The following is a 66071-nucleotide window of genomic DNA, read 5'->3' on the forward strand; positions in this document are numbered from 1 at the left end:
TCATTCAAGGCATGATCCCGGGGTCCTGGCATCGAGCCCTGCATCAGGCCCCCCACAGGGAGCCTGCTTCTCCGTCTGTCTATGTCTCTGCCTCTCTTTGTGTCTCTCATGAATAAATAAATAAAATCTTAAAAAAAAAAAGAAAGAAAGAAAGAAAGAAAGAAAGAAAGAAAGAAAGAAAGACCAAACATTTGGAATATTGGGTCACAAAAAATATCATTGTAGATGAAGGTGGGGCTGATAGATCCCATCAGCCAACTCAATAGAGGCCAAAAATAAACATGGGTTATCTGAGAATGATTTTGGAACAATCCTTTTGTCGATAGAGTGAATTACCATGACTTACACGGAAGACCCACAAGGTTCCTGGGAATCTAATACCAGCAGAAACACCTCTAGCTCTGTCTGAAAGGTTCAGAGAGATTATAAAATGAAAGAAGCCTATTGGCGCTCCAAAATTCAGTAAACAGGCTGCTAGAGCTACTTGGCTCCAAGCATGCATGCTGACCCAGAGAACAAAGGAATGAGCCACAGATTATTCCCAGGTCCTGAAACCAAGTGGAATTTACCAAACTGGATTTTGAAGTTGCTTGAAATCAGTGATTCCCTTTCCCCTCCTTTTCTCCTTTTTTTGAGTAAGACTGTCTGTAATTGTTATGCTACACCTCTCCTACCATGGTATCTTTAGTTTCATAGGTCTGCAGATGCAGAGAAATTGTGCCTCAGGATGGATTACACCCAGAGGTTCACCCATCCCTTAGTTAGATGATTTAGATAAGGAGATTGGGAACCTTTGAGCTGATGAGATTTAAGTGAGATTTTGGACTTTGAATTGAGGCTGTCGTGTACTGAGGCATTGGGGACCTGGGCAGGGTGAGTGCATCCTGCCTGTGGGGCAGACATGGAACTTTGGGAGCTGGAAGGTAGACTGCGGTAGGTCAAATTACCCACCTCCACCCACGTTGTCCACCACACCTTGGACATCCCTGGAACCCGTGACAATGTCATGTGGCGTGGCAACAGAGATGGATGTAAGTAAGGTTGGTAAAAGTTGGTTTTGAGATGAGAAAAGAGATTGTCTGGATAGGTGCAATCTAATCACATGAGTCTTACAAAGTGGAAGAAAGGTTAGAGAACATGAGAATGGAAAAAACTAGATCTGCATTCCTGACTTTCGGAATGGTGGATAAGGCCCTGAGCCATGGGATGCAGGCAGCCCATAGATGCTGGAATAAGCAGGGGAAGAGTCCTGTCTCTGAACCTCCAGAAAGAAATGTAGTCGTGACAACCTTTTGATGTAGGACTGCAAGACCTGTATCAGACTTCTGACCTATGGAAGGTCAAGATACCCCATCAGTGTTGCTTTGAACCACCAAGTTGGTGGTAATTTGTTACAGTGGTGGGAAAAGAATACATTCAGTATGGATCAGGACACCTGGAAGACTTATTAAAATACAGATTCTCAGTGGGGAGTCTGGGTGGCTCAGTCAGTTGAGCATCTGACTCTTGATTTTAGCTCAGGTCATGATCTCAGGGTTGTGAAATCAAACTATGTGTCGGGCTCTGTGCTCAGCCCAGAGTCTGCTTGGGATTCTCACTCTCCCTCTCCCTCTGTTCCCCCACCCCACCCCCCAAACAAATAAATAATCTTAAAAAAAAAAAAATTCTTGGGCCTCATCCCTCAGAGTTTCTGATTCAACAGGGCCCGAGAATTCTAACTAGTTCCCAGGAGATGCTGCTGCCACTGGACTAGAAACCATACTTACAACCTCGGCTTTCTTTCATTGAAGCCCTAAACTGCCCCAGGTGGTTCAGCTTCTAAAGTGTCCCATTTGATTTATTTGACCATTCTTTGTATCCTTTGAGTTGAGAAAGTGAAGTGAAGTGAAAAGACGACTTGAAAGTATAGGTATAATGAAGCAATTATCACCCTAAGCATGCACACAGCAGTGTGTAAGAGTCACTTGCATTCCCTGCAACATGTGTTTGGGGACAGGCCTGTAACAGAGACATCAGTAGTGGCTCATTCAAGAGTGTAATTAGAGATAACAACATCTGTCTGTGTTATGCTTTTCATAGTGCAGAGCTGGGTCCAGTGGCCCCATCACTCAGCATGGCAGTAATCCTTGGCATGGAGCTAAATGGAACAGTGACTTCAGAATGACAACATTGATCTTGATTTTAAACTGAGCTCAGGAATTACTGTATTCTCAGGTTTCACTGCATGTCTGGTATTGCACATATTCTTCAGGCTTTCTTGCTGTAAGCGGACCTTTTAAAACTCAAAAATAGTTCTATATGCTGAGTGGAGCCTCTGACCCAATGCCAGGCACAACAGCAGGTGACTAAACAGTTTTCTTATTGTCCTTAGGCTTCCCCAGCTTCACTGTAGCTTGAGAAGAATAGACAATTGTACTCTGTATTAATTTTCAAAGCACATTTACATCTTTCATCTTACCCTGTCACAAATTTTAATGACAAAGCCAAGGAGAGTATCCAGGTTTCCTGAACCCTAGCCCCATGTTCTGTCCTCCTCATGCCACTAGAAGTCTCTAGATCAATGCTCAGAATGCTTGCCCATCTGCAGAGGAGACATAGCTAGAGGGAGAGATAGCCAGAGAAAGAAGGAGACAGTGGCACAGAGAGGGGGAGACAGAGAGAGAGAGAGAGAGAGACCAGAGACAGAGAAAGAAAGAACAAGAGGAGTAAAGGAGTGGAAGGAAATGAAAAACAGAGAAAGATAAGGACAAGAAGAAAAGAGAGAGAAAGAAGAAAAGAAAGAGACCCTGAAAGTCTTAAAGGACAATTGGGAGCCATAACCTTCCATGTCAGTGAACAAGAATAATAGTCTTGTTCTCTTGGAATGAAAATCCCAAGCCGGATAGAAGCGTAGAGTGTCCCAGAGTGGTTGGCATTATGGATTGCAGTTGTCATCTCCTTTCTGTCCCCTTGTGACAGCACCTTGGCTCAAAGTTGCTCCCTCCACCCCCTTGTCTCCCTGGCCGACAGACTCTGAGACAGCCATATCTGCAGCTTACTTTGCACCATCCACTAGCCATACTCGGGGATATGGTGGGGCCAGGATGGGCTAGGAAATGACACAGACATGCAGACCCTCTCTAGGCTCTCAGGAGTCCCACGAAGTCCCCAGAGTTATTTTCAATAACACCAGATGGAGACACAAGAGAACAGAAACTGGGAAAATAACCCTTCCCATTCATTTTCAGTGTCGTCTTGACTATTATAGGATTTAGATCATGAAACCTTTCCAGGGAAATGTGGGTCACTGTACACTACTTGAGTGGTGAAATATTTTTCAGAACGTAAATGGAGGCATAAGACCAATTATGTAAGTGTGCTATAACACACTTGTCACTATGATCGGGGTGGGGAATGAGGAGGGAATGGCTAAGTAAAATGCCTGTTGGGTTTTATTGGATGAGTTGTGATTTGTTTTGACTCTTAGCATCCAGAACCATCTCTCTTTGTTCAAGGATCTCTTATTCCTCATCTTCACTTTTCCTATTTTCTCTACCCACAAAAGTCTCTCTTGCGGTCATCTAGCCCGTGGCACAGCAGCTGGCACATTGTAGGCACATAATAAGTAAGTAAGTAAGGGAATGCACAAGACAGGGAGGATCTGCCCTTAGGAAAGGCCAGAGCAGAGGATGCTTGACCCTTCACTGGTGGAACCTGAGAGTCATGGATAAGACATGTGATTATACTCCATGACTTTCAGATGCCTCAAAACCCTAAAATTCTGGGGCACTTGGTTGGTTCAGTTGGGTAAGCCTCTGGCTCTTGATTTCAGCTGAGGCCATGATCTCAGAGTCATGGAATCAAGCCCTGCATCAGGCTCCCCAATCAGCAAAGAGTCTGCTTAGGATTCTCTCCCTCTGCCCCTCTTCCGGCTTGTACTTGCTTATGAATGCTCTTTCTCTCTCTTAAAATAAATAAATAAGTCTTGAAAAAAAACCTCTAAAATTCTATAATGCTGATGTATTTGGAAAATTTTAGGAACACTAATATCTGTATCCAAAAGACCATTTGTTAAAGATTTATGGTAAATTTATCACAAGTGTATAAACAGTACTATTGTTTGTCTTTAACATAGTTCCAAAATTTTTATTTTATTTGCTTATATTCTATTTTGATAACAGAACTGGAAACCATAATCTGTGATGACTCTTCCTATTGTCATACCTTACTTCACAAAATTGAAAAGGCACATTCTTAGAATTCCAAAAGAAAGTTGACTACTTCAAATGGAACCAATATCAGTAAAACATCAATTGCCTCTGCCCAATGTATGTGGTGAAAATGATTAAAACGTGGGTCTTTCCACAATATCATCTATCAATTCATAAGCTCTGGGGAGCATATATAGCTTAATAAATGGCTTCCTGTGGTGATAATATTTGGTTATAAGAAAAAGGAAAAAAGCCTGAGGTCTTACAGGTGAAGAAAAAAGAAAAAGATGAAAGGGGGAAAATATAATATAAGTATGAAATATAAAGAAAATTTGAGAAATATTTGACTTCTAACAACTATCATAGCTTTGTGGAAAGCATAATAGAAATATTCAGTGTCACCAATCTTTTCAAGATTTTCCAGGTTCCATGCTCTTGAGTAGGAGAAAGAACTAGGAGCTGGATAAGAAGAAGAGTGTAGCACACTGCAGAAACTTAATGAACACTAAAGCAAAAACTATCCAGGCTCTTCTAGAAATTTTCATATCTATCTTACTTCCTGGGAGGCTGAAGGCCAGAACCTGTGCAGAAATATTACATGTGTTTTGGAAGGGAAGTTAAAAGAAATAACATTCCACATCACAAATTCCATAAATTCAAACTTTAGCCAGTTATTGCAGAGGTAACCTTCTTTGATACTTGGAAGCACTTTGTATCAACTCATCCATGATTTGTTGATCACAAATGGAGAGTGTGTCTTTAAAAGTATGGATAAAGTTATCATCACCTGAACCCACTGATCAATTTCCATCTCACTGAAAGTGAGAGGATAAGACATTATTCCCCCAATGTCATGCATTATGAATACATTGCATCATTATCAAGTATCTTACCAAAAAGTTTGAACCCAAATTTAATCAAGACTCTGGATCTAACGTAGCAGTTTATAGGAAATAAAAGGATATGAGCTGGTTAAATGATACCATGAAGAAGCCAGTAGAGGCATCCAGAATGTGGAAACTTCTAAATACTCCTGAGCCGTCTTTCAACACATCAGTGGCATGGGAGGAAAAATAGCATGTATGTGTGTGTTGATAGGGGAGAAGCTGTTGAAGATTATAAGATAGTAGGGAAACAGAGCAAACAAATGCAACATGTGGACCTAATTTGGATCCTCCTGAAAACAACCAGCTGTAAACAAACATAGGGAGAATGGTTAGGGAAAATTAATATATTAGGTATTCTTAAGGAATTATTGTTTCATTCTCTCAAGTGTGATATTAGCCATAATTGTATAAAAAACTGAATTTAATTTTTAGAAAGATATGCTGAACTATTTAGGGATAATATCACCTTTGAAATGCTTCAGTGGGTTTATTCCCATTGTGATTAAGTCAGTTTGAGCTGAGTTTTCTTAACTATGCGTGAATGCTTATGATAGTTATCTAGAAGAGAGAGAAAAACTGACAATTCATTAGAGCGAAGAGAGAATTTCTGGAATAATGTCCCTGAATGAGCAAGTGTACTCTAGTACAAGCCTGGCTACACAGGGTGGCTCACGGACCCATGCCAGCCTACAGAATTTGTTACTGATCCTTGACAAGATAAGTACAGAAGTTGAGAGTACACTTTTTGAAACCTTTATCACAATATGCCAGAGTAGTTTTGTGCACATTAATAATTTTAAAATTTAGCAAAAAAAAAAAAAAAAGATGAGTTTCTGTTACTTATAATAGAAAGATTCATAACTGACATGATATTTGTTATTTTATCACTACTCTTTCCAGGGGTTCTTGACTTGGGTCCTTGGATGTGCCTCAGGAAGTCTGTGAAACTGCTGCAGTTGTAGGCCAAATGGGATCGCACACAAATACCTGCTCACAAACACATCCATGCACGTCATACATGTGTGCGAACCTCCATCAATAGCTTTCACCAGATGCTGGTAGAGGTCCATGACCCACAGAATGTGGACGAACCCTTGCCCCAGAGTTGCCTGCAAGTCATCCTCCCCACTCTGCTTAGGGTTGCCTGTGTAGACACTTTCTTCTCCCTCTAGATTTTCAGATTTTAAACCTTTCAAATGCAAATTCCTGGCTCTATGTATATGTGCGGGCCCCATGATCTATAGTCATTAAAGTCTCAATGTCTTTGGTTGTTCTCCTCATCAGTCTGCCAAAAGGGAGCTCTTAAAAACACTACAAGGAAGCTAAGCTTCCCTCGTGATGGACAAGCTCCCTTACACCGTAGCTGGGTGAGGGGCAGGGCTGTCTGGAGCTTTCTAAAGCCTCAGGCACCGAGCATTCAATACTTGCCCATCTCAGTTCTACCAGGTTGGCAGGCTCCATTTGAACAATCCTTTTTGGCTTAGCTACTCACCACACGATTAACTGTTTAAACAAATTCCAGAAAGCACATCAATTATTACTAATGAATTCCAAATCAAATCATCCAGAACTACAAAGGGCCGCCAGATGTTCCAGGCAAGGAGAAAAGAGGGGGTGGGAGGCGTGGGGAGAGGGAGGATTCTTTCCCACCGCTCTATTAACTTGGATCTGAAAGCTATAATTTATCAGGCACCTGACATAAAGAGGCATCACACACACATTTAAAAATATTTCTTGGAGATTGTTCTAACATAAATTTCATGTGGAGTATTACTATCTATTGGTATTAGCCCTATCAAAAACTTTCGGACCTCTTTTACATCTATATCTCCTTTAATCCTTACAGTATCTGAGTGAGGGAGCAAAGGCTGTGACTATTTCCCATTTTTTCCAGATGAGTCACGTAAGGTAAAGTAAAACACGTAAGTTTCTTTTTTTTAAGAATAGTAGGACTATATTTAGGAACCAGATGTCCTGAGATTATTATTGAATACTGCCATTTCCAAACAGCCAGCGAGCTAATAAAAACTTTCTAAGGAAGAAACTCACCAGGGCTCATGTGAAATGTGCACAGTAGGTTTTAAGATATGTATCTGAATGGGATTTACCACGGTAAGGAAACCAACCTGCAGTGATGAGCCTGAGGTTCAAAGTGAGAAAGTGGGGACACTCATGGGCAATTGAACGTCCCCAGTGGCTGGGGCCCCTGGGTAAAGGGATAAGGAGCAGAGGATCGCAGGCACCAGGATGCCACCAGGAAAGACATAAGAAAGTTTTCCATAATGTATCTAGAGGCATCTCATCAGTGGTCAAGTACATAGGACTAGGCCTCTAAGCAACTTGACTTCCCACTAGAAGCTGGTTCCATTATCAAGCCAACTGAGAGATTCTCACTGGACTTGTGTCTAAAATAAAACTCTTCCAAATTTTATTTTATCCCAAATGCTGTGGGATCAGCATTACATAAAATATGGATGACGTATGAGATGGTTGATAGACTTGGGAGTGAGAAATAGGGAATCATGGTGGGGAGACCAGGAAGGAACCTGAAAAAACATGGTTCAACTTGTTCATCTCTCAGGTGATGGACTGAGCAGAGAGGGTACACATTTCACAGGGCATGGGCCTTCGTTTTAGATACAGAAGTGATCACGTGCTAATGAATTATTTTTCTTGCTTGTCCTCATTTTTTATGCTCATTTTGAATATTTATATATCTTCAGTGGACTTTAAATATTTAAAATTTGTGGTCTCAAAATGTTGAATGAATAAAAATTCAGTGTTAGTTTTTGTCAGTCTTGCTACATATTTCTTCAAATAACCAAATTTTCTTTAAAGGTAGATCCCTAAATTTTTAAAAATAAGAACATTTGTTAACTACCCAAAAAGGGCCCAAAGTTACAGCCTCACAGGGGAAAGGTCTTAGTGGCTTACACTTTGCTTCTGCTGTGTAAGGACTGCAGAATCAGGCTGAATTTTTGTGAGCACATTTCATTCTGCATTCCATCTCTACAATACATTTGATTTATAAACTCTAAAAATAAGACATACTTTAGAGAAAGATGTGGGCTTGGTCAGAGTGAAAGTAATGGAATAAACAAACTCTTGCAATCACTAGCATTCCAAAATTATTTTCCAGGGTGATCATCAAGCCAAGAACTACAAAAGCCATTTTCTGTAATTTGCACCGTATGAACCAATGCAAAAAAAGGAAAAGCCCTACTTACTGACTCAAGGACACATTTGTTTGTTTGTTAATTCCAAGATCTAACCAAACACTTTTAGAAAAAACGAGGGAGGTGATAGAACAGTTAGAACCACATCTTGCTTCTTTCTCGTCTCTTCTTTACTGGATTTTAAGTGAACTTTTATTAAAAGTTACATACATAACATGCACATTAAAAATTTTAAGCTTTTAACTTTTCAGTTATTGTCTTGAAATTTAAGAAGTGACGAATGAAAGCACCAAAATCACACCTCCTGGATCATCAGTCTTGCATTTGACACCTACTTTCCAATAGAGAGGTCATTCAACAGATATTTATTGAGTGCCAGACATGTACCAGGAGCTGGATTACAAAGATGAGAAAAGGACAGTCTCTGCCTCATAGGAGGTCCCAGTCCTGGACAGGAGACAGGCAAAAGGACAGGATAGATCCATATCCTGGAAATAATAGTAATCACAGCTAACATTTATGAAATGCTTACTGAGGACATGGCTGTGGGCTAATAATGTACTTGGGCTGAGATAGCATGGGAAGGGGCAGGAGTAATTAAGAAGATAGAACATCTGTTACATAGGAAAACAGCTGTCCACTGTCCACAAAAGAAGAACGAACGAATGAACAAAAGAAAGAAAGAAAGAAAAGAAAAAGAAAAAAGAAGGAAGGAAAGGAAAGGAAAGGAAAGGAAAGGAAAGGAAAGGAAAGGAAAGGAAAGGAAAGGAAAGGAAAGGAAAGGAAAGGAAAGGAAAGGAAAGGAAAGGAAAGGAAAGGAAAATAGAAAGCGGGACCCCTGGGTGGCTCAGTGGTTGAGCATCTGCCTTCATCTCACGTCATGATCCCGGGGCCCTGGAATCGAGTCCCACATTGGGCTCCCCCCAGGGAGCCTGACTCTCCCTCTGCCTATGTCTCTGCCTCTCTCTCTGTGTCTCTCATGAATAAATAAAATCTTTTTTTAAAAAAGGAAAGGAAGGAAGAAAAGGGTGATATATATATATATATATATGACAGATGAAATGTAATGTGATATAGAACAGAGACAAATATCAGACTAATTGAAAGCCACCTTATTTCCATTGCCTCCCCAAACCTAAAACAACAGGTAGGGATCCCTGGGTGGCCCAGCGGTTTGGCGCCTGCCTTTGGCCCAGGGCGCGATCCTGGAGACCCGGGATCGAATCCCACGTCGGGCTCCCGGTGCATGGAGCCTGCTTCTCCCTCTGCCTATGTCTCTGCCTCTCTCTCTCTCTCTGTGACTATCATAAATAAAAATAAAATAAAATAAAACAACAGGCATTTCTGAGCCTCACTCAGCTTCACCCCCACCCAGGCAATCAAAGAAGTGAAGGTCTGGGATGGACACAAAATGTGGCTAGTTAAACCAAACAGCTGAGAATTTAATGACCTTTTTATCTCCACTGCAAAATGTTCCAAATCAAACTGGCTCTGGCATCACAGGGGATGTTGAAACAGTCTTATCAAAAGATGTGGCTTTCAGATCTACAGAACTGGCTTTTAAATCCTGCTAAGCCCCCTGAGAGGCTGGCTGCAGGATCCTGGAAAAATTTTCCAATTGAGTCTCAGGGTCTCCCTCTGTGGAACTGAACTGAGAACATCCAGCTTCCAGGGCCGCGGTGGAGATTAAATGAGAGATTAATTACGGACTGCACCCAGCACATGACACTCAAGATCGGTAGCTGTTATTATTGTCATCACTCAGTCACTCGCTAGTCTTCAGATGACAGCCCAAAACCTTGACACCTAGGGCTCAGATTCAGATTCCTGAATTCACTGCATGTGTATGTGCGTGCGTGCGCCCTGGGCATGAAGCACAAGAGAAGGAAAACAATGAGTCAGTCTATACCAGAGCTTCTCAACCTTGGCACGACTGGCATTTTGGACTGGATAATTCTTTCTTGTGAAGACTGTCCTGAGCACCATAGAGTAGTTAGCAGTAGCCAGCCCTACCCTCCACCCACTGGATGCCAGTACCACCACCTCCCCACCACAGTCTTGACAGCCAACCATGTTTGCAGACATTGCCAAATGTCCCCCGGGGGGAGGTGGGGGCAACATTACCTCCAGTTGAGAACCATAGCTCTATACATTGGCCTTTTACTCCTTTTGTTGCCAACCACATAAATCATGGTGATGGAAATGGTACTCAGCCTGCCTAGGTCAATGTCGCATTAAAGGTTTCCAACATCTGTAGAAGAAACAATGACTTGCTTTGAAGGACAGACCTTGCCCTCATATGTGATCTGCAGGCTTTCCCTCACACTCTTAGCAGCTCAATGCTTTTGGTTTCTTGAGACCAAAATACTCCTGGAATAGCCTCACACTCTAGGCTTTTTGACCCAGCCATCAGTCCGCTCCTGTTTCTGCATTTGTGCACAGTGACATTGTGACATTCTCATCCCGCTCACCTCTTTGGGTGTCTTTTAGCATTTTTCCCAAGCAGACACACTCGTGACTCTCCCTTCTTCCTCAGATGTCTCTGCTCCCCACCCCCACCCCAGCTGAAAGAGCCTCCCACATCCTTCCTGCCTGGTCACCCCATCTCTTCCTTATAGATCCTTTTCCAAGCCCTACTCCACAGGGACATCTTTCCTAACTCTCTGTCTAGCAATCTCTCTTCCCCCAGCCACTTTCCCATGACCACATCCACTCAACCCTCCATGAAACAGATTCTGCAAAGGGCATCGTTTGATAATATGCCTATTAGAGTAACAGGCAATTTCATTAAACACAAGGAAACAGTTGCTGCTTTCTGCCCCTTTGTGGAGCTGCATTTGCATAATGGTGGTGTTATAGTTGTCTCTGATATTTATCTTGGTCAAACATTGGCTTGTTCTAGGTCTATCGATATTTCAGAAATTAATGCCTATCCATTAGATGATTGGCTATTTATAAAATCCATTTACTATGAGACATGAACCACACAGTCAAACCCATGCCCTCGGGCAGTTTGCTGTCAACCTGTTCTTTGCCAATTTTGCTCTCTGCTTTGGTCCAAATTGATTTTGTTTTCCAAACTCCTCCCTTCTCTTCTGGCATTTAGTTCTCCAGTTTATAACAGTTTCTTATAGACCTCAATTCTTGCTATGAAGTTATAAGTCATTTTTAATGAGGGAAAAAGACTTAAAGGAATAGGAAGTAACTAAAGGGATGGAAGTGGGTGGGGGAAATGAAGGCTTTGGGGGAATAAGCTGTATCTCATGTTCATGACTCACTTATATTAAAACATATTAACATTTTTAGGTTTATTAATGCATTTCATTGAGCCAACAACATCTTCAAAGACTACTTAACATACTTTCAGGAAGAAGTTTGGACACATCCTGTGCTTAATGAATACAGTCACAAAAAAAAAAAAAAAAAAGGAAAAAAATAAACCTTACTCAATATAATTAGCCTGGCCTTTTCTTCTGTGCTAAAATATAGAACATGCCACTAAGCTTTTTTTTTTTTTTTTTTTAATTCCCTCATGAGCAAATTTTGGTACCTGGTTTTCATTAAGGTAGTATGTGATGATGCATCTATGAATCATCCAGCTTGTTCACCCATTTTCCTGATGACAAGATTGAGCAGTCCATGGGTCCTTTTTATTGAGTCCTTAGTCTTAGCACTCCTAAAGCCACATTCTTATTCTGTGTGTCCTCCATCATCGATCCCATTCATTAGTGGACATTCGTACAGTTTTTCACTGAAGGTTGTACACTGTACCCCTACACGTGCTTATTTTTGTCAACATCTTTTTTATTCGCACAGATAAAAATTTAAGACTCACATGGTTGTCCTTGTCTTGAGAAAGTTTAGTTCTGCACATGGCAGTTCATCTTCCTGTCATACAGCTTTATAGAATTCTGGAGTATAAACCAACCTGAAAACCACCTTTTAGGAACTATTAACAGGGCAAAAATTTAGTTGAGGACTACCTCAATCTTACTTTATGTCTACTAATGTCTATTTGAATTGGGTTTAAATCCTGGTTCCACCATTTTTTAGCTATGTGATTTGGAGTAAGTTATTTAATGCCTTTATGTCTTGTTTTTTTCTTCTATGACATATATTTCATAAGGTTATGATTATTTGATGAGTTAATACTTGTAAAAAAGCACTTAAAACAATGTCTAGCACATAGTAGGGACTCAGAAAATATTAGTGTGGCTATTATCTGGGATTGTGATCACAGAAGAGCATCTCTTAGAGTAGTGTCAAGGTAAAGATATAATGGGGGCTCTTGGGTGGCTCAGCTGGTTGAGCTCAGGCCTTTAAGCTCAGGCCCTGATCTTAGGGTCCTGGGATCGACCCCGACATTGGGCTCCTTGCTCAGCAGAGAGTCTACTTCTCCTTCTCCCTCTGCTCACCTCCCCCTCACTCATTCTCTCTCCCTCAAATAAATTTTTTAAATATTTTTTTTAAAAGGTAAAGATATGAGTCAGGTTGCTGACTGTCATTATCCCCCAAAGTTAGAAAGTACCAATTATGAATGGTTCCATGAAGCCATAATCATCACATTTTAAAGTGAATTAAAGTAACCCAATTAAAATATGGGTGAAGAACTTAAATAGACATTTCTCCAAGGAGGATATACAAATGGCCAATATGCACATGAAAAGATGTTCAAAATAATTAGTCATTAGGGAAATGCAAATCACCACCACAATGAGATATCACTTCACACTCACTAGATTGTGAAGGAATCTTTAAAAAGAAAAAAAAGAAGGAAAGAAAATAACAAGTATTAGTGAGGATGTGGAGAAACTGAGTCATGGTGATACATAAATGTTACAGTCTCTATGGAAAACACATTAGCCGTTCCTCAAAAAGTTAAACATAGGGACACCTGGGTGATGCAGTCGGTTAAGCCTCCACTCTTTGTTTTGGCTCAGGTCATGATCTCAGGGCCATGAGATCAAGCCCTGTGTAGTACTCTGAGCTCAGCCAAAAGTCTGCTTAAGACTCTCTCTCCCTCTCCCCCTGCCCTTTCCCACCTCTCTCTTTCCTTCTTTCTGTCTCTTGCTAGCTCTAAAATAAATAAATCTTTAAAAAAATTAAACATATACTTACCATATGACCTAATAATTCCATTCCTAGGAATATACCCAAAGGAATAGAAAATAGATATTCAAACAGACACATGTAAATCCAGGCTCAAAGCAGTGCTATTCACAATAGCCAGAAGATAGAACAACCCAAATGTCTATCAACAGATGAATGGATAAACAAAATATGATATAACCACACAGTGGAATATTATTCAGCTGTAAAAAGGAATGAACTACCAATACATACCACAACCTAGACGAACCTTGAAAACCTTCTGCTAAATGAGAGAAGCCAGACACAAAAAATCACATACTCTATGATTCCACTTATACGAAATAACTAGAGTAGGTAAATCCACAGAGACAGAACACAGATTGGTGGTTGCCAGAGGGCTGAGGGGCCGGGAGAATTAGAAGCAACTGCTTATTAAGTACCAGATCTCCTTCTGGGATTACGAAAATGTCTTGGAACCAGGTAAAGCTACTGGTTACACAATATTGTAAATGTACCAAATACCCCTGTTGTCTAGCTTTTATGATTCCACTACCGCCTCAAACACCCTGGTGGTAACTAAATGTCCTTTTTTTCATTATCCGTCCAGCTCCACAAAACTGAATTGCACCAAGTCTGGCTTTGATGGCTGAATTGTTTGTATTAAAATGGTTAATTTTATGTTATGTCAATTTCACCTCGATTAAAAAAACAACAACACAGTGAATTAGTCACTGGCCAGTGAGGATGATTTGGGGGGGCGGGGGGGTTAATATTTAATTGAAATGGCAGGTAGATTTTCTTTTTTACCCTCTTTCTGTAAACCTAGGAAAATTTTGCAGAAATGCTTTCTTTGAAAAGCAAAAATCCAAAGCAAAACTGGTAGTAAACTCTGGACTTTATATTGCCTTTCAGAGTAAAACTGCATTTTTCCTGACACGGTAGAGCAATAATGTGACTATGCAGCCCCTCTTGCTTGGTGGAGCGGTTATGGCATTGATGGGCTGAGGTGATGATGTGCCGGACCAGGTGGCTGGGCGTGCCCTCCTCCTTGGTCCTGCATAGGTCATGGAGCTTGCTTGGTGGAAGAGGAAACCCTAACTGGACAGTTAGGTTACTGACTTTTCTCTTTTCTTCTTCTTTTTATTTTAATGAAAGAGAAGCTATTGGCTCTCTTGTTAGAATCTTACAACATACTATTAAGGCACACATTATAATAGCACCTCGAGGGCTTCAATACGGAAGGGGAACTAGTGGGGGATTTTGAAGCACCAAGGCTGGGCAGTAATAAAGCAGATGGCATTCATGAAAGTGGGACTTTCCATTCCTTCTCTATGCATCTCATCAAGCCTGGGGGGAAAACCTGCACTATGGGAATAGAACCAGTTTTGGAACAATTGTTTAGCTAATCCAAATGCCCCTTTTGACTGCCAACATAGAACTTTTAAAAGCTCGGTTAGATCTGTGGTTTTAACCATATAAAGCCTTCTACTGTCCGCAGGCCACATAATATTTTCTGCTATGTCCCATCTCCGATTCATGTGTCACTTCGGGTTAGCTGCCCTTGCCCACATTGTTACTCCATGTGGCTTCCAATTTCCTATCTCCTATCTTTGGTTGCTGTCCAGCTTTTATTAGTCTACTAAAGCCCAAATACTCCAGCGGTGACTAAATGTTCTTTGCTTCATTCTTTGTCCGGCTCAATGAAACCACATCGCATGGAGTCTGGCTTTGGTGCCAGTTGACTGGCTTCTTTCCAGGTGTTAATTATTGAAGAACTTGTCTTACTATTTGATATTAATTACTCTGTGTGGGCTTCAGAGGAAAAGATAGTCCAGAAATGGAATGTGACATTAGAAACGGTTCCAAACCCTGAATATCCTGCCCACCAGACCAGCGTGTCCTGAGCTTTTTAACCCTGGGAGGAATGAGGCAATACTCCCTAAAGGGTGCCTTTAAGGGACTTCAAACATTGGTACACCTAAAGAAAAATGAGAAGAGCAGAAAGAGGGAGATCAAGGGGGTGAAGGACACGGGAAGGTAAGGTCAATAAAAGGACAACGGGCTCTTAGAGCATTACCTCTTAACCGTCCTAAGTATTAATGGTTACTTTTCATGTTCCTTCACTGCCAGGAAGCATAATGGTTAAGACCGTGGGCTCAGGGATGCCTGGGTGGCTCAGTGGTTGAGTATCTGCCTTTGGCACAGGTCATGATCCTGGGGTCCTGGGATCAAGTCCTGCCTCAGGCTCCTCTTAGGGAGCCTGCTTCTCCTTCTGCCTATATCTCTGCCTCTCTCTGTGTGTCTCTTGTGAATAAAAAATTAAATCTTTAAAAAAAAGTAAAAATAAAAGAAATAAAGACCATGGACTTGGGAATCGCAACCGTGTGGGTTTTAATTGGGGCCCTACCAGTTAGTTGTATACAGGTAGCCATGCTAACCTGCCAGGTCCCTAGTTTCTTTATTTGTAAAATGAGGATCAAATCGGCCAGAAAATGTCTTTATTATGAAGAATATTCCCAGTTAATGTATGCAAGGTTCTCACCACAGCAACAAGTGTTACCTGTTCCCATAATCATTGCAGTTAGCTGCTGTTTCTAGAGCACCTTATCTCTTCTCCTTTTGGATAACTTTATAGAAAAGGAACCTTGCTGAGGTACTTGAGACGACTTTCTTATTCAATTTTGAGCTATTAATATGGAGCTAACCAAGGACGCTCAAAACAAATGTCTATGTTTTGTTTGTTTGTTTTTTATTTGTTTTGCACTAGACCCAAGCTGAGTTCTGAGATGCTCGGCTGGAAAAGAGAAAAAGGATGGGACTGACCCTTGGAAAGTCACTGTGAAGCCAAGAGACCACACAGGACATTGGGCAGCAGGCAGATGCCAGGGAAGTTTACAGAGTACGGCGGTAGAAGAAGGGCAAAACAGGACAGAGAGGTGGGAGACAGGGTGGAGCCTAAAAGATGACCAGGACAGTGGGCCCCAAGCTGGAACACTAATGGAAAAACTCTGATTCTCACCTATGTGTTTTTTCCCTGTGTGCCCCCTTTACTACTTTGGTCACCAAATGTGTAAAGTTTGACCCACAACAAGCAAGTCTCTTGGACGCCAGCTAGGTGTCCTTTGATGTAACTCAATTCTGACATTCTACCCAGAGATAGACTCAGATTCCACAGGGTAAGGGCTTGATCCGGGAAGACTGCCCCCCATACACACACACACACACACACACACACACACCACTCAGATGCCAGGCACAAGCTGAAGTTGTCACCTGTGCTTCTGACCAACCAACCATAGATTGAAAGCTCCTATAACCTCCTCCTTGGGATCAATTAATTTGCTAGAGCAGCTCTCAGAACTCAGGATAAGAGTTTACTTACCTTTACCAGTTCATTCTAAAAGGATATGATAATGGATGCAGATGAACATCCAGATGGAAGAGATGCGTAAGATGAGGTATGTGGCAAGGGGCACAGAGCTTCCCTGTCCTGTCCAGGTGTGCATCTGTCCCACAACCTCCATGATAGCCAACAAAGAGGCTCTCCAAACTCTACCTTTTGCTGATTTTGTGGGGGCTTCATCATGTAGATGTGATCAATCATTAACTCTATTTTCAGGCCTTCTCCCTTCTCAAGAGAAGCAGAGTGGGCCTGAGCATTCCACATTTCTAATGATGACTCAGGCTTTCCTGTGACTAGCCCTCAGCCAGGAGCCATCCTGGAGCCATCCAAGGGCCCACCCAGAGTCACACATTATGTGATGTTCCTGTCACCCAGGAAATTACAAGAGTTTCAAGAGTCCTGTGCCGGGAACCAGAGGCAGAGCCCAATATATATTTTCCATGGTCTCACAAACACACCCGAATGCACAAAAACTTTCCCAGAAGTGTGCAGCTCACAGATAGCTTTAGGAAAATCGTATTCCTAAACATCAACATCCATGTACAGTAGCCTCCCCCATATCCACAGAGGATCCATTTCAAGACCCCCCAGTTGGGTGTCTGAAACAATGGTTAGTACCAAACCATAGATAAACCGTTTTTTTCCTATACATACATACTTATGATAAAGTTTAACTTATAACTAATGCATAGTAAGAAATTAACAAGAATGATAATAAAATAGGACAGTGGAACAATATACTATGATGGAAGTTTGGTGAAGGTGGTCTCTCTCTTTCTTGAAATATCTTCCTGTACTGCACTCCCCCTACGTCCTGCAATGATGTGTGATGATGAAATGCCCGTGCGAGGAGATGAAGGGAGAATGACACAGGCATGAGGGAGCGTTAGGCTACTATGGACCTTCTGACCACACGGCAGAGGGAGGATCATCTGCTTCTGGACCACCGTTGACCGCAGGTAACTTAAGTTACAGAAAGCAAAACCTTGGATCAGGGGGACCTGTGTGTTTACTTGTTGATGTGTCTTTGCTTAGGGGCACCCGCAGGTTGGGAGATCCTGATTTTCCATGTCCGTTCCTAACTGTCCCTCTTGCATTTTACAGAAGAAAGATATCCTCCGTCTCTAATCTTAACCACACTGCGTTGTCCAGGGGCTCACAAAACTCCGGGCTGCCTGGCAAAGAGGCGGTTTGACAGCTCGTGCTGCTTTGGTGTTGGTGTCAGTGCAGAGAAAGCCAGGGGTTCGAAGGGTCGGGTCACACCGTATGTTTGCAACTCAGGTATTTTTCCAAGCACTTGCTTTCAAAGAAATTGAAGGATGACCTTTTTGAGCTGTAAACTGCTCATGAAAAACCATTTTTGATGACCGCATTCTCTAATGGAGTTCAAAGAGTTGAAGGACTTTGCTGTAACCAAATATCTTCCACTTCATATACTTATTTATGTGAACAATTTTCTCAGGGCTCATATAAAAAAAAGGAATAAAATTTATACTAGCCCTATCTCATTATAGGAATAAGTATATTTACTTACTCAGGGCTATATGAATGTATGTTTTTTTAATCTCAACTACTCATTAAGAGATACCTTTCAGGACTGTTCCTGCACCTCTGACCCCTTGCCCTGGGATACCCTAAGGGCCTTCTGCTACTGAGATCCCTTCTGGCAGGTTCTGTGGATATAAGAGAAGCACTTACTTACTGTACTGTCCCCTTTCCTGGGAATGCATACACTGGCTCCTAAGCTGGCTTGATTTACAGGCAACCCTCTGTGGTTCTCCTCTGCTATTTCATATAGCCCAGCTGAATTAATGAAAGGAAAAGGCCATTTTTTCCCTGGAAAATGTGGTATTAGTGGATTACTGAACCCTCAGAACTTGGTTAATTACAAACACAAAAGTTCAATTTTTTTTTACACAATTGTTGCCTTTATTTTTATTTTCTTTAAAGATTTTATTTATTTATTCATGAGAGACACAGAGACACAGGCAGAGGGAGAAGCAGGCTCCCCGCGGGGAGCCTGATGCAGGACTAGATCCCCGGACCCTGGGATCATGACCTGAGCCAAAAGCAGATGCTCAACCGCCTCACCCAGGCATCCCCAATCGTTGCCTTTAAAGATACTCTGTCAATACCCTGTCCTACAACTTTTGGGTCACTTCGGGCTTTTAAAAAGTCAGATCTAGTGGAGTCTAAAATGAAGTCTCACATACATGTTAGTGATGGACCTGTATTATTCTTTTGAAAGTTCCTCTCTCTCACTAAATAGTTCATTAAGACAAGCACCTTTCACTGGTCATTCCACTCTCAGATGAGGCCACAAGTGCTTAATGCAGTGGTTTTCAAAACATTTGTCGATGCTCCCACACCCACAAAATGTTGCAAACTTTGGAACTCTCGTGCTTAAAAAAACCTGACATCTAAAATGTTTTATCATTGATATAATTTGAGGCAAATGATGCAATTTCCATTGTAGTATAAATATTGGTACTTAAAAATAATGTTATTATATTACTCTTTTAAATATATTCACCGAACTACAAATACCATAATTATGTTACAACCACCATCACCCATTTGCAATACATGGAAAAACTCTTCTCTAGTGGTGGGACAGTTTGCAGTGTCCTTTTGCCTCCTTGAACTTGTATTTCCACTGCATTTCTCCAGTAGAATTTTATCCTATTATCTTGTTACGCTTGAAGTTTTATTAACCACTCTATCATAATTTCCTATGGTAAAAATATGCATATAAGTTGAAATGTTTAGATTTCCTCTGTCTTTAAGACTGAAAAGGTTAAAAATTTATCCCAGAGTGAGTTATCAAATATTAGGATCCACATGATTGAAACAGGATACACATATTAAAATTTTTAATAAATATTAGACATAAAGCATGCAATTTTACTGGAAATATATATATATACACACACACACATTTTAAGAACTTATTAATTTATTTATGAGAGACACAGAGACATAGGCAGAAGGAAAAGCAGGCTCCCTGCGGTGAACCTGATGTAGGACTCGATCCCAGGACCCCAGGATCATGGCCTGAGCCAAAGGCAGATACTAAACCACTAAGCCACCCAGGTGCCCTCGGAATTATATTTCAGAGAGCTTCCAACGTCTTCCCCAGCACCATCCTAACCCTGGTGCCTGTGGGCAGCAAAGTAAATGCCAGGAGAGGAGTTTCTTTCTCTTTGGGGAATGGAACTGAGTGGTGGCCGGTGTGGAACCAACTTGGGCCAGAACGGCTGTGCCTCAGTCCTGTCCGAGAGGCCCCCTTCTTCCGTGGATCACTTAACCTCTTTGAGTCTCCAATTCCTGTCTTTGTACCCTGGAGATATTAGAACACACGCCCTGTTTCCGGTGCAGAGCTATAGAAAATTTCATCTCAGGGAATGTATAAATGCTTTGCATGCAGCAAAAACAAAATACAAGTGTTAATTACTCTTATTCATAAGGGAGGGAATGCTCTTTCTGAAATGTTGACCCGGAAGCTCAGAATTTAAATAGTGGTTTGATAATTACAATGCCAGTTTCATCTGACCTGTCTGGTATCACTTTAGGCTTGTTGGCATCTGAGATATTAAAATAAATGTATTTTTCTGAAGAAAAATAAGTGTCCTTGAGGGATCCTTGAATTAAAAACTTAAAATACAATGAAAAGGATTCTTATAAGCCTAAATGATGCAATGTTCATCTCAGGAGAAGTTAGTTCTCAGCCCCCAGGCTGGGGCCTGCGTTCCAGAAGGAAGGCAAATCACCACCAGACAACCAGGGATGAATTTGTGAGTCACAGAATCACACCCCATGTGCATACAGCCAGACAGCTTCTGGTTTTGAGGACTTTTCATCCTAGCTTCTTGGAAAAAAGAGAGAGAGATCTACAGAGTAAACAGACACAAGGAAATAAGCAAGTAAGGGAAGAAGGGGGAAAAAAAGGTACAAAAATGCAGCGTGTTTGAAGTCTCCCCATCTTGATTCCATCAGTTCAATCCCCAGGAGCACACACAAAGTGAGGGGGCGTGTTTGTCGTCCGGCCCGGGCGGGTCTGCAGGGAGGTGGAGGTGGAGGTGAGGTGGGGCTTGCCCTCCGATGACAGATCCTAGACTCAGCTCCACTTTGAAGTTGACCTGAACGATCCTTTCATCAAGTTCTCAGTATCGCTGTGGCTATAATTTCAACTTGAAACAGGAACAAAGTGTTTTTACTATTGAGTAAATCCTCTGTTGGAAGAGCAGAGTCTCCCTGTGCAGATGGTGTCTCTGCTTCTCTTCTGGGTGGTGCATGTAGCCTCCACTTTTCACACACAAAGTTTGGGAACCCGGCACTCTGTCGAGCAAGTCAACAAACCGTCCACCAGGACTGGCCATGGCGTCTACACAGCGATAGTACCTCTCCTAACATTCTCCTTCATCCCCTCCTTTCTTCCTTGCTTCTTTTCTTGCTTCCTTATAAAAATAATTCTTCAGTCTTTTGTTTTCATATTTATCATCGAAATCGTTTAGGGTTTTGTAAAACATAGAGATTCTTGGTGTCCTATCCCAGATGACACAATCAGAATCTCTGGAGAGAGAATAATAAACCAGCACATCTCTGTTTGGGCAGATTGTGTCATGGCTGCTGACTGGTTGCCCTGGGGTCAGGGGTCCACGCAGGGACACGGAGCTGTGGCCAGGGTGGGTGGGCTTCGGGAGGCACATGGGGTCACTTCAGAGTTGTGACGGTGGCAAACTCCATAGTGCATGTTTGTTACAGTGCTCCCTCCAGTCCATGCTCTTCTTGCCACCAGGGAATTTTAAAAATATATCCTAATCAGGTCATGCTCACTCCAGCCTCAAATCCTTTAGCTGATCTCCTAACTTTTTAGATAAGGATCAAAATCCTTAATGTGGCTTACATGAAGAGAGAGAGATAGGAAAAGGATTTTTTTTTTTAAAGATTTACTTATTTTAGAGAAAGAGGTGGGGGTGGAGGGGCACAGGGAGAGGGAGAATCTCAAGATTTCCTGCTGAGCATGGAGCCCAATGTGGGGCTCGATCCGAGGACCCCAAGATCATAACCTGAGCCAAAATCAAGGGCTGGATGCTTAACCGACTGAGCCCCCCAGGTGCCCCTTGGAACAGATTTTTTTTTTTTTTTAAATGGGAAAAACTAATAGCAGAACTGAGTACCTGGGGACCTGGGTTCTGGTTTGGATCCTGCATAATTTATCAGTCCTGTGATTTCTGACCTCAGTTACCTCACTGTAAAATTATATGGTTGGATGAGATGATCTCTAACTCTCTCAGCTTTAAGATATTTCTTGGATCTGCGCCACTATTTGAAGGACAGGAAGTAATTCCAGAGTACGGGATAGGATTTGGTTGGAACAACCTGGCTCATGAGTATGTTCACCTTATATTAATTGATGAGAAGTGAAAGTGAAACAATCAGTGGTAATAAAGGACCCTCTGTGCAAGATCTTGACCAAATCTTGATGTCATAGACTACAAACAAAACAAACATGCTCCTTCTGGCTTATAATGACACAATCAAATGGTTCTAATGAAAATTAGGATTCTGAGACTGTCCTTTTCAAGAAATAATTCTAAAGCCTGCTTATGAGCATGTCCAGGTCTTAGTTCAGTGAGCACATGGCAAGCGCTGAAATAATTCAGTCCCAAACAAACTGTGAGAATTGGTATAAATGGAAATGATGTGAAACTAACTACCAAGAGAAAATGAAAAGTTTCTATGGATGACTGGTCACATTGCAGCTCTTAATAGTCATCTGCAGGGTAGATGAAATAGTGTGTCAACAATTCATTGGTTGGATGATTATAATGACTCTTGTAAATTGATGAAGAGACTTGAATTGCAATTTTTAAAGCAAGTTCAGAAATACTTCATTCACTTCCAGTAGGCAATGTGTTTGTCCCTGAGGTCAAAGATGGCATCCATCACTTTGACATACTTGGGTCTTTAACCAATTCAAACTAATCCACAGCAGTAGACGGAGGCCAGTTGTTGGACGGAAGATTGCTCAAAGACTCTTTCATCTGCTACCCCACTTGTATCGGCCATCTACCTTCCAGTTTCCTCAATGTGCTAAAATGCCCTTCTCTTCTGCGTGCCAGACTTTCTCTCTCATCATTCAATCATTTTGCCTTCACCAAGAATGCTGTCCTTTATTAGACGGGTAGGGGCTGAAAACTTCTGATTCCTAGTGTTTAATTAACCATTCCATCTTCCCTGCTGCCATATCATCCTATAAATACCACTATGATAAGACACAGAGTATGAGTTTTGTCTGTCTGCCCCCCTAGATTGGATATTTCTTTAGAGCAGACATCATCACTCACATGTTTATATCCCCCACATCTCCCACAATACCCAACATGTTACTTGTAAATACTTGGAGAACAAGAACTATAGTGATGACTTGGCAGGGCAAGTGTTAGTTACCATCTCATAAGGATTTTTATTCTAATTTAATTTATAACAGTTAAAATACTACATATCGACAATGAAAATATAGCAGAATGTAATACAGCTTGAATATTAGTGATTGAAACAGAAAAATGTTATGTAAGACATACTTTGAATGTGCTTAAGGAAGAGAAAACAAACTGGTTTAAATAGAGAGGGTGAGGAAGGGTCTTCTGAAAAGAGATCTTGAGAGATTCTAGGAGTTGTTCCCACCTCTATCCAAATCAGGTTACATTTCAAAGCATATGGCCTTCTTTTTCCTAGATTTGCCCATCTTATGTGTTCCCATTATATGTAGGATAATTTACAGGCTGACAAGGTAGGTTGGAGGAGGCATAGAAGATTGCCTTGAGGTATTTGAGCAAGTTGGAAGGAGGGAGGAGGGAAGTTGTTATGGGTTGAAATGTGCCCCCCCAAATTCATCAGTTGAGGTCCTAAGAATGCCTTTATCTGGAAATAATGCCATCGATGTAATTAATTAAGATGAGGTCTTTAGGGGTATCTGGGGGGGGGGCTCAGTCGGTTAAGCATTATCTCTTCAGCTCAGGTCATGACCCGAGGTCCTGGAAGGAGCCTCGAGTCAAGCTCTCTGTTCAGTGGAGAGTCTACTCTCAACATGCTGTCTCTCTCCCTTTGCCCCTCCCTACTCTTACTCTCTCTCTCTCTCTCTGTCTCTCAAATAAATAAATAAAATCTTAAAAAAAAAGAAAAAGAAAAAAAAAGATGAGGCCTTTAGCGTGGCCTCTGATCCAACATGACTGTGTCTCATCTTTAAAAAGGGAAATTTGAACACGCATACAAGAAGAACACCATGTGGACATGAAGATGGCCATCTGCAAGCCAAGTGGAGAGTCCTGGGACAAATCCTTCCCTCACTGACTTCAGAAGGAACACTTGCTGACAACTTGACTTCAGACTTTTGGCCTCCAGAACTGTGAGACAACAAATTTCTGTCGTTGAAGCCAGTTTGTGGTGCTTCGTTACAGCAATCCTAGCAAATTAAACTAGGAATGAAAGAGAATGTGTGTATACATGTTAAAGAATAATCTCCTAAAATGGAATGAACTGGATTGTGAACTGTGAAACGTGAAATAGGTATGGGGAAGGATGGCTGGTCAAAGACGTCCTGAGGAAGGAGAGGACATTGAGCAGTTCCTGGTGCCAGCCAGCAGATGGTGTTGTTGATTGGAACAGCTCTCAGGTAGGGGAGACAACCGGTGGGTCTTTCCAATGTGTCAGGGGCTTGCAAGTGGAGTAGCCAGCAGTGGTAATTGCTGGACATGCAGACAACTGCTAAGCTGTATTCAGCATCCTCTGTGATTCCTGGAAGACTGCAAACAGGGACCTGTGGGAAATATTCCTGGTGGTTATAACCAGAGGGGTGAGCAGTGTGGTATGTGAGCATGGAATTAAAACTTTTGCTACATCGGACTACAGTGCAGACTTTTAGAGGATTTGTCACTGTGGCTGTGCCATTCTCTTTGCATAGCATCTTACGCAAAGTTAGAAAATAGCCATTCTTTGTGATAATAATTTTTTCCTTTTAAGCCTACTAAAAAGAGGCATCGTTTTTTCCTTAAACATTACATTTTTATTTTTTTAAAGATTTATTTATTTATTCATGAGAGACACAGAGAGAAAGAGGCAGAGAGATAGGCAGGAGAAGCAGGCTCCTCTCAGGGAGCCCGATGTAGGACTCCATCCCAGATCCCAGGATCACGCCCTGAGCCGAAGGCAGACGCTCAACTGCTGAGCTACCTGGGCATCCCAAACATTACATTTTTAAGCCAATAGTATGTGCAAAGACTATATTTACATCTACTTAAGTCTTTGAGACATGCTTTTATTTACTTCTTTGAATATTATTAACTGCCATTTTAACATAGAAACTTCAATATCTACATTAAAAAAGAATCCAACAGTGACCAAGAAATAGTGTTTATAAAATACTTTTGCACAGAGCCCTGTGGTGTCATCATCATAGACCTTATAGCCTATTATACAGATGAGAAAACTGAGATTCCTAGAGTGTAAGCACAAGTAGAAAGAAGCAGAAGAAAACCCCAAATGTAGTCTGTCCAACCCCTGGTTCAACATGCTGTCTCATTGATTAAATGTTTGAGGATTTAAGGAATTGTTAAAATTGCAAATCGAAACCACAATGAGATATCCCTGCGCCTGTCAGAATGGCTATTATCAAAAAGACAAGAAATAGTAAGTGGTAATGAGGATGCAGAGAAAAGAATCCTGTGTGCTGTGGATGGGAATGTAAATTGGTTCAGCCACTATGGAAAACAGTATGGAAGCTCCTCAAGAATTTAAAAGTAGAACTACTGTATAAGCCAGCAATTAATTCTACTTTGCAATATTTATCTGAAGGAAATGGAAACACTGAATAGAAAATATATCTGCACCCCCACATTCACTGCAGCATTACAACAGCCAAGACATAGAAACAAGCTGAGTGTCCATCAGTGGATGGATGGATGAAGATATTGTGACACGTATGCATATGTACACACACATATCTACGATGGGATATTATTCGCCCATAAAAAAAGAGGAAACCCTGCCATTTGTAACATGGAAGGACATTGGGAGTCTTATACTAAATGAAATAAGACACAAAAAGGCAAATACTGTATGATGTCACATATGTGTGAAATCTAAAAACAAATATAAAAACTGAATTCAAAGTAACAAAGAGCAGATTGGTGGTTACTAGAGGTAGAGGGCAGAGGGAAGGCAAAATGGGTGAAGGGGGTCAAAGGTACAAACTTCCAGTTAGGAAGTTAATAAGTCATGGGGCTATCACGTAAAGCATGGTGACTACAATTAATTATATTGTGTTGTATATTTGAAAGGCACTACGAGAGTAGATCTCAAAAGCCCTCACCACAAGAAAAGATTTTGTGACAATGAAGAAAAACTTTGAGAAACTGTTAATAGAAAATTATACCACAGGGTTTAATGTCCTCCAGTTTTGTTTTAATGATCGAACTACGTGCTTTTTGTCAAGATATTTATCATAAAGAGCCTGTGAAATTTTAATAGAAATCCAATTGTTGCTTATATAATTAGCTCTGAGTAGAAAAAAAAAAAAAGGAGACTGTTGAGAGTGCACAGAACAGGTTTGAATCTCTCTAGTTTGGGCAAGTTACTTAAAGTCATCAAACTACCATTTCCCTAACTGTCAAAAAGAAACTGTAATACTTGGCCTCAGAAGCTTTCAAAAAATAAGACACATTAAGTATTTAATGTAGTTCCTGGAACCAAATAGTTCTTCATAAATGGTAGCTCCATAATTCATTACAAATAAGAGAGTCACTGGAGGTCTAGCATGCGAAGAACATGTTTTCTCTCAAGCAAATGATGAGGATCAAGGTCAAAGTCCTAATATGCAGCCATGGACTGACTTCACACCCACACAGGGCTGCTGGGCAGTCAGGGAGCATGCTCACTTCCCACTTCTTAGAACTAAATGGAGTAAGAACATTCCTCTGCCTCGAAGGGGCACATTTCTGTCCAGCTTGTCATGTGGCAGGCACTTCTTGGGGCTTTGTGCCCTGCACTAAGTGGGAGTTTTGAATGTAGGAAGCAAGAACAGTTTGCTATAAAGATCCCTGCTGTAAAAAAAAAAAAAAAAAAAATTCCCTGCTGTGGATCGGAGGAGGTTATTTTACCGTAAAAGGAGCAAATTACATGACTTCTTTAATGTCATCCAGATGATTTTCTCCTTCTCATTTTTTAAGCTTTGCTTACAATTCCACAGCATTTCTTAGCAGCACGGGCTTAACTTGGCACTATCCATGGCTTCACCCGTCGTAAACAATGCTTGCGGGGCATGAGCTTTCTGGCTGTGCATTTTAATTTCAGAATTCCATTTTATATGAACCCCTTACATATGGATGAATGCTATGTGGTTTACAAAGTGTTTAATGGTCTTTAGTTCACAGAATTTTCGAGCAGATGTATTGACTAGAGGTTGGCCAGACGTATTCTGTAAAGGCCCAGGTAGTAAATATTTTTGGTTTTACAGGCTGTGCAGTTCCTATATGTTGTAACTACTCAGCTCTGCCCTCATAGCAGGAAAGCAGCCCTAGACAATATGCAAACAGATGGGCATGGCTGTGTGCCAATAAAACTTTATTTATGGACACTGAAATTTGAAATTTGTTTCCTTTTCACGTGATGCAAAATAATTTTAGGATTTTTTTTCCTTAGCTCACAGACTATACAAAAAAAGTCACAATTTGTCTATCTTTGCATTAGAAGATTATAGTCAGAATCAGTGTGAGACCTGCTAGAAGCCTTACAGAGCTTCTCAAGGCCCCTCCTTTCTAGCTGAGATTCTGGAGCACAGAGAAATTAAATACTTTCCCCAAAGTCATACAGCTGGTGAGTTATAGAGACAAAACTATTATCCCCATATCCTGATTAAAAAAAAAAAATCAGGTTTTTCAAAAACCACAGCATTCTCCAATAATTGCCATGACTTACACACTTCCATGCAAGCCTCTATGATGAACTTGTAATTAAGCTGTGGGCATAAATGTCTGTCTCCACATTAGCTCTTCTGACCTCAATGGGAGAGACTTGGACTCTGTATGATGACTTCTTCAGCTGTTGCTTGTGGCCTGCTATTCAGGTCAAAGACAACAAGTGAGACCTCTCTCTCATGACTCAAACTGCCACTTAAGTTAAATAGTAGACTTTTTGAGCTAAAAGGGTCCCTCAAGATTTTCTTGGCTCACATCGTAACATTATATGGGGGAAATTAAGATCTAGAGAACCTAAATGTACTACCCAAGACCACTCACTTCCAGAAGCTAGGTCTTTGGACTCCTAGGACAGATCTGTTTCGATGGCACCCTAGTGCCCGACATAATAGTTTATGTAAAAACATGCTATCATTCATAATTAAAGCATGACTTTTGTGTTAAAGTCCAGAGACCAAATATAATAATTACCACTGATTGCCAACTCATTATTCTATATTAGGCACTATACCAGGCACACATGTACATTGCAGAATGTAATCCTTTCCTAATTTACCTCCACTTTTTGGATCAGGAAGCTGAGGCTTGAAGAGTTTCCAATAATTTACTCATGTTCCATAGCTAACACGTGATAGAGCCACAGCTCAAATCTACTTTTCTCCTTTCCGATCCACTATCTGCGGTGGAATCGCGTCCAAGATTCAGATTTTCGTGAAAACCCTTTCATGAAAGGGAAGATCACCACTCTTGAGGCTGAACTCTCCGATACAATAGAGAATGTAAAGGCCAAGATTCAGGATAAGGGAGGGATTCCTCCTTTAATCAGCAGACTCATCTTTGCTGGAAGATGGGCGTCCTTTGTCTACTACAACATTCAAAAGTAATCTACTCTTGTGTTGAGACTTCGTGGTGGTGCTAAGAAGAGGAAGAAGTCTTACCCCACTCCCAAGAAGAATAAATGTAAGAGAATGAAGGTTAAACTGGCCATCATGAAATACTATAAGGTGGATGCAAATGGCAAAACCAGTCGCCTTCGTCGGGAGTGCCCTTCAGATGAACGTGGTGCTGGAGTTTGTAGCTAGCCACTTCGACAGACATTGTTGTCTGACCTATTGCTTCAACAAACCAGAAGACAAGTAATTATATATGGGTTACTAATACAAGACATGAACTGACAACAACAACAACAAAATCTACTTTTCTCTTTAAATTAAAGTCTGAGCTCTTCATTCTCCATGGCACCTCTGTTGGGTGATTTTGTTTTAAGCCACAGAAATCCAAACCAAAAAAGGCATAAATTAGAGAAGGATTTGGCACAGGGCACTGCAAAAGGGAAGTGTGACTTCAGGGGCCAACCAGTCCAAGTGCCGTGACTCCTGGCTCTGCCTTCCCCGACTTGCTGGCTAAGATCTCCAGCCGGCTTCACGGCTTCACGTAGGCCACTTTGCATTCTCATTCCCAACCAGCAGGGTAAAGGTGAAACCGGATCATGTGTGGAAAGAACGTCCGGATGCTGGAACTCTGATTGGACCAATCCCTGGACTAGGCCACAGGCCGAAGGCGGAATTAACCCTCAGAGCCCATCCCTAGAGCTAGGGTGGGGTTAATCCACCCCAAAAGATCTGCTATCACACAATGGAGGGAAGGGCTACTGCCTCCATACATGAAAATCTGGGAGGTTTAGAAAAAGAAGGGAAGAATGAATGTTTTGGGGGCAGCCAATGAATTTCTTTACCACCTCCATATCCACTCCACATTTATTTAATGGATACCATCAAAGATGCAAAACTGGCATCATCAACCTTGGCAGTGGTGTACTTGACCACTTGGTAGAAGCTGGTAAGGGGGAAATTGCTCAAGGTACATTGTGTACACCAATCTTAAACACGTTTCTTTGGATACTTGCCTGCATTTTTGGCATTGTTAAAATGAATATGTATCAGCCTATGAAGGCAGAACCTTCCCCAAAAGTATTCCGTCTTTTCCTGGTGGCTAAATCTGTACTTTTCTGGGAAAAGAATAAAGGGACTAATAGTGACCCAACCCTAGTCTTGTATGACTAGGATTTTTACAACTCTTCGTCTTTATAACTAAGAATTCATTAGAGTCCTATCTCCCACTTGTCCGGCCAGCTCCACCGTCTGTGTCCCCATCAACCTCCCAACCTCATCACAGCACACTGCGATAACTTTGAATGCCTAGCATCTCCGTTAGAAGTCAGTCTCCTTAGGAAAGGGCCATTTCTTACCCATTTTTGGTCCTTAGCCTGCAGGAGCATCCTGGTACACAGGAAGTGAATGACCATAGCCAAATGAGCAGTGCTGGTTCAGAGGAGAGAGCTGGGCTTGCGCCTGTGGAATACTGGTGAGGTCCTTTAGCCCCTTGGAACCTCCTCTTCCACTAAATGAGAAAATTAACAGCATCTGCCTTATGGGATCAACTGAGAAGTATGCTATAATATGTAAATGATGAAAGTCTATCTCTTTCAATTTCTCATTAATTCTAAGAGGCTCATTTTCTCATATTGTAATGTCTCTAAAACTGAGATCCGTTTTTGCAATGGACTGAACATTCATCTCCCCCTCAAACCCATGTGTTGAAATCTAATGCCCAAGGTGATGGTAGGAGGATGTGGGGCCTTTGGTAGGTGGTTAGGTCATGAGGGTGGAGCCTTCATGAATGAGATCAGTGTTTTTATAAAATAGACCCCACAAAGCTCCCACCCCCTTCTGGATGTGAGGTTACAGGTAGAAGGCACTGTCTGTGAACCAGAAAGCAGGCCTTCACCATACATCAAATCTGCAGGCCCATTGATCTTGGGCCCCCCCAGCCTCCCTAACCGTGAGAAATAAATTTCTGTTGTTTATAAGCCACGCAGTTTATGGTTTTTTGTTATAGCAACCCAAGCAGACTAAGACAATCCTGCAATCCGTGCATAAATATGCACCATAACTTATTCGATGGTATTTTTTTTCTTATGTCTCATATACCAGATTTTAGTGTTGTGTAAGATAATGATGACTTCTACAATCGAAGGTGTCTGGTGTTCAACAAAATATGATGCTATTGAGATGCCTGGGTGACTCAGTGGTTGAGCATCTGCCTGTGGCTCAGGTCGTGATCCTGGGGTCCTGGGATCGAGCACCACATTGAGATTCCCACAGGGAGCCTGCTTCTCCCTCTGCCTATGTCTCTGCCTCTCTCTGTGTGTCTCTCTCATAAAGAAATAAAAAATTTTTTAAAATGATACTATTGATAGCCTTGCAGTAGTGCCTCTGACATATTCCCCCAAGCTGGCCTCAGAATCAACTGTTCAGTTTGTCAACCTCCAGAAGGTCCCTCCACATCCCTCACAGCCTTCTGGAAGCTTTTAATAACTCCCGATCCATCCTACATTTTAAATGTATCCAAACGCTCTGGGAAATGATTTGTATTTTCATTTCCCCATATACTAGTTACAGTACTTAGTATAAGCACTTAATCTTGTCTTGACTTTCCATTACCATCTCGCCACCAGCAGCAAACTTGAAGTAATGGGAAGAACTCTGTAATGTTTTGGAAAGAATAATTTTAGTTCTAGTCCCCTTTTGTCACTAATTAGCTACATGTCTAATCTCTGTCATTGGCGACATGGGGGTGCCAATATTTTCCTCACAGTCATGCAAGGTTGAATGAGATCATATATGTGGATGTCCTTTAAAATTACTGCATGCTGGAATCTGAGGAACAGAACGGCCTCTGTTCCCCCTCTGTAATTTCACCAATCTTGGACAGCTTCCAAAGACAACACTTCAGAAGAAAGGGTGACTTTTAAGGTGCATTTGATGGTTTCCTATATGCACCCACATGATCACTGAGATGATTCCTGCTCTCCAAACATCGACAAGACACGGAAAACAAAGTGACAGATTGTTACATTTGACTGGGCCCGGTTTCCAGTAAGAATGTACACTCCATTGCTTTAAATGTCAGGGTCCCCCCTTCACCCCCCAACTTTGCCCCATCCTGCAGGAACTGTTTCCTTTGCTTGGGCCTGTTAGGAGAGCCTTAGCAAGACAGTACAAGCTTTAACTTGAGACTACTGAATTTTGTTTTTCCAATGTTACTTATCAGAGACCAGCTCCCTTTTATGTTGGATGTTAAAGTAGCAATCATTTATTTGTGGTTTTCTCCATCACCTTTTTCACATTGTACTTGTCTCTACTTTGGACACTTTTAAAACCGAGTTTATCTTTTACTTGGTTTTCGGCTTAAATTATGGAGTGGGAGTGGAGGGGGCATTAGAATAATGCTGGTAGAGATGGTGCCCACTTTGTACTCAAATTACACACATCACCCTGTTTCTGTAGATATCCCACAGCGATCTGAAAAGGTGTAGCATCCTGTGTTGGAGGTGAAGACACTGAGGGGATGTGTCAGAAATCATAGAATCAAAATGGACCTAAATCACCCCAGCACAGACCCCCCCCCCAACACTCTTTTTTTTTTTTTTTTTTTTTGGTTGTCTAAGTAATAAAGAAAAGGGCATGGGGGGGGAGGTATTTGAGTAGACATTTGACATTATATGTTTAATCCTTTGAAACCGGAGATCATCTTCTTCCACTCCCTGTATCACCTCATTTCATGTTTTATTCCTGAAAATGAACTTAGTGGATCATTTTCCTTTACATTTTTCTGGAACAATTCCAGATTTTTATGGCATTACAGAATCTGTCTCCAGCTAAAGGCATTCCATCAAGGAGACAGCCTTGGGGAAGAAGCGAGGGATAAATTACATGAATGAGTTAGAACAAAGCTGCTAATAAAAGCTACAACACAGGTAAAAAGCAGAGGGTGTAATTTGCAGACAAAGTTATTTAGTACCGTCTACCAAGAACTTAAAATAGAAAACACTTTAAAAGTTTGTATTATTTATTTAAGTTGCTCAACCAAGAGAGGCTTAACTAAAAACAAAAACGGTTTTCAGCCCTGAGATTTATGTCTATCAATAATCACCAACAAAGAATTGCTTTTTGACTTCAGAGCGTGTTTTCCCTGAAAGTTTGAAAGACACAGTTCTTGTATGAAATCGGTTTGACTTCATGACTTTTTATTTTTTATTGTCTTACTGTGTCTTACTGTGTCTCTCAAAACAGTAAAGTCCTCTATAAGAAGTCTCTGTATGAGAAAGGAAAAGAAAAAAATAAACAAATAAACTTAATCTCCGAAATGTATTAGAAATCTTAGGTTCACACGGTACAGAAAACTTCATATTCCTGGTTTCTCGCCAAAAACCATAATAGCTTAAATGATTTAAGAGCATAAAATAAAAGGAAACTTTCAGGGTGGTTTTTGGTTAACAAAAAGAGTGAGGTGCAGAAAATGCAATACATTTGGAGAGAAAGAGGGAAGGAAATGGATGAGGAGTTAGTGGAGCCCTTTGGGGGGGGGGGGGTATTGCTAGAGTATCATTAAGCAGGGCTCCTCTGCGGAAATCTGCTCTCACAGAAAGCAGAGCACAGTTCATTTTTAAAACTCCTTTCCCTAACCATTCATCAACCGGCTCTCCCGTGAAGCAAAGTGGCATTTTCTTGGGCCAGGGAAATCTCCTCGTAAAACGCAGCAGCAAGAAGGGATGTCGCTTTGGTCTTATCTCCTTGCGCCTAAGGGCCCTCTGCGGCCCGCGGGGGACTGAGGTCCCGGGGGAAAGAGTAGGGTTTGCGGTTCGCCGGGCGAAGGCGCGCAGGCGGGCGCGGCGGGCACTCGCGGGGGCCAGGAGCCGGGTCCGCCCCGGCCGCACAGCCACCGCCCGCCGCGAGCACCTGCCGCCGGGCCGAGCCCCCGAGGGGCGCGCGGAGAGCCGGGCGCGGACTGCGGGGAGCCCCGCGGAGAGGCGCCCTCCCCGGCCGCGTGGGGCCGCGCCCGCCCGCCCTCCGCCCTCCGCCCTCCGCTCCGCGCTCCGAGGCGCGCCGCCAGGGCTGGGGAGGGGCTGCGCGGAGGGCGGGGGCCGCGCGCGGGGCAGGGCCGGGCCGCTCGGGCCGCGGCTCTCCGAGGAGCCAGCTCCGCGCTCGCGCCGAGGTCTGCGGGCGCCGAGGTCTGCGGGCGGCGAGGTCTGCGGGCGGCGAGGTCTGCGGGCGGCGAGGTCTGCGGGCGCCGAGGTCTGCGGGCGCCGAGGTCTGCGGGCGGCGGGCGGCGGGCGGCGGCGCGCTGGCCATGAGGACCCTGTGGATGGCGCTGTGCGCGCTGGCGCGCCTGTGGCCGGGGAGCCTGGCCGGCTGCGCCGACGCGGGGCGCTGCTGCCCGGGCCGGGACGCCGCCTGCTCCGCGCGCGGCTGGAGGTTGGACAGGGTGTACGGGACGTGCTACTGCGACCAAGCCTGCCGCCGCACGGGGGACTGCTGCTTCGACTACGCCAGGGCGTGCCCAGGTGGGTGGCGCGGCCGAGGGTGGGGCGCCGGCAGCCGAGGGGTACAGGGTCCCCCCAAGGACCGCAGCCCCGGGGGATCCTGGCGCGTCCAGGCCGCCCCTCCGGGCCTCCGGCTGACCCCTCCATCCAGGCACACCTCCCTGCGGCCTGGGGCCCTCCAGCCTCCTTCATCCAGGTGCACTCGGCTTCCCCCATCCTAGAGTCCTCCACACCCCTCCCTCCATCAGGTACACCCAGCTCCCTCTACCCTAGCCCCCCCTCCCGCGACGCCCCCCACATCCAGGGATCCCCCAGGCCTCTCCATCTAGACACACCACTGCGAAGCACCTCTCCCCACCACAACCTGGATGGAAGGGACTGGAGCCATCTGTTCTCCTGGAAGTTTGTGGGGTCCCGGAACTGCAGCCTGATGGGGACACCTCCCACCTGGAAAGGTGGCCTGTCAGGTTCCGCACGTCCGTGCCCCCCACTTTCAGTCTGTTAACGCTCGGGGATCTCAGGGGCCTTGGGAGGGGTGACAAGGCAAGGGATGTGTAATTACCCACTTGGTGCCAAGGGCTGGCTCCCGCCGGTTACTTCTACAGAACAAGTTCTTGGAGGACTGCAGTGGTCCTCCCTCCTGGACTCCAGCACCTAGCACAGCCCCTCTCTCATCCTAGGTGTTCAATACACTCTTTGAATTCAGTTTTATCTCTGTAGTATGATAAAAGGTTTTGTCTCGGGTTTCCTATTATGTTTTCATCTTGCTGGTTTTCCTTTAGGGTCAGTCTTTTTCATCTTTCTATTTCCACAATATCACAGCCCCTGGTAAGGGCTCAATAGATGCTGATTTAACTAAATTAAGAGATTTAGGGATGCTGAGTATAGTCCCAAAGAACAAGGTTTACCTAAGAGAAGCCAGCTCTAGAAATGAGAGTAACCTTGCTCCCTACTGATCTCATCGCCCCAAATGCCTCACAAATGTTAGGGTTGGACCTCAAGGATCCCTGTGTTGTGGTATCCTTGGCATCCTCTTGGGAGAGGAACCCTTGGGTCTCTGTAATTACTTGGGGAACCGGATGCCCCATAAAGAGGAGCACTCCTCTGCGTCCCTGATGCTGGAAGAGGCCACCTGCCCCTGGCAAGATATCACCCAGACCTGCTACTGAAAGAACACAATTGAAAAACATTAAGATTTTTTTTTGATCCTGTTTGAAAGCTAATGATTAACCTATGAATATCGATCCTCTTTTTGATAAGTTCTTTCCCAATCCTGCTTCAAGGTCCGGGTATTTTATTATTAAAGCAAGGTGAAGAGTCAGTTATTTAGGAAATGTGATGCCCTGGGGCCCAGGGTCCCCAAACCCCTCCGCCTCCACTGAGCATCAGACCGAAACACCTGTTTGCCTCAGTTACCTGGATCCCTGGAGCAAAGCCTCTCTCCCTAAGGCTGATCCCTAAGGCAGGATCACTTTCTCACAAGTGACTTGCTTACATCTTAAAGGTAAATAGAGAATTCCTGTAGACCAGGTAATGTGCCCCCAGTCTGTGGGAAGCGCAGGGATACAAAGGAGACAGAGGCATGGTCTCTGCTCCCTAGGAGTTCATGGCCAAGCAGGGGACTACACCTGCCAACCACCTGCAACATGCTCAGTGCCCAAATAAGGGATCCAGGAGACTAGACAGGGAAAACTCAGAAGCCCCAAGAGATTCAAGGAAGGCTTCCCAGAGGAAGTAATGTGCAAGCATGGGCCGGAGAATGAGCAAGAAGTCTCCGGAAGGGGAAGGAGAATTCTAGCAGGAAAGCATCCTGTGGTCCTTCGGCAGTCCCTGTGGGTGTCCGCCTTCTGTGCCTGGAACTGGGCTCGCCCCAGAGGCTCCGCCGGTGGAAGGACAGACGGCCACCACAGCTGTGGAGAGATTCAGGCACAGAAGAGGCCCGGGTAGGACGGACGCTGGAGAAGAACCGGCTTTCCAGTGAGTCCTCCGGCGCTGTGAGGGCTTGCAGGGTCCTCAGTCGTTATTTGGTCACAGATACAATCCCTGATTTTCAGTGCAGGCGGTAGAAATCTTAAAACAGAGAGCAGGGGGATCCCTGGGTGGCTCAGCGGTTTGGGGCCTGCCTGTGGCCCAGGGCGCGATCCTGGAGTCCCGGGATCGAGTCCCGCGTCGGGCTCCGGGCATGGAGCCTGCTTCTCCCTCTGCCTCTCTCTCTCTCTCTCCCTCTCTCTCTCTCTCTGTGTGTCTATCATAAATAAATAAATAAATCTTTAAAAAAAAAAAAAAAAAAAACAGAGAGCGATCACTCGGAGCAGGGATGTGTGGGGTAAGTAGGCCCAGAGGAGAGCTGCCCTGACGGCCTTGGGAAGGGCTCGGGGAGAATCCCCGGCAGCCTGGTGCCCGGGGAGGAGCTGCGAGTGCCGGGCCTGGGACTGGAAACCAGGAGGAGGAGGGCGCCCACAGGAATCGAAAAGGGGGCACCGGATCCCTGGGTGGCACAGCGGTTTGGCGCCTGCCTTTGGCCCAGGGCACGATCCTAGAGACCCGAGATCGAATCCCACGTCGGGCTCCTGGTGCATGGAGCCTGCTTCTCCCTCTGCCTGTGTCTCTGCCTCTCTCTCTCTCTCTGTGATTATCATAAATAAATAAATAAATAAATAAATAAATAAATAAATAAATAAATAAATAAATAAGAAAAAGGGGCACCTGCGGCCAAGGGGCCTCCCCTGGGGAGCTGGCCGAGGCCTGAGCAGGAGCGGCGCAGGGCCTAAGAGGCCCCTCGTTGGTGAATCCTCGGCGCCTGCGGTTTCTGGGGGGCAGAGGAAGAAAACCGAGACGCTTGGAAGTGGCCACGGGGAAGCGAGCCACTGGCTGGGCAGAGCTGAGCGTGGAGGCCGGGGGCTTCCCAGACCCGGGAGCCGGGCCTTGGCGGGGCTGCCCCGGACTGAGTCGCCCGAAGGGGGCACGGCGACACCTGGACCCACGGCTGCGCTGCCGTGGGGCTTGTGCCTCGTGGGGCTTGCGCCTCGTTGTCCCTTCTTCCCCACCGTATCAAGATTCGGCAGCTCGGGGCCTGCCAGCCACTCCTTGGGCATAGAACCCGGGCTGCCCCCTGGGATCTCGTCTGCTCCCCCAGGGTTGTATTACCTGCTGATGCTGTCTGAAACGTTTTTGGCTGAAATCACTTTATAGGTGAGCCAAGAATGGAGCTGTGTCAGTAGAACTAAGAATGCCTTATTTCTCTTCCTTCTGATTTTTTTCTTCTTTGTAAAGACATGGTTGTTGGTTTTTTTTTTTTTTTCTTCTGGTGCAGCTAAGAGATGAAATACTGGAATTTCTTTTTCTAAATAGGACTTTTTTTTTTTTTTTTTTACCTAGTAAAAATAAAAATAAGTTATTAGAGCTGTGGAATTACCAAGGTGCCAAAAATATCTGTCCCGAAACGAATGGGCTCAGGAAAATCTCATTAGGATGTTGGTGTATGGGTTTCAACACCGATTATGTATCTCCATATCCCTCCCCTGCCCCCACCAAGAAAAGGAATAGAAAATTCTCCCTTGGCTGTGTCTGACCAGGGATGGGGAGAGATAAATAAAGGAGGGGACAGACCCAAGTTAGAATTTCTTAGAAGGCTCACTTATCAGGCTCACAAGGCCCCAGTCTCCAGTTCATCATCTGGGTTCCTAGAGTCTGCATTCTAAGATGGTAGAAACAGTAGGCTGCATTAGATTTTTGATAAGCGAATTCAGGAAAGAGAAATACTTAACCCAAGTGGGGCAGGGCAAAAGTTGAGTAGCCTGTGTGAGCCAGTCTTTTCTGCTAGATTTACCGGGGAATCTAGGAAACTAACTGGCCCAAATTTGCTGACTGCACACCTGGAAGGAGAAGGAGCAAGTGTACTTAAAAATATGGGCTGCAGGGGTACCTAGGTGGCTCAGTGTTCGAGTGTCTGCCTTTGGGTCAGGTCGTGATCCCAGGGTTCTGGGATCGAGTCCCACATCAGGATCCCCACAGGGAGCCTGCTTTTCCCTCTGCCTATGTCTCTGCCTCTGTCTCTGTGTCTCTCATGAATAAATAAATAGAATCTTAAAAAAATGTATACGGGCTCCAGAACTCACCCAAAAGAAGGATGTCACCATCCACAGTGATTTAGAAAGTGGAGGCTTTACTGGAACCATAGTGGCCCAAGAGACAGCATGTGGTTTCCCCTGCCTTTGTCTCTGTAGGAAAAATGAGCAGGGCCTGGCGCCAACATTCAACATGACTTGACTTTGCAGGCTTGGGCCGCAGCCCTGGTGTTCAGTGGAGGAGGGTAGAGCTGTCAACCCTTATGCAACATTTACTCTGTGCCAGGCACCTCACAGCTCTAGTCTTACTTAGGTCTCACAACCCACAGGTTGGTAATCAGAGCACCAGAAGGTTGGGAAATTTATCCAAAGCCCTATAGCTAACAAGTGATGGAGTGAGATTTGAACTCAGGAAGTCTTGAGTCCATAGCCCACACATTTAAACATTTTGTTTTGACCCTCAGAGAAACGAGGCTTTATGAGAAGCTATGTACTTTGCAGGGCAGGCCCCAGATAAATATTTGGGAGAGTGAGTGAGCCTTCTCTGTCCTTCAACTGACACTCTTCAAGGGCAAAAAGTGTGTCATGCTCCTCTTTACAATCCCCTAACAGCCATCGTGGTGTCACTTAATTATGTTTGTCTAAACAACCTGAACAGTCAGTCCACCGAGAGGATGTTATAGCTTCAGTCAGAGGGCACTACCAGCTGGACTGTAGCCACCTGTCCTTTTATATATCCCATTTTCCTTCCTTAACTACAAAATATGTTTGTGGCAGACAATTTGGAAAATATAGAAATATACAAAAGAAGAAAACAATTCACCTGGAAACTTACTACCCAGTAAATGCTTAAAAGCATAATTATCTTTTTTGATTTGTATGCCCCTTTTTTTCTGGGTTTATATGGTGTATAAAATTTTATTTCCTAATGAGGGAGTCCTTTTTATTGTCTCTCTAGGATTTCATGAACTTGTCTAGTTAATATCAAAAGAAAAAAAAACCCACTAGGGGCCAGATAACATAGTTTCTTTTCTTTTCTTTTTTTAAGATTTTATCTATGTATATATGTATGTATGTATGTATGTATGTATGTATGTATCTATCTATCTATCTATCTATCTATCTATGAGAGACACACAGAGAGAGAGGCAGAGATGTAGGCAGAGGGAGAAGTAGGTTCCCTGCAGGGAGCCTGATGCCTGCTGAAATCAGTCACAGGACCCTGGGATCATGCCCGGAGCCAAAGGCAGACGCTCAACCACTGAGCCACCCAGGCGTCCTAATAGCATGGTTTCTTTCTTTCTTTCTTTCTTTCTTTCTTTCTTTCTTTCTTTCTTTCTTTCTTTCTTTCTTTCTCTCTCTCTCTTTCTTTTTCTTTCTTTCTTTCTATAACATGGTTTCTGTAAGAAGAGGAAATACTTAATCATTTTATTGGTGCTTTAGGGGGGCAGGTGGCAAATAGGCAGTGGGCAATGTAGTCTCATTTGATCTTCAGAGAAGATTTGATAAGATTTCTCAGATAAGGGGATACACAAGGAAAGAGAAAAGGCCTATGACATTTAAAATCGTCTTATCATGAGATGTGTATGTGTATGTGCATGTGGTGAAGGGGCTGCTTTATTTTTCTTCCACAGAATGTCAAGAAACCAAAGCTAGGCATACGTGGGACTGCTGTGGGTAAAGTGCAAGAAGAATATTTTCATAGGAATGACTAGGACTATTTGAACTTAACAACGTGAGGGAGAAAACCCTTGCTCGTGGGTGGCCTTAAACTTTTAGGTGGGAAAGAGCCAAGCAGGCAGGGCCAGATCCCTGATTAACCAAGGAGACACTGCATGAAAAGGAGAGCAAGGTTTTATATTAAGAAGAAATATCCCAAACTATAAGTATGAAATGAAGGACTGGCTGTCAGCTCAGTTTGTCGCTCTGTGTGTGTGTATGTGTGTGTATAGCATCATCAAGAAGAATAGTAGAAAATGGTTTTTTTAGTTACCTTTTGGTACTTAAGACTGAGACTAGTGTGTGTGGTTCTGGTTGCTCCTACTTATGGAGCCTGTGAATGGACCTGGAGGGGGCCCACTGGTAATTCTGAGAGGGGGAATAGGTATAGAGAGATGGGTCCAGCAGCTGGAGTCATCACCCTAAAAAGTCCCTGCTGGAGGGAAGGGGACTTCCTGACAAATTAAATCCCTGAGCCGCACGGATAAGATAAACATAGATTTTTTTTTTCCACCATATTCTGAAATTCTTGAGTGAGGGAAATTTGGATCAAAAAGGAGGAAATACCACTCCCTGCCACTGATAATAAAATGAAAGAAGCTGGTACTGGCAGGAGACATAAATGGATTTAAAAGCATTGGGAGGATTTGTGGCTGCCAGGAGAGGCTGGGATCTATATATGCCAAAGCTGCAGAAAGCCACACTCCTTCCAGTGACACCGTTTGGGGCCACCGTGTTCCTGGAAGAACCCAGACAACTCTTGCCCAGGTTAAGAATTCCAATATTTTTGGCTCTGGGAGTTTTGGATTTTGCTCCTGTCCTTCCACTGGCTTTCCTTCCCACTCTAGAGCCTTTGGCAATTCTTTGGCTTCTAACTAATGATATGAGCAAATTTGTTTAGGAAGGAGGAGGAATGGGTCCAATGCCATTTCTTTTTTTCATTCGTTCATTCAACAAATATTTATTGAGCACCATGTGCTAAGCACAAGGCACAAAATGAAAAACTCAATGACAATAACACAAATAAATATGTAAAATATGTAATTGTCAATTATGGAAATATTAGGCAGCAAGGAACACTGAACTCTGAGAGGAAGTAATTTTATGGTGTGGCAGGTGGGAGGCTGGAGGTGGCACTGGGAGACCACTTAGATAATCCAGCCAGAGAAGGACTCCCTGAAAAACCAATAATTCATTTGGGGCCTAATGGATGAGCTAACCCCAGCCATGCCCCACGTAGGAAGAACATTCTTGGCAGAGGGAACACACATACAAGGTTCTGAAGCGTGAGAGAGTTTGGCATAAGGAGGCCAGCGTGGCTGGAACTTGGAGCAGAGAAGGTGGTGGGAGGGGAGGGACACACACTGGGTTACACGGCATGCGATTTTATTCCAAATTCAATAGCAAACCACTGAGACAGTTTAAAAAGCCATTTATAAATTATTGTTATTATTATATTTTTGAAGATTAGTAGAAAATCTTTTAAGGTAATTGAACTTGGATATGACTGGATATCCCTGTTAGGACATGTGAAAATGTGCTCTACTCTTGTTTTGTGCAGATTCCCTATTGAAATCTATTAACTTATTTCTCTGTTCTTGGCCATTCTCCTTGTGGTTGTGGTTTGGACATCTGATCACCAGAAAGCTCTTGAGGAAGGGGGAACTAGCCAAAATTTCAGAGAGGACCTGATAGTTCCTTGTACTCTGGATCTACCCATTATTTCACTTCCGAGTGAGCCGAGGGCCAGATGTGCCCACTGGGCCTAAGTCAGGAATTTAGGGATCTATGCCTCTGTTCTCTTCTGTGTCTACTTCCCCATCTCTGGTGTTACTACACTTTTTGGGACCACCTCCCAAATAAATTACTTGCATTGGAATCCACATCTCAGAGATGGGAAACTCCACCTGAATATTATACCGAGTCTAAACAAAGGAAAAAAGAAAACAGCTTGCCGAGCATTCTGGCATCCATTAAACCCAGGCTGCTTTTTCTTCTAAAAGGGATGAGATGATGTCATTAAATCCTAACCATTAGGACACTGGGAAGCTGTGACTTCCCTGGAGTCAGGGATGATGACGTTGCTCACTAGGTCTATTGGCCTCCGGTGATAACCAGTGAGATGCAAAGATTGAGAAAGATCTGAACAAAGAATATTTTGACATGCTGGCTGTAGATACGAATACTAATGGAATAATTCAAAGGAAATTTGTGTCATGCAGCTATAATGTATGATTTGGGCTGATAAATCTGTTAGAAGTTCCTGTACTTCCCCTGGCCTCCGTGGCCAAAGATCTCTTGTGATTTATGGCGAATTGCAATCCAAACAATCAAAAGTTCACAAGTTAATCATGAATATAATCTTTTCTGCAGAATAGGAATAAATACCTCAGATTCATCATCCAACTCAAAAAACTTTTGTGGATACAAAATTTTTTTACTTGTATAATTCTGTGTGAACTTTTTTCATTTTGTCTTATAATGAAGCAGTCAAGATGATGTTCAGGACTCCTAATTTTCTTTATGGAGCTGTTGAAGTCATGGATTGGAAATATGAGGCATAGCTATGTCCAAGGTAACCGATAGGAACAACAACTGATTCAGTGATACTGTGATTTGAGGGCGTTAATTCTGGGTCAAACCAAGTAAAATAAGTAAACATTGCACCTGAGACACAAATGTTGAAGAAATACCAGGAAACTCAATTCCGTCAGAAAACTGTCCCCAGTATCATCTCTTACCATACGGATAGTGTGTATTCAAACTGAGGCCCTATTCCTAAATTCTAAGTTAATGCCATGGCAACATTTTATTCTATAGTGATGTCCAATGTTAATCTTCGAAACAAGTGTCTCGTTTGCTTTTTAAGGTGTATTATTAAATGTTGCTCAAGGCCAACACATCAGGACAAGACTAACTAGACTCAGGGATGAAGATATTTGGGTGACAGAGAGAGTTGTTGGGAGACTTAAGCTTCTCAGCTCCTAGCCCGGCAGGCAATCTCTTTCTATGCCTCTGGCTCTAGGGCTCCCTTAAATCATGGGATCACTAAAATTAAAGGATCCCTCTGATCCGCTTGAAATGGCCTGTTAACTGCTTTTCCAAAGGATGTGTGCCTGGCAGGTACCGGCAGCAAGTCTCATGTGCCTCATCCTTGCTTCCTCACCCACCTGACATGAGATGCCTGTGAGTTTTTAGATGATTAATAAAAGCATGTTTTAAAGCAGTCTGAAGTTTTTGAATTACTGACAGATGTTTATGTTGTATGTGACCCTTTTCATGTCAGGGTGAGCTGTGTGCTGCCAAATGATTGGCCTTCCAAAACCCATGAACCCTAAACTGGAGTGTGCTGAGAGGCCAAATGAGTTTTCAAGTACAAGCTGTTAGAAACCCAAGTCAAGATTTCAGAGAAGTTAGAGTGCTTTCTTGGTGGAGACTCTGTAAGCTTGAAAGTATGAGGATGGTAGGGAAAGTGGGTCACATTTTGTGGGAAAGAAAGAGTTTTGGCCTCTCGTTCAGAGGTACATCTTTTGTTTTCTTCTTTTTCTTATAAACGGTTTCAAGTCCTAAGATAATTCCACTTAAAAACGCAGTATGGTCCTTTTAAAAGATTTGTTAAGACTTTTAGTGGGGAAATTAAGTATGCAACCACATTGGTTTTCCAGCTGTGGCCAGAAAATTGTCACTAGAACCAAATTCTTACCCCCGACTCTGCCCCTTCATGCGACCATGAGTAGCACTCTTCACCTCTGTGGGTTCTGTTTGCTTTTCTGCAAATTCCAACTCTCCTAGTTTAGGGGTCTAAGGGCCTTGGAGGATGAGAATCTAGCACCTAAGAGAAGTCTCAACTCTAGAGGTCCCTAGGTGTGGCCCTAAGCTATGTCTGATGGAGAGACACATTTGGAGGGTAAGAAGTGACTTGGACACTTTCCTTTAAAATTTTTTTCCCTTGAGCACCAGGGTGGGCTCAGTGGTTGAGTTTGTGCCTTTGGCTCTGGTCGTGGGATCCAGTCCCACGTCGCTCCCTGCATGGAGCCTGCTTCTCCCTCTGCCTGTGTCTCTGCCTCTCTCTCTCTCTGTGTGCCGCTCCCGAATACATAAATAAAAATCTTAAAAAAAAAAAAAAATTCCCCTTTTCGTTATCTACAATGAATATGTATTGCTGTTACAGTAAACAACGTTCTGGGCAGGGGAGGGTGACGTTAAAGTCAAGGAAATGCAGGAGCAATGACAATTGCTGGAGCAAGGACAAATGCAGGAGCAATGATGGTATCTAAGCGCACAGAGTGTGAGGAAGGGCCGGAAAGCATCACTCCCTTGACTCGGGCGTTGGGGGGGGGGGGACTCCCCGGCTCAGACCCACCCTCCGGACCCCGAAGAGCTGCCTGCCCGCCTGCCCCTATGAGGTGCGGGTGCTCGGCTGAGCACCAGGGCGGGGGTAGTGCAGGCCGGCGGCCCCGCTGGCCCCGCTGCCCCCGCGCCCTCCCGCCCCCCGATGCGCAGGGCTGCCGGGGTGGGGGTGGGGCGCCCCGACCGCTGGCGTCGGCGGGAGCAGCGGCGCAGGTGTGGCCAGGTGAGGTCCCATCCCGCCGCCGTGCTGTTTTCCAGCTCGCCCGTGCATCGTGGGGGAGTGGAGCCCCTGGAGCGGCTGCGGGGACCAGTGCAGGCCGGCGGCCCGCGTGCGGAGGCGCCCGGTGCAGCAGGAGCCCCGGAACGGCGGCGCGCCCTGCCCGCCCCTGGAGGAGAGAGCCGGCTGCCTGGACTACTCGACGCCGCGGGGCCAGGACTGCGGGCGCGCCTTCGGTACTGGCGGTCGGCGGGGGCGGCCGGGGCGGTCCGCGTGGCTGCGGGGCCTGCGGCGCGGGGCGCGAGGTCCGGGGCGCGGGGCGCGGGGGCGCGGGGCGCGGGGAGCCGGGCTGCAGGAGCGAGCGCCCAGCCCCAGCCCCAGCCCCCCAGCCCTCCGTGTCCTGCGGGGTGCCCTGGGGGGTGCTCTTAACCCGGTGGGGGCCCTGCTCCGGGGGGGGGGGCGCCCTGGGTGGGAAGGAGGACATGTGCCTTGCGATTGTTAGCAAAACTCAAGCTGGCGACAGAGGCCTTCAGGTAGGATGACGGTACTTCACCGGACACTAAGCGCCCAGGAGGATTAACTATTCATCTTGCACTTTTTTTTTAACTCTTCATTTTGCACTTTTTTTTAACTATTCATTTTGCACTTTTTAAAAAACTATTCATCTTGCACTTTTTTAAACTATTCATCTTGCACTTTTATTTTTTTTTACTATTCATCTTGCACTTTTTTAAACTATTCATCTTGCACTTTTATTTTTTTTTACTATTCATCTTGCACTTTTTTAAACTATTCATCTTGCACTTTTATTTTTTTTTACTATTCATCTTGCACTTTTTTTAAAACCATTCATCTTGGACTTTTAAAAAAAAGATTTCATTCATGAGAGAGAAGCAGGCTCCATGCAGAGAGCCGGATGTGGGACTCGACCCCAGGTCTACCAGGATCACACCCTGGGCTGAAGGCAGCACTAAACTGCTGAGCCGCCTGGGGCTGCTCTCATCTTGCACTTTTAATTCCTATGCAGTCAGGTACGCTTATCACGCGCACGTGTGAAAGCAACAGAAAAAGGATTAACTCCTGGGCAGCCCAGGTGGCTCAGCAGCTTAGTGCCGCCTTCAGCCCAGGGCCTGATCCTGGAGACCTGGGATGGAGTCCCATGTCAGGCTCCCTGCATGGAGCCTGCTCCTCCCTCTGCCTCTCTCTCTTCCCCCCGCCCCCCCCCCCCCATTAATAAATAAATAGGATCTATTTTTAAAAAAAGGATTAACTCCTAAACACTGATAGATTATTCTCATAAAACACCTGTTCCTCCTCTCCAGCTGCCTGGATTGGGGCTGATGGGATCAGATTTGTGATCTGAAAAGATCATTCTGGTTGTGGAGTAGCCCATGGAGAGGCCAGAATTCGGCTCATGAAGGAGTCGGGAGCCATAAGAAGCTCACAAAGAAATGAGCAAAAAGGCCGGCACCAATGTGTTGATCTGGATGGAATCTGATAGAGCAAAACACTGACTTCTCAGGATAACAAATATCAGGTGTTTTTCATAGGAACCTGGAAATTTTTATGCCAACATGATATTCATCAAGCCATTTTGCTCCTTTTTTTTTTCCACTCTAGCCACAAATATTTATTGAGAGCCTACTTGATGCCAGGCACTGGGCTGGGTGCCAGGGTTCCATTGGTGACATAAGTTGACCTGAGCCTGCTGTCATTTAGATCACAGTCTGGTGGGGAGAAGGGAGATGATAAATGATGCTCTTAGGGGATTAGTCCCAGAAAATTACAGTTTCATTTTGGTGCAAGTGGTACTAAATGAGTGAGTTGGTTGGAGCTCCGAGTGCATGTATTAAGCTGATTTCCCCTGGTCTTGGGGGAGGAGCGGAACCACAGGAACGGGCAGGGAGACTTCCCTAAGGAAGAGTAGATAAGGCTGAGAGTATAGAACTTTCCAAACAGGGATCCCTGAGTGGCGCAGCGGTTTGGCGCCTGCCTTTGGCCCAGGGCGCGATCCTGGAGACCCGGGATCGAATCCCACGTCGGGCTCCCGGTGCATGGAGCCTGCTTCTCCCTCTGCGTGTGTCTCTGCCTCTCTCTGACTATCATAAATAAAAATTAAAAAAAAAAAAAAAGAACTTTCCAAACAGACACTGGCTTGGTGAACCAGGTAGTCAGGCATAGCAGTTTGAAGGATTTGGGGGCTGATGTAGGGAAAACATGACCACAAAAGGAGGTAATATGCAATAAGCTATTTTGGGTGGTGCCTGGACGGACTTGCGTGAGAAGGGAAAGTCCAGAGGCTACAATGTGGGGGGACCACCATCCAGAGGGGAAGGAGAGGAATCTGCCAGGGGCTACGTGTCTGTGATGGCAACTAAGCAGCATGGGTGGGGATCTCTGGGTCAGAGAGTTTTGAAGGGCAAATGTGGTACCAGCTTGGGGTCTTGCAACTATAAGGCTTTAGCTCATCAGTGGCCAGCAGATGCCAGGGAGAGTTCTGCATGGTATGTAAAGCAGAAGGGGCCTACATGGCTAAAAAATCTGCTTGTTTGGTGATTTTTAAAACAATTTGGGGGGTGCCTGGGTGGCTCAGTCAGTTGAGCAGCCGACTCATGGCTTCTACTCAGGTCCTGATCTCAGGGTGGTGGGATTGAGTGGGGCTCTGTGCTCAGCACAGAGTCTGCTTAGGACTCTCCCTCCCTCTGCACCTCCCCCATGCTCACTCAAGAGCTCTCTCTCAAAATAAATAAATAAATAAATCTTTAAAAAACCCAATTTGGATGCATAAAAATTTGAGTTTGCTGCCAGTAGGCTTTGGAGCTAGCAGGTCTCAGCCTGCTGTGAGGAAGTAAACAACCTAGAGACCATCTTTGGCTCATTTCTGTAACACAGGGAAAGCACAAGGCCCGTTTGAGAAGTTGAAGGAAGGCCAGAGTCTGGGGAGCACAGACAGTGAGGTTGGCATTGAGAGGGGAAGTGTCTGCCCAGAGTTCTTGGTTTAGGATTTTGGTCTTTACCTTATAAGCCCTGGAGAGACACCATAGCATTTTCTGATGTGGTCAGATATGTGATTTGAATAGATGCCTCTGGGGGCACCTGGGTGGCTCAGTCGGGTAAGCATCTGCCTTCTGCTCAGGTCATGATCCCAGAGTCCTGGAATCGAGCCCTACCTTGGGCTCCCTGATCAGTGGGGAGCCTGCTTCTTCCTCTCCTTCTGCCTGCTGCTCCCCTGCTTATGTTCTCTCTCTCTCAAATAAATAAATAAATAAATAAATAAATAAATAAATAAATAAATAACATCTTGAAGGAAAAGAAAAAAAGAAAAGAAAAGAAAAGAAAAGAAAAGAAAAGAAAAGAAAAGAAAAGATGGTTCTGGCAGAGGAGTAGCTAACGGAAGGGCCGGGATGGAGGCCTCTCATGGACACAGCAGTCAGATGAAGCTCCCTGGGAAATAATTTAGTGCTCACAGAAACGGTCACAAACCACATTCAGCTCATGCGCTCTGCAGAGCACTGTAGAAAAGGCCTGGGGAGGAAGTCGCTGTAGGACATTATTGATTTTTTGGATGACACTTAAACCTATGGTTGATCTATCTGGGAAGAAGCTACTTTGCTCATCTATAGAGTTTGGCTGCTAGAAAGTTTTTCTTTCTTTCTTTTATTTTATTTATTTATTCATGAGAGACACACACACACAGAGACAGAGACATAGGCAGAGGGAGAAGCAGGCTCCTGGGATCAAGCCCTAAGCCAAAGGCAGATGCTCAACCACTGAGCTACCCAGGTGCCCCTAGAAAGTATTTCTTACGTACATTTGACTCCTTAGTGCTACGCAGACTGCCTCGCAGCGCAGTAGCTCTTTGTAACAGCATAATATAGGTCACGGGCTAAGGGACAGGAAGGTCAATGAAGAGGATGATGCTACAGAACATGGGTCAAGGGCACCAGGGAGCACTGGGCCCACACCCTGCCCCCTGGGGTTCTCATCTCTGCCTGGAGTTGCCCACTCCTGTGTCCTCTGGGCAGAGGCCCCTGTCTTCCTCCACAGGTCTGTCTTCCTCCACAGGTCCTCATGTTCCCAAATTACCCCTCTCATCCACCCCTCCCACCAAACTCCAGTAAGAGGATTTTATATATAAAGCAGCAGCCTTCATATGTGACTCCTCAGAAGACCAACAGGAGGTATCTGTACTCAGTGGCCTTTCCTCATAAAATCCAGCTGGGGAAGAGGAGAAATCTGTATTTGGGGACGGGGCATTGGCATTTAGAGCCCACCTTCGGTTCCTGAGATGCACTTTCCTACTGTAATGTCTTGGAAATGATGACCACGGTCACAAACGGGTCAGGGAAGACAGGACCCCTCAAATATTCCAGTCTGGTGGTTCCTTACATGTGGTCCCCAGCCAGCAGCATCAGCCTCACTTGGGAAATTGTTAGGCAAGTTCCTCGGCCCCATGAGATCCGGGTCGCTGGAGCTGGGCCTCGCACTGTGCTTGTAACAAGGCATCCAGGGGACTCTGCTACTCACTGAAGTTCCAGAACCGCTGCTGTAGCCCAAGTATGGGGGGTTCTTCCCTCAGCCTCTGACTCAGAGCTGGATCACCTAAATGGCACTTTCCTGAAGGCAGAAGCTCCCAAATGCAAAAGAGGGGTTTAGTCCGGAAAATGTGGGGTAAATCAGATTATTTTCACTAACGAAGAACTTCTCAGAGCCTTTACTATGCTAATAAGCATTTTCATTCTACAAGAGGGAGATAAGATAGGGGATGTTTTCCCACCTTACTTGATTGAATGACACTTTTTCCAAGGGGATCTCATTGACTCACTAGTGTTCTGTGGAATTCACCTGGGAAAAAGATGGACAACGAAAAGGGAAATGCGAACAGTGGCGTGAGAATCCCATTTGGTGGATTGCCCTGAGCCCTGTGTCACCGCAATGCCCATGCATTCAGTTATGTGTGTCATTTATTGAAGATTCACTGAGCATCTACCTACAGCCAGTGCTGTGCTGGGTTCTGGAGATACAGACTCAAATAGCAAACATATTCCTGCTAATTATAGCTCGGGGTGACAAGCGACTGCCATGGTGGAGGGATGCACAGGTTGGTGCAGAAGCACAGAGAAGGGGCACCCTCCTCCACCCAGGGCTCTCAATTCTGCTGCGGGGCCACCGGTTACCACCGCCTCCCCCCTCCCCCACCAGCTTTCCTCTTCACAGGGCAGTAGCCTTCCATGCCTGGGGTAGCAGCCCCTCACATCTGCAGGGCAGAGAGCTTTTATGAACATCATTGATTCAGTGTTCATGGCCATCCTATAGGAGAGCATATTTGCCTTCCACAGCTACTGTCACAAGTTACCCCCAACGCAGTGGCTTACAACGACTCAAATTTATTGTCTTAGGGTTCCGTGGGATAGAAGTGCAACCCAGGCCTCCTCCCTGGGCTAAAATCAAGGTGTTGGCAGCGCTGCGTTGCTTTGCAGGAGGCTCTGGGGAAGAATGTCTTTTCCATCACCCAGGGACGGTCACATTTCTTTCCTCCCAGCCCCTCCTTCTTCACACCCAGCTACCTTGCATCTCCCTGCTTTCTTCTGTAGTGACACCCTCCTCTTCCTCTTTGAAGGACCCTTGTGCTTATACAGAGCCCACTGAGAAAATCCAGGGTAATCTCCCCGTTTTAAGGTGAACCGAGTAGCAGCCTTCATTCCATCTGCAACTTTAATTCTTTATGAAATAACATATTCGCAGGCCCGAGGGATGAGGATGTGGAAATCTTCGAGGGGCCATTATCCTGCTTACTTGGAAAGGGGACAGCCTCGTTATCCTTGAAACCAAAAGGACATTGGAGCTCAGGGAGGTGACAGCATTTGTGAGGGACTTCCAGAATCTAAACCTGGGTCTCAGGGCTCTGAATCCTGTGGGCTTTTCCCCCTTCTTGATATTGCTTTGCTGCTCCTGTGATCATGAGAGCTAACATGGCAATTACAGGTTCTGGTAACTAAGTAGAAAGAGGAAGGCTCGGAGAGGCCCGTGAATAAAACACGATCATTGAGGCTGTCTTATTAACGATCAAGTAGCCACCAGATTTCCCCCATTTCCTTAAATGCATATTGTGATTGCACGTTTTTCATTAAGTAAATCCAAGAGGCCATGTTATTGTATTAGTTGTACATCCTGACTCCTCCCAAAAGAAGTTGTCACCTTTTCATTCCGTTCCCTCGGACACTGTATCTACAGACCAGTGGTTCTAAGCCTGCTTTGGTGACACCCCACTGTGTCAGAGGGCTTGATGAAATTCTCTAAGCAAATTCAATGTACTTTCATGTTCAAAGTCAGTATGTGCCGTACCATGCTTTTAGAAGTGGAGTTGTTATAAAACCGAACAATGGGAGGCCGATAGGACGCCAGAAAAGCTGGCAAGTGGCCTCTTAACAAAGAATTATTACATCTGAATATTGTTGCCAGGAAGGGAGAAGGGGGTGCGGGGAGTAGCTTTTATTGAGAGCCTTTGTCCCCGGGCTGTGTTCCTCCACACACAAGCAGCCTTGGGACTGAAGGCAAAAGTAACCTCTACATCACTTACCACTCTTAAGTAATGCAAATTAAATTCAGGGGAGGCATTCAAAAGTCGTGCTGGTTCAGAGACCTCCAGGCAATCTGGCTGCCGGTCTGTTTTCTGAGGACTCCTGTTCAAGGAGGACGTGGCCCTTGTCTCAGGAGAATGTGCCACCGAACCAGGCCGGGGCGCGAGGCGGCAGGACACACAAGCCCCAAGCCCCGGGGTTACTGGCTTGCTTTTGTGGTCAGTCGCACCCACGGAGGCTTGGCGCGGCATGTGGACAGCGGACCTCAAGAACCAGAGGCAGGGGCAGCCCCGGGGGCTCAGCGGTTTGGCGCCTGCCTTCAGCCCAGGGCCTGATCCTGGAGACCCGGGATCGAGTCCCAGGTCGGGCTTCCTGCATGGAGCCTGCTTCTCCCTCTGCCTGTGTCTCTGCCTCTCTCTCTCTGTGTCTCTCATGAATAAATAAATAAAACCTTAAATAAAAAAAAGAAGAAGAAGAAGAAGAAGAACCAGAAGCAGCTATCTTCCGTGTGGGGTCCTTGCTGCATCATTCGCTGCGGATCTTCGTTTCATTTAACTGCTGTGAGCCTCGGTGTTCTGATGAGAACCCCTCATCAGGGCACCTGCAGGGGCTCAGGATGGAGGCTCACAATGTCCCCTTTCCTTTTTCCTTTTTTAAAGATTTTATTTATTTATTTTAAATTTTTATTTATTTATGATAGTCACACACAGAGAGAGAAAGAGAGAGAGAGAGAGGCAGAGACACAGGCAGAGGGAGAAGCAGGCTCCATGCACCGGGAGCCCGACGTGGGATTCGATCCCGAGTCTCCAGGATCGCGCCCTGGGCCAAAGGCAGGCGCCAAACCGCTGCGCCACCCAGGGATCCCTATTTATTTATTTTAGAGAGAGAGAGAGAGAGCACAAGTAGGGGGAGCAGCAGATGCTCAACCGACTGAGCTCCCCTAGAGCCCCCCTCCTTCTCTTTTAACGTTGCTTCATATTAAGGACAGTGGTTAGGGACAGAAAGGGAACATGGAGCAGGATTTAAGCAATTCATAGGATATATGCTGCATAAAACAGTGACACATCGTGATCTCCGTTAACGATAGTCTCCAGGCAGCGATGGTTTCAGAGATACGGGCTGACACGGCCGTGTTTAGACAGGACGCTTGAACATGTCCCTTAAATTCTCTGTGCCACAATTTCCTCATCTGTGGAATGGGGAAACAGTAGGACCTATCCCAGAAGGTTGCTGTAAGGGGTAAATGCATTCACGCATAAGAGTGCTCAGCATTATGCCTGGAAACTTAGAAGTGCATCATTGTTAGCTTTCATCATTATTATTATAGGAATTTTGCTAAGGGTTTTATATCAGATGCCCTCCACCCCCTAAACTCATTTCCTCGCCCCACCCCTGAGCTATATATTAAATGCATCGCCTTTGACCTTCTGTAGTAATATATGCGGTACAAATAAGGAGATCACATAAATGTTTTGAGCTAAAGAAACACATCCTGAAAATTTCATAGTTTGACTGGTCCCATGCCAGGTGGACTGAGCAGCAATTGTATTCTTCACTTACTGAATAGACTCGTTAAATGCGTCAGAAGAACAGAAATGGAAACAATACGTGGGAAAGCTAAAATTCTTTCGGTGCTTGTGTTCCAGATAATTAGAGCTAAGAGAAACAGTAAGTTCCTAACATACATGCGCTCACTTGTTCTTTCTGACTCTGTCTACCAATGTGGGAAATTCCAAATGGAGCTGTCCACCTCCGACAACTGAGTTGTTTTTATTTATTTATTTATTTTTCATTGTGAAAAAATCTTTAAGAAAAAAATTTAGTTAACAAAAAATTTAACAAGTTTCACTTAGCAAGATACACCCAAAAGGAAATCACAGTACAAAGAAAGTTTGAAGTCAAGGCCTCACCAATTCCTACAGTATTAGTGATGTGTCTCAATTTCCAAAACTAACTTATTTTTTAAAAGCTTAAACTTAATCTAAAAAGATTTTTAAAATAAACTAGAATGAACAAACAGGAGAAATGTTCCTCTTTGAATCAGGGATCTAGCACCTTGAGTTTAAAAAAAAACAAAAAAACACTTCTCCCCAATGTGTTCACGGTGATGTGGTGTAAAAGATCATCCATTTAATGTACTTTTAAACTGGTCACAGGTAGAAGTGGCATGTTCTCTGGAAAACAATTAATTGTGTTTGTGCAACAAGGAAGAGTCTCACAGCTGGGACTCTGAGGGCCTGTGCTAGAGGTGAGTAATTTTCACACCAAGGAGATTAAGCACCAAGCCATCTGTGACAGGAATGATACCTGCAACTCCTAGAAGCAGGTGGCAACCAGGTATTAGGCCACTCTGGTCTAACATTCCCTAGGAATACCAAAAGGCCTCCCTAAGAAAATCTAAAAAAGAATTAGGGCTGCCATCTTGTGGCCATAAGGAGCTAGTAAGGAGCCAGGTCAAATGAACGTGTGGGCCTGCCACGGTTTTGCAGCTAGTACCCTCGTGCCATTTTGCTCACGTTGGTGGTGACTTTGGCATCCCACCAGCCAACATCAGCTGGTCGCCACCCTTCCTGGGGCGGTCCAGTTTCTGAGACGAAAGGTAGGAAGGACCGTGGAGCCATCTCAGCCACAAGGCTCAGTGGCAGAACAGAAGACCACAGGGAGGTAGCACCTGTGTGCCTTGGTGGCAGTTCTGAGACATCATTCACTCACTCATCGAGCCACCGTTCATTGCCTACGTGCTTACTAAGCGTGTAAATGTGTGAGGGCCACAGTGATGACCAGGGCAAAGCCCACCTTCCTTGAGTTGACAGCAGGGCGGCAGTGGGAGGCTATCTGGAGGTGCTACACGGTACTTCGCAGCAGACGCCTCCCCACACTTAGGGGTGAAGAGGAAGGAGACACACAAGCAAAATCAGTGAAAGAAGAGAGCGGAGGTGGGAGGGAAGGCTTCCCGGCTCCCTTTCTTCTCTCTGGTCCAGAGCTGCGGAGTTAGGTTGGGGCTGGGGACAGGGAGGGGGAGGGGACCAGTCTGACTTTCCTGCTCACAGGCTGAAAGTTGGCGTGGGGAGGATGCTGTGCTGGCCGGAACCAGGCAGTCATCCTGAGGCCACGTGCAGGTGGGGAAGCTTCCAAGCTGGGGTTGCAGAGACCTGGGGCCGGTGTACACTCACACCTCCTCCCCTTTTTTTTCTCCTCCCTTTTTTTTACTGCAGTTTTCTCCTTTTCACATTTCCTCTCTCTAGGTGTCTTTTGTTCTCCTTATATCCCCTCTTCCCTCTCTTTTGTCTTCTTCCTCCTTTCTCCCTCCTATTCTCTAATTTTATTCTTCCTATCTTTCCCTTTTCTCGTCCTTTCATCTTTAAAAATCTCTCCTTTTCCCCATGAGCTTTTCCCCCCTGATTTACTCGCATCTTTTCTTACCTCCTCTTGGTTTTTGTTCCCCGTTCCCCTTCCTTCCCTTTCAGACAGTGTCAGTTTATTACCAAGGACAAGCCTGCTTGTCAGTCCTACAGTCCTCCCTGCCCATCGGCGAGCACACAGATTTTCCTCCAGCTGGGTTCTGGGGACTCGGGTGGGGGGTAACTTGGCCCCGCCTCTTTCCTGGTGGTGTACCGTGCGTGGCCCCTTGCACTTAGGGATGGGGGGGCTTGAGACAGGATTGGCACCAAGTCTGGGAAAGGTCGTTCTGGGTACTTTTTTTTGGCTGCATGTGTCCAATGCCCTTCTCTCTTTCCTAGTCCCTGCCTTTATAACTACCTCTGCATTCAACAAGGAGAGAACAAGACAAGCCGCCTCTCCACAGTGGTCTACAGACACAGAGGATGCCGGGTAATTTGGGATTTTTGTTTTGTATTGTTCGGTTTGGGTTTTTCAGCTTATGCTTTTCCATTGGTATGGCCTGGTCGGCCCACGAAGCTCATCTGGGTGGGATAAGTTTTCTTCTCTTACTTGTTCATTGATTTTGGGGAAAACGTGACTCCTTACCACAAAGCTGGGACTTACCTGTCTCTCCCCTGTTTTTGTGGGGCCACCAGGATTTGTCTCTGAGGTCCTATCAACAAGAAACACGCTATATAAAATGAGGATATCACTTTATCAGTTGTACTAAGGATGTTCCTCTTACAGGCTTTAGGAGAATTCAGGCTCAGACTCTAGTACCTCCCGTGTTTGGTGAATTTGAAAGTGGCCCACACCTCAGCTCTGAGGAGTTCTTTCAAGACAGAAGGCACAGGCTGGGAGGGACCTCCACGCTTACTTGAAGCCTGCACTTCAGCGGTCAGCACAGGGACACCAGGCAGCTGCAAGTTCAGGCCCCCACACTGCCAGGCACTAGCCGTGAGGCCTTGGATACGGTGTCCCACCTCAGTTGTTCTTCTTGAAAAATGAGAATATTAATGCCTACCACATGGCGTTGTTAGGAGAATTTAATGAGAAAATAATGAAGAGACGTCTGGGTTAAGCTGTCTGACTGAAGCTGATTGAAGCTGCGTCATAGAATTTCCTACTTCAGTACCCAAAGGTACCTAGTAAACGGCCTATTGCTCTTAAAGCTCTTTGAAGCAGACTCGCCAGTCGCTTTCCATCTAACCTAGGACAGCTCAGAATTCTATGGACAAGAAACTAGCCCACTGGAGCTTAATTAGAACCGAAAACACCACATGTAGAAATTTTACTGTGTTTTGCTTCCCTGAAGAATTGTAAAATTGTGTTGCTTTTTTAGTACAAGACTCTAAAATATTCACCCCTGTCTGGATGCTCCCCCCACAGGCCTTCAGTCTAGTCACTTACAGTGCTAGGGAGTTTTACAGTTCAGTGGAAGGTGACACTAGCCTCTGTCACAGAAAAATGTCTCCAGCTTCCCATTTCCTTTTATCTATGATGATGCCCTCTATAACTTTGATGCTTGGATTCAAGTCCAAACTCCTCCTCATTAGCCCAGATCATGCAGGTGAGCCAGATGGGGAGCATAGGGAACGCCCCCGGGAACGTCTATGGGGCAGAAAAGCTCTGTTGCCAGCTAAGGCACTGATAATAATAAGCAAGTTCTTACTTGATTTCTATTCTTTATCAGCAAAGTTATTAGGGGCTCTCTTCCTACTGAAATGTACTTTTTATACACAATTTGGTGGTCAGATTTGATAGGAAACAGGATATCCAAATTTCTGCAAACTTATGGATTGGAAAAGAGCCATAAGTTTCACTCTAGTTGCCAGTCAGACAACGTCCATCATCATAGTTCAGCAAATGAGAAACTTTACAAGGCATTCTGTGACTGGTGCGTAGCTTGTGAAGATGCACCGCACCACTGCCTTCTCCAATCTGTCAAATGTCCTTGGGGGTTGCAGGCTTCCTAAGGCTTTTTACAGTGTTAGCCTATCTCTAATTACACCCCATGAAAGTGTTGCATTTTTTGCTCTAGATATTGTATGGAGTTCAAGACAGAGTCATTGACTCATCACTGTGCTCTGGAAAATCGCCCTCTGACTCGATGGATGCAGTATCTCCGAGAGGGGTACACAGTGTGCGTTGATTGTCAACGCCCAGCTATGAATTCTGTGAGCCTTCGCTGTTCTGGAGATGGCCTGGACTCTGATGGGTAAGGAAGAAACGTTGGTTGAAGGACTTTTTTTGTTTTTCATTTGGAGAGATCTATCCTGTGTCCTGAACAGCAGACTATTATGTAACATATCAGGGTATAATTTGAGAGTCAACAAACCAAGGAGAACCTTGTCTAGCAATTCCTGAATCCAGGGCCCAGTTTACACTATGGGACTCAGAGGCTCTATGGCAGAGATGAGGGGATAAATTTGGATATTGGGGTTCATATCATTCTCCCAAAGGACCATTGAAACCTGATCACTCCAAAGCCATATTTTGAAAACCAGAACCTCTTGGGATGGTGATTTAAAATATACAGATTCCTGAGCCCCATATAAGACAAACTGAATCAGTATCTTTGGGGGTAGATTTTTAACCATCTTCTAGGTCAGGAGTTGGTGGAAAGGGTGGGCTGGATTTGGCCCAAGGGTTGTGGTGTGCTGACCCCTGCCCAGATGATTCACTCCCATAGCAGTGTTTCAGAACCACTGCCCAATGGGGACAGTCATAAAACCATAGCCGAGATGGTGGTGGGCTCATCTTTGCAGGATCAGAAACCTACAGAAATCTATAGATTGTCCAAAAGAAGTTACCCTGAAAACATTTTGTCACCCTGAAAATCTATCCCAGTCTGTACATTTATCAGTTATATCTGATAACACTCTTCCTAAGACTAGACTTCATGCTGGTCAGCTATTGGACAAAGACCAGTTTTAGTCACACATGGATTATGTTTTTTTTTTTAAATTTTATTTATTTATTCATGAGAGACACAGAGAGAGAGAGAGAGGCAGAGACACAGGCAGAGGGAGAAGCAGGCTCCATGCAGGGAGCCTCATGTAGGACTCTATCCAGGGACTCCAGGATCACACCCTGGGCTGAAGACAGGCGCCAAACTGCTGAGCCACCCAGGGATCCCCGATTAACTATATCAGGTGGAACTGGTAAAAATACGAATTAGAAAGTAAAATATGAACTTTTCCAGCTAGTCATTACTCCCCACAGTATATTTTAATATTTAATAACTTGAATTTATGTTTGTTAGTCACTTGTGCCTAATAGCCTTTGTAAGGAGTACACCATATGAACAGCAAAGTAGGTAAGACATGCATATCAAATCAAAACGAAATCTTTAGACTTAATATTTTTCTGAATATCTCATCCATATTTTGTCGTTAAATGAATTTATAATTTAATTTGTACCCAGAAAGTACCTTAAACCCTGGCTGAAGTTCCAATGACTTTAAAAATATTAACTTCAACAATCTGGCTTTGCTCTTCCTGCTTTTCCCGTTCTTTCACTATGGAATCAAAGAGTGGAGGATTCAAGAGCTCATTTGGGTAGACCTCTGTAATTTAAATATACATGAAACAGGAGCTATGTTCCTTTATGTAACACTTCATATATTCAGATCAAGTGAGAGAGATGAATACAGAAACCTCAAACAGTTCTCTCAACAAGAGCGTATCCTCAAAAAGGAGATTAATTTGTAACTTGTTTTGATGGAACCCCTAAGGAGGGAAACTCAGTTTGTGATCCTTTACTAATTTCAATTTTTAATGCACTTCAAAACTTCTGGTATGATCATTCTTTAAGCAACACCAAAACACTTCAACGTATGATTCTGTAAAATTAGAATTTTTTTTGGTTTGCTTTCAGCATTAACTTTTTCAAAATATCGTTTCAGAAATCAAACTCTCCATTGGCAAGCAATTGGCAATCCTCGGTGTCAAGGAACTTGGAAAAAAGTTCGGCGGGTAGATCAGTGTTCTTGTCCAGCTGTTCACAGTTTTATTTTTATATAGATGCAATGTGTCTAGAATGTGTTCGTAAACATGCTACACATTACCATGTCATGTTCAGTACTTCAAAAACCTTCAAAAACCATTTGGCCAAAGTCCCTGAACACATGTCATTGCCAGAATCTGAAGAGAAAGAAAATTCACGGGCCGGTTCTCAAGATGTACAGTACCTTTGTTTTTATTTTTACTGCATTGAAGACCCATTCTAAAGGTTCCTGTAGTTTCATGTCCATGTCCTATGGCTTCGTGTCCCCTCATACAAAGGTGGCCCACACAACACAGAATACATGTCTGTTTGCACTAAAATCACTACAATATGGTCCATTTATTGGTAAGTTGTCACTGAAGGGTATCCATGCTTTGAATCTTGCATTCCTTCTTTCTATTCTGTAATCTCTTAAAAACTTCTCACTTTAAAAAATGTGTACAGATATATATATATATATATATATATATATATATATATATACATATATATATATATATACACTCCCACACATACATTTCCCATATATTATTCCATAAATTGTGAAATGATTTCAAGAAAAAAAGTCACAAATAATTTTCCACAGGATGAGTTATTTAAGATTTAGTAGGTGTTTTGTAATGAAAAAAAAAAAAAAACAATGGTTATGTTAAAAATGCTTTTTTTGAAGAAGAAATTTTCTTTGGTTAATTGAGAAGACCAATCAAATGTTCATTTTAGGTCAATCCAAGTTCCTTAAACGCTATAATTTTCATGAAGAGAATTTTGGCACCAGTGAAGGACACGATGCTTTAACTATGAAAATTTTACCGTCATTAGCATCTAAGATTGTTTCGCTGGCTTAAAACTTGAAGTTGACTTAAATAATCTTTCAGCTTTAAGCTTAAACTAACTTCAAGTTTAATTGAAGTAAACCTACTACTTTTTTTCTACAGCATACATTTTCTTCTAACTGGGGTGGAAGGTAGAGTTCTAAATTATGGAAGACGTGGATTTTATTACATATGTGGTGATCTCACACACAGGGAAGTATTAGTCTTCTTCTTTTATGATTGGAAAACCAGTGAACCAGAGAGAGTGGCTTACGGATGGGTTATTTTGCTGGTCAGCCACAGAGACCAATCTTAGTTTCTCATCCAGGACTCAGCTTCAACGAAAAGCCTGACTATGCCAAAGACAGCTGTGAAAGCTAAGCTCTTTTCCGTTCTGAAACAAATGTTAAGTTTAGGGTGTTTTCTCTGGAGAGCTGCATCTTAAAATCTAAACCCTTTCAGTCTCATTTATATGAAATATTATTCACTCACAAATGATTTACTAAAATACATATTTCTTGGTACTTATCAAGTAATGGCAAGAATGACACTAGCAACCTTAATAGGGCCAGGAAAGTCCCTAGTATTTAATGCTGAGAGTAGCAATATTTCTGACTATGTATTCACTTAACTGTCAGAGTTGTTGTTATGGTAAATTCTTCAGAGATTAATAATAAAATTAATTAATAAAATTTGAGTCCAAGGTAAGGATCTTAAGCTACAAGTTCAGTATTAACATTTTAGGACCATTTCTAACATTTGTAAAGCAAGATTTTTGAAGATTATACCTGGGTAATTTTAATGTTACTTAACATTTTTATACCAGTTAATAAACTCTCTGTTCACATTTTTAAGAGATCTTTACTTGTTTGACTAGAAAATACCCACATTTCCTGGACTGGACAGGGGATGAGCAAAATTTCCCCCAAAACCAAATTTAAAAAATCCTTCAGAATTGCTAGGGATACATATGGAGACTATCAGCCATAAAGCTAAGCTGTATTTCTGGTTTCAGGGTGTGTTATATTATTTAACATATTGAGTTGTATAAAATCATTTTTCACTTTATGTAGTTTTTAGTGCTGGCCACTTATTACTTTCACAGTGAAGTATATTTTTGTTTCTATTTTTGAGAACAACTTCATAGGCTAGAATGGCTTTGAAATGGTTATTAATTCTAACAGATTACAAGGAAACAGTTCAGAACTAAAAATTGTAGCCCGAGTGATTAAGGAAGAACCAAAAGTTTTATTTTCAAGGCTAAAGATCAAAATATTTAAGACCTCTTCAGTATTTTTTCTCAATGAGTACCATAGGGTCCTTGCCACAGGCACTCTATGGTGATGTGCGGATCCTAGGATTACTTAATAGATTGATTTTTTAAATGTATTTGTGGAAAGTAATTTGAAAATAAGTATACCAAAAAAATTATATCATATGTAAAGATACACACACACTCAGGAAAGATGAAGAAAGGAATTAGGGATGGTGATCACTCAGAAGGGAAAAGTGAAAAAGAGATGGGAAAAAAAAAGAAAAAGGGTCAAGGTAAACTATGATCACACTATTCTCTTTTTAAGATTTTTCTTGGGACATTTTTATTTGCGAATGCTATAATTAAGCATAAATACCAACAGCAATAGTTTAGCCATCTTTTCCAGAAATGCACAAAAACGATGCAAAATAAAACTGGTTCTACTCTTTAAGAATATTCTGGTGACTATTCATATAAATACCTCAAGTTGACTTAGAAAACAAAGACCTGGACATTCTGAGGTATTAGCAATCAGGTGATGAGCATACTGAAAGAGAGATGAACCACCTAGGTCAGTGACAAATGGATACACATTTACTCTCTCTCCTTCCCCAAATTCCGCTGAGATTACAGGATCCACAGCAGAGAAGTCCATAACATAGATGAGGTATCAGCCCCAAATCAGAGATTTTGAAGAATTTTTTTAAAGAATGCAAGTAAATGGGCTTCTCTTGGTGGACAAACCACAATGGAAAGAGTATACCCTTTAAGAATGTAGAAAAGAAGGTGTAATCAGAGGTGAGGGTCATTCTTCCCGGGGTGGAGAAGTCCCACTGAGCAACAAGCAAGATGAATTTTAAACATCCTACCACTAGAAACAAATATGTGAAATTTAAAATCAAGGCTAAGACTATGAAACTTTCCAGAGAGAGGAAACCCAGATCATCTACAAAGGAACAAGAATTTTCATGGGAAGATAGCAGTGTTCTCATCAGTATCCACGGATGCCTGAGGTCTAATGGAATAAAGCCTTCAAGCACTGAAGGAAAATAATTTTGAAACTAGCATTCTCTGTCAGCCAAATTACTAATGAAGTGTGAAAGCAAAACAGACTTTAAGAGGTAGAAGGATACAGAAGCCTTATGAAGGTCCTAAATAGGATTTTTTTTTTCATTTAAACATGGTAGGTTAAACATATATTTGTCTCCCAATTTCCAATAAACTTAAAGGATTTTTTTTAAAAGATTAAAAAATATAAGAAGATCAAGAGAGAAAAAGATAGCAGGAAAGGGATGGCCACCAGATTTTGGGACCAAAAAAGCAGATGGCTGTCTAAGAAGAGAGGGGAAAGCCAAATACCTACTAAAGTTAATCTGGACGAGCAAGGTAATTTACAACACCTTCGGAAAGGTTCCCAATACTTCCTTTAATGGAATGGTTGACAGTTGGTATAAGAAACAGAGCCTTAGAGTCTCTGCAGCCAGGCAACAGCCTGACAGGTCTACTCTTGAGAGAGACTCCAGATTGGAAATGCCAGAAACAGCAACTGAGAATGGAAACTGAGTGAGTCTCCATTCTGAATGGTGACCGCCAAGTCTTTCCTCCACATGCTCTGAGAGTACTGTAACCAGGAATATGTACTCCCCTTCCTCACCCTCACGCTCATCTGCTCACAGCAGTTTGTTAGATTCCTCTTTGAGGAAATCGATCATCCAAGAGAAATGACTACAGGTAATGACAGCTGAAATAGAAAAGTTCCTGTCCAATCACTATTTGGGTATGCCTTGATCTCGACATGTGAGCACCCATTAGTGCTCATAGAGATTTCTGTCCCCTTTTTCATTCTCACTCATGAAAATAAATAAACAGCCCAGGGGAAGCAGACATTTGTGGAAAACCACTAACAAACAGAGAAAACAAAATTAAATAGAAAAAAAGCAATATAACAAAACTCAGAGGCAATAAACAATGCCAGGATCAAAAGAGATGAAATAATATCAATCATGAAATAAGAACAGGATGCCCAGAGAAGGAAACATTAAAACTTTTAAAAAGGAGAATTTAAAACCTCTTGGATATTAAAATGATTGATAGTAGAAACATAAATGTAACATTTGGAAGTCAAGCAACATTTTCCCAGAAAATAATCAAAAAAATTAAATACAGAAATTGGGAGACAAAAGATAAAAAAAAAAATCAGAAGAGCAGTCAAAGAGATCCAACATCTGGATAATGGGAGTTCTAGAAAGAGTACAAAGAAACTAGGAGGGAGATTACTCAGAATAATACAGTATGTTTCAAAACTTAGCATATGCATTGCCAAAGCCACAGAGTGTCTCATTAGTTTAGAAAAGAAAGAAAAAAGATTCACATCAAAGCAAATTACCATGAAATTCTAGATTATTAGACACGTAAAAGAATCTAAACGCTTCCAGAGAGGAAAATGTAGGTCACATGCAAAGGATCAGTAACCACAATGGTTATCAGACTATTTGAAACAACATTTGACACTAAAGAAAGAAGTATGCCTCTGACATTCTGAGAGAAAATATTTTCCAAATTAAAATTCTATATCCAATAAAATTATTAGTCAAATACAAGGATAGAATAAGAATATTGTCAAACATGCCAGATAAAATAATTTTCCATTCTATGCATCCTTTCTTGAGAAGGTACAGGGAGAGGTGCTCTACCTAAATGAGGGTATAAACCATAAACGAGTGCCCAGGAAATAGGAAATCCAATTCAGAAGAGATGACTGGGATCCCCAGGAGAAAGAAGAAGGGACATGTGAGCTTGATGGCTGTGCAGCAGGCCTGGGGGACAGCCAGACACATGACAGCAGGACGAAGGAGGTCACCAAGAAAACAATGAAATCAACGGGATATCTGACATATTTTAGTGTACTCAGATTTTCAGCTGGGTCAGAGAATTTGGAGATGATAATTGATGGGTACACACAGAGCTATAACACAAACACTGATTATTGATACAACCAAAAAATGGGTACCGATACTCTAGAAGAACTGGGAGGAGGTTCTTTGCTGCAATGTGTGTGTTTCTGGGGGTTGGGAGAAGAACATGCAAGAGACCTAAAACCTCATCCTATACAGTGGGGGTTGGGGGGTCAATAATCTAATACCTCAAGCCAGAAAATAACAAACAGCAGTATGAGCATATTTTTATTAAATAAAAAAATCAATACTTGAGAAATGAGTTGAGAGTTCAGAATGATCTCTCATTCTTTAGGGAGAATTGAAAGGCAGTGGAAGGGAAGAATTTTTTCCATTTTAAGCCATGTGCAACGATTTTACCTTTAAAACTATGAACATGGATTACTTTAGTGAAAATGGAAATAAAAATTCCAAGAAAAAATTGAAAATATAAGTATGGTCAAAATGCGAAGTGAACTAAAACATGCCATGATTTGAGCTATTGGAGGAGGAGGAATGGAGGGAGAGAGAGAGAGGGAGAATACAATTGACCTTCAGGTTTTTAAGTTGCAAGAATTTATAATACAAAGTTAACTTTGAGTTACTCATGCTTCTAGGATCCAATGTGAATAATATACTGAGTAGTCATGATACAGGCTTATTGGTTTCTGATTTTTTTAAGAATTACTCTGTATCTGGGGGATCCCTGGGTGGCTCAGCGGTTTAGTGCCTGCCTTTGCCCGGGGCATGATCCTGGAGTCCCGGGATAGAGTCCCACATTGGGCTCCCTGCATGGAGCCTGCCTCTCTCTCTCTCCCTCTTCTCTCTGTGTGTGTCTCTCATGAATAAATAAATAAAATCTTGAAAAAAATTTAAAAAATTTACTCTGTATCTAAAGTGCAAAATATTTCATTATAATTGTCAGATTGAATGCTAAAAACAAACCAAAGAAACAGAACCCTTGGCCATGTAATAGTGCTAGGAGAGTATAGGAAGCTGGGGAGAGCCTAAGTGCTGAGGTCAGGGTCCCTAATTTCCTCATCCTACACTGGAGAGTCAAGGATAAAGCCGATGGCATAAGAGTAACTCAAAGGGGATCCCTGGGTGGCGCAGCGGTTTAGCGCCTGCCTTTGGCCCAGGGCGCGATCCTGGAGACCCGGGATCGAATCCCACATCAGGCTCCCGGTGCATGGAGCCTGCTTCTCCCTCTGCCTGTGTCTCTGCCTCTCTCTCTCTCTCTCTCTCTCTCTCTCTGTGACTATCATAAAAAAAAAAAAAAAAAAAAAAGAGTAACTCAAAGAAGCAGCTTCATTCACTGTGTGAAGTTCAGGAGGAGCACGGGAGGGAAGGGGAGTTAAATGTCTCATGCATCATATCGGGCAGTTACCATCATAGCAACAGCCAAGTGTAGGTCATCAAGATATGGAAGCAGAAGCAAAAGGGCTCATCGTAGGATTCATTTGTAGGACAACTCATCAAACTCGTTACTGTTGTTTTTAACCACTTGGTAATGGTAGGAAGCCTTAGAATTAGAGAAACTTAAAAGAGCATCTCTGAAATAATGAGAAAATACTTGACAGTGAAAACCACACCCCAATCCCAGGCATATTTTGAGGAGTTCTTGCACATTTCATTTGCTGCTGCAGCTGCTAAGTTCCACTGGTACTGAGAACACGGAGCCGGGCTTTATGAGGGACATCGACATTCGCGGACTAAAGAGGGAAGAGGATTTCTTTTTTTTTTTTTTCTTCCTGATAAAGCTTTAATTGCGGGACATGAGCAGGTACAATATACGTGCTGTCACCAGGGCGATTGTGCCAATGCAATCAGAGTAACCGAAGCTTGATTCCTCCTCTGTGACGCTCGCTGATCAGTATTATTACTCCTCTGCCTCCTCATCAGGGTTTTGCAAGAGTTCGAATCCACGCAAAGCAAAGCACTCACACATTTATAAAGATAAAAACAGATGTGAGCTCTTCTAGGACCCAAGTGGCAAGGAAAAGCATTCTTTAAACAATTTTCTTGTAAAAAACAGAAACACTGGAAGTATTTTCCTTTGAGAGGCGTGGATTATTAAACCATCACATTTCTTAGGTTAAATTGTCCCTTTATTTTTGTTCTTTCGACACAGGAGAGGTTGAAATTAGGGCTTGCTTTAATATATTAAAGCGTTCTGACATATGAAGGTATATGTGGTGGGGAGCGGCGCGTAGAAACCAAACCAAACCAAAACAATTTTTTGGCTCTCAGCTGCAAACCCTTCTTTGCCCTGCTTTGTGGTATTGGAGCTGGAACTCTGCACACATTTCTTGACGTTGGGGTTACGCTTTATCAACAGAGGGTGCTGGAGTCACTAGAATGATAGTGACAGCAAATCCACCCCCACCCCCCACCCCGTTATGGCCCCATTAAGAGTGAGGGAGCTACGGGAGGACTTCCAGCTGCATGTCAGGACGCCTCTCCATAGTCCCCACAACGCCCAGTAATGGTGGACTGCTTTTACAGACCTGTACTCACCGAGTTTCTTCACCTCCAGCAGGCTGTGCTCCACCATTCGGCAGGAGAGGGGTGCCTTTTGGTTGGTAGTTCCTTTTTGGTCTTCTCTTCCTCAGCACGGGGAGGGGTGTGTGTGTAATGCA

At 43.6% G+C, this 66071-nt stretch overlaps 1 protein-coding gene and 1 pseudogene across 1 annotated transcript; both read left to right on the plus strand.

The window, feature by feature from the left end:
- The first annotated feature begins 15268 nt into the window (after window positions 1-15268).
- LOC144300146 (ubiquitin-ribosomal protein eS31 fusion protein pseudogene) lies at window positions 15269-28863 on the plus strand (annotated as a pseudogene).
- A 5037-nt stretch (window positions 28864-33900) lies between these two features.
- On the plus strand, window positions 33901-60098 carry SBSPON (somatomedin B and thrombospondin type 1 domain containing). The gene is made up of 5 exons (XM_077876574.1): window positions 33901-34129; window positions 44503-44697; window positions 54783-54873; window positions 56465-56641; window positions 58332-60098. The coding sequence occupies exons 1-5, from the start codon at window positions 33916-33918 to the stop codon at window positions 58447-58449; spliced, it is 795 nt and encodes a 264-aa protein (XP_077732700.1). The 5' UTR covers window positions 33901-33915; the 3' UTR covers window positions 58450-60098.
- The last annotated feature ends 5973 nt before the right edge of the window (window positions 60099-66071 follow it).

Source organism: Canis aureus, chromosome 28 (genome assembly GCF_053574225.1).
Source record: "Canis aureus isolate CA01 chromosome 28, VMU_Caureus_v.1.0, whole genome shotgun sequence".
NCBI lineage: Eukaryota > Metazoa > Chordata > Mammalia > Carnivora > Canidae > Canis > Canis aureus.

Coding starts and splice junctions, on each gene's coding strand:
- SBSPON (XM_077876574.1), top strand. CDS start 33,916: ATGAGGACCCTGTGGATGGCGCTGTGCGCGCTGGCGCGCCTGTGGCCG. Junction 44,698..54,782: donor GGACTGCGGGCGCGCCTTCG/GTACTGGCGGTC, acceptor TCTCTTTCCTAG/TCCCTGCCTTTATAACTACC. Junction 54,874..56,464: donor ACAGACACAGAGGATGCCGG/GTAATTTGGGAT, acceptor TTTTTGCTCTAG/ATATTGTATGGAGTTCAAGA.